This window comes from Physeter macrocephalus, chromosome 9 (assembly GCF_002837175.3).
Source record: "Physeter macrocephalus isolate SW-GA chromosome 9, ASM283717v5, whole genome shotgun sequence".
NCBI lineage: Eukaryota > Metazoa > Chordata > Mammalia > Artiodactyla > Physeteridae > Physeter > Physeter macrocephalus.
In genome coordinates this window covers 74,673,919-74,726,956 of record NC_041222.1, presented here as the reverse complement: position 1 = coordinate 74,726,956, position 53,038 = coordinate 74,673,919, and the positions used below count along the sequence as shown (strand labels likewise).

Below are 53,038 nucleotides of genomic sequence, written 5' to 3'. Positions count from 1 at the left end.
TGGCCTCTCCCGTTGCGGAGCACAGGCTCCGGACGTGCAGGCTCAGAGGCCATGGCTCACGGGCCCAGCCGCTCCGCGGCATGTGGGATCTTCCCGGACAGGGGCACGAACCCATGTCCCCTGCATCGGCAGGCGGACTCTCAACCACTGCGCCACCAGGGAAGCCCTGCGTCGGGTCTTTGTTGCTGCCCGTGGGCTTTTCTCTAGTTGCGGCGAGCGGGGGCTACTCTTCATCGCAGTGCACGGGCTTCTCATTGCGGTGGCTTCTCTTGTTGCAGAGCACAGCCTCTAGGTGCGCGGGCTTCAGTAGTTGTGGCACGCAGGTGCAGTAGTTGTGGCTCGCGGGCTATAGAGTGCAGGCTCAGTAGTTGTGGCGCGCTGGCTTTGTTGCTCTGCGGCATGTGGGATCTTCCCGGACCAGGGCTCGAATCTGTGTCTCCTGCGTTCACAGGTGGATTCTTAACCACTGCGCCACCAGGGAAGCCTATGTCTGGCATTTGTAGGTAGAGACAGAGGCTGTGTGAGTGTTTGTGATGTTGGGTAGCCAGGTATGTGCCTCACGGTGGACCTTTCTGATGGTATAGCAGGTTAGATATAAACACCATTTCCCGAAGGAGTACTGGAAAATGTAGGTGAAGTGGGGGCTCTCTTTCCTTGAGGACAGTAGGAATGGGGAAGGATCCTTGCTACCCAAAGGCTTGGGATGGCACAGTTATCTTCTGGGGAAGGGGGGTGAGAGGTGGTTCAAGTTAAGGTCACTTGCCAGGGTGGAGCCAAAAGTCTTTCATGGTGGCTATAAAATTCCAGGGAGTTTTACAAAGTCAAGGGGAACCTCCCCCCTCCCCAATTTCCCAAGGCCTTCCAGGATTAAAGATGGGGTAGGGCGGGGAGAGGGTGTCAGCGAAATGGGGTCTGGCTTAAGGATAGGGGTGCCATGAGACAGAGGGGGGCTGGTGCAGAGCTGGGGATACTGGGGATAGGGGCGCCTAATAAAGCTGGAGAGGAGACAGGGCCAGTTCTTGCAAGGCTTTGAAGAGCCGCCAACGAGGCTTGGCTTCGCCCCAGGGAAATGGGGTCCAGGAGGGTTCAACACGGAAGCTTAGAAAGCTCAGAAGCTCATGTGCAGATACAGCATTGGAGCCAGCAGGAGCAGAAACCCACGAGTAATCTGTTGCCCCAGCTGAGATGCAAGGAGAATCGCTTTTGGACCAGGAGGTAGCGGCGGGAGGGAGAGGGGGGCCGCACCCCGGTTGCTCAGTAGGTGGGCGCTGCCTCTCTGTTGGAGCCGCAGCTTGAGAGAGAACGCGCGTCTCGCACTGCCCGCCGGGTGTCGCTGCGGCCCTGGGGAAGCGGGCGCGGCCGCCGGGTACTGAGCCGGGAGAAGCTAGAGATCGACCGACGCCGGGATCCGGTCCGACGTGCGCCTCTGGTCCTAGCTAATCCTCTGACACACCGATTTATCCGGCTGCCGGACCCCGGTTGCCCTGCATGGACCCTGCCCCAGCACCCGCGGACTTGGGCACTGCCGTCGGCAGCCCAGGCGTCCCCAGGTGGAGAGGTGACGTTGGTCCGGGGCGGAACTCCCCACTGCTCTCAACCTGGCAGAAAGAGGCTGAATCCAGGACACGGGGGGATCCGGAGGTCAAGTCAGCCCACCCGCAGATCTCGACGCCCGTCGGCGCCTCGAAGGGAGGGGCCCCCCGCCCCAGAACACAACCTCTCCCAGGCCTAGTTTCGGCGCCAGGGGAGGGGTAATTCCGCCCCCCCCCCAACACAGATTCTGTCGTACCGTCTCTATTCCTTCCCGGTGCCCCCACCACCTCGTCCCCGCCCGCGGCCTGGGTACTTGGAAGCTCCGGGCCCGGAGAGACCGGATAAAGGCCACCTACTGTGGGTGGGGGTGAGTTGGATCTCAGCTGGGCGCCACTATTTCTCTGTGTGTCCCTAAAGCCCCAGCCGGCTCTCTCTGAGCCACAGCCCCGACTGACCCCTGCCGGTTGCACTGAGGGGATTCTGCGGCCACGGAAGTGAAAGTGAAAAGCCCGGGCAGTGGCGGGAAGAAGGTTTTTCCTCTGCAATGGGAGTCCCTGAGGCATTTGTTGGGAAAGGGCCCGGGCGCTCTGGGCAGCCTACTAGGGAAGGGTGTGAGGAAGCAGCGAGATATTTCCTTCCCCGCTCCCCGCCCCCAGGCCTTGCGCAGCTCCCGGGAGGGGCTAGGAGCAGGGATTATGGGTCAAAGGTCAGGTGAAAAATCCGTGGGGTGGGAATGGGGGCGGGCCACTCGTTCTCCGCCGCTGGCATTCACCCTTTCTGTTGCGCTCTCCTGTGGCCTCAGAAGGAGTCAGGTTGTCTAACCTTAATCCCCCATGTAATAGCCAGACCGGAGGCGCGGAGGCCAGTGAAGTGAGCACACCCGCCCCTCAGAGGCCCAGGCTGCGAAGGGAAACTCGAGGGGTGAACCTCCAGCGCCAAACTCTGGCACTCGCGCTCCGGCACTGCAGGTCCAGGCATAAAGGGCGCACCCTCCCTACGCCCCGCATCCCATTGGCGGTCACTCCTCAGGCCGTGTGTCCAGGGGTGGGGGGTGGGGTGAAGAAGGAGAGGGTAGTTGTGGCGTGTCACCGGAGACTTGGTGGGAGGCGAGGGCCTAAGTTCCCATCCTGGTCCATGCTGGGTCATGCGAGCAAATAGCCTCCTTCCTTCAGCGCGAGGGATGTAAGTGTCTGTGCCTGGGCGGGGTGTGGGGTGGGGTCGTTGTTGGGGGGCGATAGGAGGAGGGGAGGCGCGGAGACCTATGGCCTACCCTGCCCAAAGTGGGGCCTGGGGGCTCTGGCTCGTGCTCTTCTCACGGAGATGCCGGCGGGAGGACCCCGAGAGTTGGCCCGGGGTGTGCCAGGGTGTCGGTGCGAGGCATTCAGGGCCTGAACGTGCGGGAGTGTGCGCAGCGGAGACCTGGCCAAGGCTGAGTGAGCGAGTGAGTGTGAATGAGCGACCCGGGGGGACTGGGTGCGCGCCCAGCGGCCCTGGGGGATCCAGCGGAGTGGGTGTGGGTGTGTGTGCGTGCGCGTTTTTGAGACCCGCGGTCGGGGCTGCACATGAAGCGCGGGGACTACAGCAGTCTGGAAGGCGTTCCCGAGAGAGGGCGAATGCGAGGGGGCCAAGCGTGCCAGTGCGGGCGAGTGTGCCCGCGGGGGGAAGGGTGCGTGCCAGCACAAGGCTATTGGGAGCGGGGACTCACAGGCCTACGCAGGATGAGTGTGCCCGCGCGAGCGGGCCGCGCGTGCCAGGCGCGGGAGCGTGCCAAGGCGGGGGCACGCGGGGGCCGTGGCCGGGAGGGGGTCGTGGCGCGCGGCCGCGGAGGCGCGGGGAGACCAGGCGGGAGGGGGAGGGGAGCGAGGACGCGCGCGGCCGAGCGGGCGCCCGCGGTCACATGGGCGAGGGAAGGAGGGAGGGAGCGCGCGAGGGAGGGAGGAGGATGGGGGGGTTAAAGCCGCCGAGCGCCGGGGAGCCGGTGCAGAGCGGGCGGCGGCGGCGGCAGCGGACGCGGCGGCTCCAGCCGGCGCGGCGCGGGGCTCGGCGGCGGGATCTGGCAGCGGTGCTAGCTCCGCGCTCCCTACCTCGCTCCCTGCCGGGAGCGGGGGGGGGGGGGGGAGCGAGGACGCGCGCGGCGGAGCGGGCGCCCGCGGTCACATGGGCGAGGGAAGGAGGGAGGGAGCGCGCGAGGGAGGGAGGAGGATGGGGGGGTTAAAGCCGCCGAGCGCCGGGGAGCCGGTGCAGAGCGGGCGGCGGCGGCGGCAGCGGACGCGGCGGCTCCAGCCGGCGCGGCGCGGGGCTCGGCGGCGGGATCTGGCAGCGGTGCTAGCTCCGCGCTCCCTACCTCGCTCCCTGCCGGGAGCGGTCGAAGGTCGAGGCGCGGAGCCCCGGCGGCCCGAGGGCGCGGTGAGTACCCAGCGCGGACCGCGCGCGGCCGGACCCTCAAACCCTCCGGCTGACCTACAGACCCGCGGCCCTCGTGCGCGCGGGAAGAGGGAGGGGACGTGCATGGGCCCGAGACCGGGGGGGAGGGGGACAGGAAAGTTCACGGGAAACTTTGCCCGTAAACTCGGGGGCGGGGGCGCAGGAGAAGCTGCCCCCCACGTCCGGGCGCGCCGGGGGTTGGGCGTGGTGGTAGGGGGAGCGGACAATCGGCTGGCGGGAGGTGGCAGGGGCCAACTGCCCTAGCCTCCCTGTTCTCCCTCATCGCTCAGCAGCGCGCGCAGGTTCTGGGAAAATTCCGGAGCTGGGGGGTCGCAGTGACCCCCGCGCGCCAAGAGGCGGCTTCTTTCTCCAGCAGAAATCTGGACTTCAAAGCGCCCAGGGGTGTGAATGGACGGTTGCGCGTCTGCCAGTGTATGTGTGTCTGTGTGAATCCGCTTGTGTGTGTGTGTGTGTGTGTGTGTGTGTGTGAGCGTGAGCCCGCCTGTGGTTTTCTCGTGAGTCTGCCTGGATGTATCTCCATTTAGTGGGTCTCCTCCAGTATCTCTTTGTAAGTGTTTCTGTGTTGTGTGTCCGTGTGGGTCCGCCTGTGGTGTATCCCCGTCTCTTTGTGAGTCTGCCGGTGTGTGTCTCCCACAGTGCGGCTCTACATGAGCCGGCCTGGGTATCCCTGTGTTGCTCGGAGGAGTGTATCTCCCCGTGCGTGGGGGCTGGGCCGCGGGGAGGTCACCAGACGGACAGCTCTCCTCCTCGCCTCCTCTCCTCTCCCGAGCCTCTCCTCTTGCGCTCCCTAGACCCCCTCCCCCCTTCAGTAGCTTCAGGCGGGTAGGACTATTTCACGCCTTGTTGAAAATTCAGGATTTTCTTTCTCTTTCCGTCTAGTCTCTCTCTCTTTGAGAAGTCTCTGTGTGTGTCTGTGTGTCTGGCAGCTTGTCTGCAACACTGGGTGTGTGTCTGCATGCCGCTGTAGGAGTGTGCCTGCAACACTAGTTGTGTTGCCTGTAATACTTGGTATATTTGTGTCTGTGTCCCTAGGGTATTCGTGCGGCTGTAATCACTGAAGTGGTGGGAGTATGAAATGCTGGGTGTGTTTGTGCATCTGTAACTGCTGTTTGTCCAGGGGGTCTGAAACACTGAGTGCATTTTTGTGTGTCTAACTCTGGGTGTGATGGTGTACCAATGCATGTATGGCGTGGTGGGACTTGAACAATTGGATATTCCTACGGCTGTAGGGCTAACCGGGGCTTGGCGGGTGGAGGGGGCTGTGTCTCAATAAACTGCGCATCCCTACTCCACTGCCAAAACCCACACAAATCTTCTGGACTGGTTCTTGGGGCTCCTGGTCAGGATCGGTGACGTGCAGCCAAGGTTCACCCTCCATCACAGTTAATACTCCAACTGGGACCCTGAGTCTTATGTGAAAAGTAGGAATTTAAAGTTCACACTCAAGACTTCTAGGGGCTCTGGAATTCATCCTCAGCTTCACACTGGGACACTTAAACTCATATGGACTCACACCAAGAATTACACCAGGACAATGGACTTGCACTCAGATTCACACTTATGTTCTTGTCATATCCAGTGATACACTTCAGTCCTGTAGTTTACACTCAGACTCACATTGGGACTCTAGGCTCACACTTTAGATTCACATTTCTGTTCTGAGGCTCATAGGCTAACACTGAGACCTAGAGCCCATGCTCAGAACACACTGGAGTCCTAGGGCTCACACTGGGGCTCACACTAAGACCCTGGAACTTTCTCAGATTCACACATTCTGAGGCTCACACTCAGACTCACATGGAGAACCTGGGGCCCACATTTGAACTCAAGGACTCACGTAGGACACTGGGGTTGATACACTCATGCTCACATCAGTTCACCCTCAGATTCCCACTAGGACATGCAAGATTTTCCCTTCCATCTTGGGATCACTTAGGGACCCAGACTTACAAAGGGACCCCAGTGCTCACACTCAGACTCACATGGGGAAACGTAGCTCATGTTCAGAAAGCCGTGAAGACCAGGGGCTCACATTCAGACGAACACTAGGTCTCTGATGCCTATACTGACTTGTTTGGGAATCCTGGGGTTCACAGACTCATACTTCCGTCCTGGGGCTTACAGTCACATGCACACTGGGACCTACATTCGCAGTCAAACCTATGCTTGCATCTTGGAGTTCACACTCAGATTGACATCCCTGTCAATTACATTAAACTTGCTTCCATCCTGGGGCTTGTGCTCAGACCCACACTAGGGCCCTAGTGCTCACACTCAGACTCATGCTTGCACCTTGAGGCTTTCATATTCACATGGGAGCCCCGGGGTTCACACTTAGAATCACACACAGTTATGCTTCCATCTGGGGCTCACATTCACACCCACATTAGGATTGTGTTCACACTCCCAGTGGAACTTAGAACTCATAGTTAAATACACCCATGCTTATGGTGTATCTCAGGGCAGTTGGGGACAGGAACAAGATCTGTCCTCTCCAAAGGTGGGGAGGGGAGGAGATGCATGTTTGGTCACGTCTCTTACTTGGGTTGTGGGCTGATGGAGAGGGCGGTGGGAAACGCTGACCCAGTTAAATTTCTCTGCCTTTTCTTCCAGAGGAGACTAGGCTCTCACAGCAGGAAGGTTGAGTGACTTTTTTGGTACAGGGATGACATGTACCCTTAGAGTTCCCCATGTACATGCACATCCCCCTTAAATAGTTTTGGGTACCCTTCCTGTGATAGAGAGGGTCAGGTGTGGGGAAATGAGATTCATGTCCTCCCAAGACATCTCCCCCATCCCAATCATCCTTAGGTTGGGAGAGGTGTGACGACTGACTTGGTGAGGGGTAGACCTCTGGCTCCTTTGACCTTTCCAGGATGGTGAATCTCTGATTCTAAGGGAGATGGTAGCCCCAGATCTGTGGTGAGAAGGTGGCTGGAGGAGAAGACTGGACTGGAACCCACCCACTTCTCTCTCCTCTGCCCTGGCTGGAAAGGGGTTGGACCAAGTTATGTTATATCTCACAGCGTCTCCTGGAATGCCTGAGCCCTTATCCTGTCTCCAGGGTATGCCCAGCGTTCTCCACTCTGCTTCTTCCCAAAAGAGCAATAGCCCTGGGGAGAGGGGGCAATTAGGTCAGGTTGCAACCAACCTTAGGACTTCACCTGCCTTGGAGACACTGCCGGGGGCTTTATATACCTTCCCACTGTGGAGGCCAGTGGGCGGGGCTGCTGAGGTACCTGAGCACCCCTTGGGAGCCCACGAAGTAGGGACCTGACCCTCAGGCTCAGATGGCTAGGCTGTAACTGCTCCTTGTCCCAGAGGGGGACATGTGCTCTCCAGCCCCCCTATGGGGGTGGGGGGCTCGAAGGCGAAGCGCCCTGCTCTGCCCCCCCATGGCTAGCTGAAGTGTAAATGAATCGGAAACAGATGGAGCATATTTTCTTTGAAATGCAGATGGCTTGGGGGGGAACCCTGTGTGCCTGGTTGGGAGGGGGGGCATCCCAGAGAACAAGGAGGCTGAGAAGAGAGAGACCCGCTGTGGGGTTGGGGGGAGTGGTGGAGACCTCAGCTGTGTAAACTCCTGTGGCCCAGGGTGACCACACCCACCCTGGCTCCTGGCTTCCTGTGGGGAGGGGCTGGGAAGCCTAGTGGTCCCTGTGGGCTGAGAGCCCTGAGGTCGTCACCCCCCTTTACCTCTGCAAAGGGCAAAGAGAACCCCCAAAGCACAGAGCATGCTGGGTTGGGGGTCACCAGAGCCAAGGAGTGGGAGGTAGAGCTGGGGCAGATGTGGGGAAGAGTTAGACCCTGCTGCTGCGGGGAACCAGCTCCCAGAAGCTGGGGCTGGAGCTACAGTGGAAGGAACTGAAGTTAGACTATGGTGGTGACTTCTGGGCAGTCCAAGGGCCCGTCCTGGGGTTTAGGAATGGACTGAAGCATCCTCAGTCCTGAAAGAAGTCAGCATGCCCCACCATACGTTACCTGTACTTCCTCTTCACAGTACTCACCAAGGCTGCATAGTAATTGCCTGTGAACTCTGGGACCTAGGGACTGGGGTCTGCTTTGCTTACCACCCACCCACCCTGCCCCTGGCACAGACCAGGTACACAGTGGGAGGGCATTGCTGAGTAAATAATACATCTTTTTCTCTCCTGCCAGACTGAGTGCTGTCGGTGGGCAGGACCATGTCCCTAACTCCTGGCACAGTACCTGGCAGGGATTAGGTGCTCAAGAAATGGTGAGGGATGAACATTGAGTGGGACAGACCATGGGGAGAGGGCACTCTCGGGTTTGTGGCTTGAGACCCAACGGCCTCTGTTGTATAACCCTGTTTGGCTCAAAGGAGCCCTGAGTGATTTGCAGCTAGACTAAAGGAAGGACTTCCCTGCCTTCAGGGAAGGAGTGCAAAGGATAGGCAGCTTCTTCCTTGAAAAGGTCTGGACTGGGTGAGACTGGGGCAGAGCAATGACCCTGCTTCTGTGGCAGACGTCAGAGGTCACCTCTGTCCTCTCCCCAGCTTCAGGATTTTTCAGAAGATGGGAAGGTCCTTTTCTCCCCACGTGGTTGTGAGCATGTCACGTCCCTTGCTCTCTCCAGGTCTGGGTTTCTTGGACTATAGCTAAGGCAGTGGACCCCATGTCTGAGCCTTTGAGGCTGGGTTCCGAGTTTGTTTAGCTGCTGTGGGCACCACGGACTGTCTGTATTGGTTATTAATGTCTGTCTGAGAACACAGGGTTCGGATCCTAAAAATACCCTGTCCAGCCAGAGCCAAGGAGTTGCTGGTGTGGGTCAGTGTAGCAGTGGCTGCATCTTGATCGGATAGGCACAGAGGCAGAAGAGACTGGGAGAGTGTGGGGAAACTGCGGCAGCATGGGTGAGAGTTGCACAGGAGACAGAGACTTTGTTTTATATGGAACAAAGGTTTATAAAATAGTGGTGCCAGTCAGTCAAATTATGGCAACATTTAGGGTAAACCGTTACCCTGCACTGCAGAGAATTTCTTTCTCTGAGAGCCTGGAGACACATCTGATATCAAACATAAAAATCGAGTAGCCAATAGTACTCTAATAGTCATTTCAAGTCCAGCTTCAGGATGTTCCAAAATAGTGTGTGGCAAAGAATAAAATCTTCCCCAAGTAGCCTTTTCTGAGCCACTGCCTCCATCCCTACCTCCTAGAGCTCTTCCTTGCAGCCCAAGACCCAGTGAAGTTCTTCCACACCCTATTCTATAGGTCTCCACCTCACTTCTGACCCCCATGCCTCTGTGTAGCCCCTCTCCCCCAGGAGAAAGGAACTGCACAGTGGGCCCCAAAAGGTAAGAAGAGCCCCAGCCTCTGAGGGCAGATGTCACGTGACCCTGGCCCGTGAGCTGACCTTTCTGGGCCCCTCCGTGAAATCTCGAGATGAGGGGCTGGGCCCTGGCCCAGGCCCTGAGAGAAGGCGGTTTTGGCACCCATCCAGGTCCTTGACGTCAATGACTCTCCAAATAATGGAATCAATATTGGGGGGTGGGGGCCAGCGTGAACCAGGCCCCAGCGATTAGAAACAGATCAGCACAAACCCGCAGCTGATTCTGATAGAGCTGCCTTGGAGAGCTAGGGTGGGAGGCCTGGAAGGAGGTGGACCTGGGGGGGCTCAGGAATGGAGGCGGAGCCACGGCGTGTCCAAAGCTTGAGAGTACACAAGTGGGCAGAGACTCTGGGGCTGCCTGGGTTGGAATGATGGGGTGGGAAAAGGGGGGCTGTCCTGGTCCCTTCCTCCGTTGAGCCTGTGGGGTTCCAAGGCTGGGGAAGCTTTGTGAATGGAGACTTCTTTCAGCCAGTGAGTGATGAAGAGTAGGCAAGGGGAGTCCAGAGTTCATTTCTCTCTGTGTCCCCAGACCTGGGCCTCTAGGCCACATTAGGGGTCACAGGTTATACCCAGGGAAGGGGGAGAGTTCTGAGTGAGGCCTAAGGGAAATGACGCTTTGCTTGGGGGCATTGGGCATTCATCCAAGATAGAGAAATGGGTATTCCCCCTCAGGTTGGGAGTCTGGTCTCCTTCCCTAGCCCATGTTCTCTCAGCCCTGTAGAAGACAGCAGGTGAGGATGGAGGGGGCTGTGGGGTCCACAGGGGGCCGGCCTGGTGGCAGCTGACAAAAAACAGGAAGAAGGGCTGGGGGAGTGGCTGTAATTACGGGGCATTTATTATTAATCAGATGAAATTGCTGGAAGCAGCTGGTGTAATGTGTGTAGTGATACAGACTCTGCATGCCCCCAACACAGACACACTCAAATGCACACTTACACACGTACCCCACGCTGCCTGAGTCTTGTTTGTTTTCACAGTTTTCTTCTTGTGAAGGTGGGATGGTTCTATATGTGTCTGTATGTCTGTGTCTATCCTTCTGTGTTTTTTCACGTCGGCCTGTATCCTCCTCTCCCTCTATTGTCTCCTTTTCCCACTGTCTCTGTCATTCCTTGGTCCCGTGTGTCTGTCTTCCTCTCTTTGGGCCTACCTATCTCTTGGTGTGTCTGTATCTGTTACCACCAGCCAGCCTGTCTCTAACACCTTGTTTTAGTTTCTGGCCATCTCTCCCTCGTTGGTGGTACCTCTGCCTCTCTGGGCAGGGTTGGATGACATGGAGTCCCTTTCTCATGGGTATGTGTTTAGGCACTTGATCATGCCTTTGGCAGACACAATCGGGGACCTGTTTTGGTGGGGAGAGGAGCAGTTGAACCCTGAGAATCTTCTGGGGTCTTGTAGAAGTCGAGGGCTCTGTTAAGTAAGTGGAGTCCTAGAAGCAACAGTGACTTTCAGAATAGCCAGCTTTCTTAACAACTACCAGTCATGTGACTTTGGGCAAGGTGCTTTTGTTCTCTGAGCCTCAGTTTTGTCATCTGCAAAAACTGTATGTTAAGTCCTCAGCATATGTTATCTGGCTCATCAAGGACCCTGAGCAAGTGTTAGCTGTTCCTATTATTATTGGGAAAGGCACTGTGCTGGTGGGAGAGAGATCTGCAGAGGCAAACTGGTATAGCAGAAGGGCTTTGGAGCTAGATTTGCACTCATATCTATGCTCTGGAACGGATCAGCTGTGTGGTCTTGGGCAAGTTAACCTCCCCGAATCTCAGTTTTTTCAGCTGTCAAATGGGAATAATAATAGAACCTACCTCACGGAGAAGTCATGAAGATTAAATGAGATCATGCATATAAAGTGCCTAACAGTTCCTGACACATAACAGATGCTCAATAAATCATAGTGGTGATGAGGAGAAAACAGTATGATGGTGGGTGTTTATGCCCTGCTGGGGGCCATGGGTCTCTGTGTGAGTATGCATGGGAGAATGTGTGTGACATGGAGGTGCTTGTGTCTGTGAACTGGTTGTGTGGGGATTTTGGATTGTCTTTGGGTGTGTATCTATGTGTGGTGTCAGGCCACTGGCTTCTGGCTTCCTTTTGTCCCTGTGGTTCAGAACCTAAGGTCTGCAAAGGGTGCTTCAGGGAGTCTGGACCACACCCAACTTTTTCTCTTCTAGACACTTACCTGCTGCCTGCCTCAGTCTCTCCTTCTCACAGTGGGGTTGTGAGTGTGAAATGAGCTCTGAGTTGGACTAAGGGCTCCTCTGTGGCCTCTGATTTGTGCCCTTTGCCCTTCTAGAATCCAGCCTTGTCACATCATCCCGCCCCCTTGGTTTTGGAAGTCTCAGGAAGAGTTTGGTCTGGAGGAGGAGGAGGAGGACGTTGATGTGCTCGGTGTGTGGCCAGCGGTGAAGAGGTATGTGCTGGGGACCCAGGGGAGGCAGGTCAGTTTCAGGGCATCTGGCAGGTGCATTGGGGCTGTAGGTCTGGGAACGAGTGAAGGAGGGCCTGAGATCCCTTCCTGCTCTCCCCTCCTCCTTCCTCCTGAGGCTTTTCATGACAGGCCTATAAAGGGGAAGAGACTTACCCACAGTCACACAGGCAAGGGCAAAGCCAGGTCAGAAAATTGGGTTCTGCACTGAGGGAGCTGAATCTGGATGTGGGAGTATGTTTCGTCTCATTGTCAGGCTCCCTCTCTGCCCCCAAAGCATCTCTCTGGCCCCAAAGCATCTCTCTGGCTTGACAGCAGGGAGCAGCCGGGCTTGGAGGAGACGGGATAGAGGGTCAGAAAGTCCAAAATCTTCTGAGGCCAGCCTCAGGGGCTGGGCCTGACTCTCCCTGCCTTTCATTCCGGCCAGGCAAGGCCCCCAGATTGGCAGCCCCCAGGGTGGGGGTGTCCATGGGATCGAGGCGCGCTGGAGCGGAACGGAAGGGCCTATTGTCCGAAACCCGCCAGAGGCCCACAAAGGCCGGCCGGGCTTTTCATCTCAGCTCCCAAACAGACTGGCCATTTTCCCGGCCTGAGAGTTGGGGGGGCGGGGGTGCTGACCCTTCAGAACCAGGAATGGGGTGTTGTTGAGGGTGCGGGGGGGTATCCGGGCTGACAACATGGCCATAAAAGGGACAAAATGGAGCTGGGGTTCTGAAGAGGAGGAAGGGAGGGTCCAGAAGGCTGGAGAGAGTTAAGCTTCTGTCTCACTGTTCCCAGAGGACCTAGGGACTTGGAGTGGGGTATCTGACAGGAGTTCAGATTTACCCAACAATAGGGGGCACACCTGGAAGGAGTGTGATGGCCGGGTGGGAAAGTGAGCTGCTCAGCTGTGAGGGCCATAATCCTCCCTCCGATTGGGGACATCTTAGGGAGCTGGAACTGGGATCAGAGAAGAGAAGGCTAGTGGTCAGGCAAGAGAATGGGCTCCCTGCAGCAGGAGGGACTGAGGCCAGACAGCAGGAAGGACTTTCTGCCAATGAACAGTGGCTCAGATGCCCTGACCCTGTCCCTGGGGATCCCAGAGGATCACAGAGAGCAGGGGAGCTGGAGAATACCCCTGGGAGCTAGGGCTGAGGCACCTTCTGTGGGGGCAGACAAGGAGGCCGAGAGGGAGGACTTGGCAGTTCTGTCCACCGTCCCGCAGCAGCACCTCCAGCACCACTTTAAAGACAGCTTTTTAATTTAGCAAAGTGGATGAAAAACTGTTTTTGGAAATAAAAGATATCTGCTGTCTCCCGGGCTAGCCCTCAGCCCTTGCAGAGAACCTGTCTCTGGGTTTCTTCTCGCTGTCGGTGACTCCTTTCCTCTCTCTCTGTCTGTCTCTTTTGTTTGTTTGTTTATTTGTTTCTGCTCTTCGGCCCCCCAGCTTCCCCTCGGCCTCCCCATCACCCCCCACCCCCACCCCCGCCCCATTCAGCCTCCGTGGGAGTGTCATCCTCAGCCTCTTATTTCCGTGTCTCAGTATCTCCCTCTGTCTCTCCGCTCCCAGTCTCTCTCTTCCGGGGCTTGTCTCTCTCTCCTGATTCGTCTCTGTCTCCCAGCCTGTCTCAATCTCTGTCTCCCTTCCCCCCCTCCTTTCTCCCCCAACCCCTGCTCTAAATGGGTCTATTTAAAACACCCGATGCTGCCAAGTCAGAAAAGCGTCTCCTGATAAAGCGCATTAGGCGGAGGGAGGGAGGAGGAGGGAGGAGGAGGGAGCGCCGGGCAGATGGATTGATCCAAGCCGGTAACCCCATTAATCAGGCATTGTGGATCCCCCTCCCTCCCCCAGCTTCTGCCCCTTCAGAGCTAAAAGCCGCTTAAATATTTATCACCCCTCCCCCATGGGGGCGAGGGGAGGGGTGTGTGGCCCTCGGTGTGGTGTGAGTGTCCCCAGCCGCCTGGTCTCCCCCGCCATGCGCATGTACACATGCGTGCATGTGCTCGTGCGTGCACACCTGACAGGCCCAGGGCCCAACTGTCGTCTTGCCCTCCCACCCACGTGAGTGGCCTGCTCCCCTGAGCAGCCTCTGGGGACCTTGGGGTTCTGGCCTGGCTCCTGCCCCTCCTGAAGAGTTGGGCATGCAGAGTAGAGACCCTGGGCTCCGTTGGGGGTCCTCATGCCCCCCAAAGTGCAGGACTGGGAGGCATTGCACTGTCATTCTCAGGAGGCAGGAAGGGGAGCTTCGGTTCAATGTCCAGATTCCCCCAAATTCCCAGTGCAAGAAGTCACTTGGGGAGTAGAGCTGGGGACTCCACATTTCTAGAATGCACGAAGGTCCCTTGGAAGGCTGGTGGAGGTTCCCCCTTGCTCCTCACAGGGCAGAAATACGACCTGGGGGTGGGATGGGGGCTTCCCATTACCCTCAGACATGCGGGACGGCAACCTGGGCCGGGAGGGGGTCCCCATCACCCCCAGAGAATAGAAAGGTGGCCGCTCTCTGGGGGTGATGTGGGTTGGAGCCCGCATGGCAGCAGAGGTCAGCCCTGAGTGAGACCGGCAGGGGTTTGTCCCAGTTGGCCCGAGACAACTTGGCCCTGGGCGGGGGAAGGGAGGCCGCGGCCGGCCCTGGGTGTGAGGAGGGGCCCCGGCCCGGAGCCGGGAGGGTCCCTTCCCCCTCCCCTCCCCCTGCATCGAGTGCCACATCTCCTCCTGACTCAGACAATTAGATTCAAAGGATGACCTCACTGCCTGCCGTCCCTCACTCGCTCCCTCCGCTAGCTCGGCTCGCTCGCTCGCCGCGCGCTCCTTCCTCCCCTCCTCCCGGCCCGCTCGCCGCCTCGCCCGCCCGCCCGCCGCCCGCCGGGACTCTCGGGGGTGGGGGGTGGGCGGGGGGGGGAACAGGCCTGCTCCCCGGGCCGCCCGGGCCCCAGCCCCGAACCCCGGGGTCCCGATGCCCGCGAGCGGCCGGGCGCACCCACGGAGCGCCGGAGGCACCGACTGGGCGCCTGCACGGGGACCCAGGTCAGTGGCCGCGCAGCCGCAGGGCCGGAGAACTTGTCACCCCCGCTCCCGCGGCAGAGACGCCCCCGCCCGCGCCGCCCGCCAGCCCGCCTCGCCGCTTCCCGCTCCTTTCTCGGCCCCCGCCCCCCGCGGCTGCTCGGCCCTCCCTCTGCCAAGCTGTCTCTCTTCTCTTCTCTTTCTCCCCCCCCAGCCCCCCTCCTCTGCAGCCGGTGGGAGGGGCTGGGACTTCCTGAGGTCCCAGGGATGGGGCCGGGGCCCAGTGGCTGCAACTGGACTAGGCCTCTGAGCGAGGAGGGGGCTCTGGCTGTGTGCGTTGGCCTGGGGGAGGAGACCAGCACCTGGGTGGGAAGGGGGCTACTGAGAGAGAGGCCCAGGGTGTGGGGGACATCTAGACAGAGGGCATAAGCTCCTGATAGCTTTCTTTTCTCCCATCCTGTGGGCCTCTCGCCTGGCTTCATTTGTCCCCACCTCCTAGCTAACTTCAGTCCCCGCGGCCTGGCTTCATTTGGCCCCCACAGCCTATGTTCTTTTGGGCCCTGTCGCCTCGTTTCCACAAACCTTGCTGCCTGATTTCTTTTGTCCCCACGGCCTGCTTTTCCTAAGTCCCCATCACCTGGCTTTATGGGGTCGCCCTGCCTGGTTTCCTTAGGTTCTGCTGCCCGGTGTTTGCTCCCCTGCCTGGCTTCCATGGAGCCCTCTCAGGCTCACTTTAGGATGGGGCATCAGGGCTCAAGCTACACCTGGAGTGGCAAGTGGTGAGGATGTCAACAGCATTGCCAATTGTTCTCCAGTTGGGGCCCTGCCAGCACAGCCTGGATTCCTTTCTGCCTGGACAGCGACACAGCGTCCTCTCTTGTGATGGGAGGTGGGGCTACAGGGTCCAAGGACACTTTAGGATTCTTGTCCTCAGTGGTTTGTCAGAGGAGCACTGGCTTGGCCAGTGCTGTCCCCATCTCTCTTTGGGGTCTGACAGTGATGACAGGGCTTTGGCAGGGGCTGGGGGTTGAGGTCGAGGCCTCATCTCCTTCCCCTTGCCTCCCTTCCTGCAGCCAGGCCTGACATTCAGGTGCCCTATAGACGGTTGTAGGCACAGAGAGGTTTTGAAGAGGCCTGGGGTCACTCAGCAGGTAGCTAGGCTGAGAGCTGCTGCTGCTTCTCATCCTGGAGAAGAGGGGATGAGGAGGTGAGGCAGGAGGGCCCTGGGGAGCAGGCTGGTTTCTGTGGTTTGCTGGCTCCTGCTGCCACCAGTGCCACCATCTCTTCACCCCGGGGGCTCCCTCACCCCTCTGCTCTGGCCAGGATCTCCCCTCATTCCCAAATAGTGGCAAAAGCAGGGTTAGGAGAGGAAGGAGCCGAGTAGGGAATAATCTGTTTCCTCGATTTTCAGGAACTTTCCCTTCCTGCTTTAGGCCACCCTGAGCTTTATCCTGTCTTCCCCCAGGCACAGGCCAGGCAACCCGAGGTCCCAGCATGGAGTGTGTATCTATTTCCCACTGCCGAGTGTAGGGGTGTGAGGGCCGAGGGTGCCGGGGGGGTGGGGCTCTGCGTTTCTGGAGGTGCTCTGTTATCTGTGTGGAAGGGTGAGTGTTCCGAGTGTGTGCTGGTATCCATATGTGAGACCGGGACTGTTTTGATTGAATGCGTGTGAGGGAGTCTCTTGCGTGTGACTGTGACTGTGATTCGTGTGTGCGCGCATACCAGCGTGTGCGAGGCTGTGGCAGCGGGTGTCCACGTGGGAGGCCGTGATGAGTGGCTGTGATGGGAGACTCCAAGTGCCTGTGTCAGCGAGAGGCTGCCTGGGTGTGCCTGTGAAGCTCTGGCTGTGTGTGGTGGAGGTGGGGGACTTTGGGAAGCTCTGCCAGTGGTAGTGAGAGCCCGAGTGTGCGTCCCACCTTGGGGTGAAGTGAGCACTGGGTGTCATGTACCCCTGAATCGCTGGTGTGTGTGTGAGCATGTGTGCGCGCATACTCATGCCTGTGTTTACCCATCAGGAACAGATTGCTCTGGCTTCCCCACTGTGCGGAGGGGAGGAAGGGGGAGGAAGGATGGCTTGCTTTTGCCCAGCAGAACAGAAGCTTCCTCAGAAGTAGTGTGTGCAGTGTGCGTGCGTGTTGGGGGGGGCAGGGAGAACAGCACACGTGAAGACAGTTGACGTTTCTGTTCCCCTGCTCACCTCTGGCTCTGTCGGAAAGACTGTCTTCAGTTCTGTTCGTTACACATCCATGCTTCACATGCACTGCCCACCCCCACCACCCCTTTGTGTGTGTGTGTGTGTGTGTGTGTGTGTGTGTGCGCGTGTACACACAAGCTTGCAAACATCAACCTCTGTGTATATATTCGAGGGTGTGTCCACCATAGCAGTGATGGGGCCAGGGGTGGGGTGTAGTGGGAGATGCTGAGGCAAATAGGTCTTTGTCCCAGCCCCCAAGTCTGGAAAGCTATTCTGTCCATCCTTCTGTCTCCATGGAGGGCTCTGCAGCCTCCTTCCTGCCCCTGCTTCATCTGCTGTGAGCCTGCTCCCCTGTTGGCGGAGGGAGGTCTCAGTCAACCCTGTTGCTCTGCCCATCCCCCGCCTTTCATGGAGTTCTTCCAGCTGTCTAACCTCCTGCTGCAGCGTCTGTCCCTCCAAGAAGGCCAGCCCCCAAGCCCCCACTCCCCCTAGACTTAACCCAACTGGTGTGTGGACCTTTTCTGGATAGAGGGATCCTCCTGATTCTTCTAGAAGCCAGAAGGGACTCTGGACTGGGGTTAGGGGATGAGGGATCTGGCACTTGTACCTAAGGTGCTGTGAAGCTATCCAGAGCCCGTGTGCCCAAAGGGAGGATATGAACTTATGTGCCCCTTCCTGCTTCCCATTTGAGAGGCAGGGGGCTGGATCAGATGACTTTTGAGGGAGAAAGCCCAGACCTTTTGCACCGAGAGAGCTGCTTAAGTCCAGGCCTACGTATGTGAGCATATACAAGCCGGTGCCCAGGTCACCAGGCAGCACGCAGGGCCCCGAGTGGGGCTCCACACGTGCGCACGGCTGGTGGGATTCAGACTCCCATCTCCCCAGGACACCTCCCAGCTGCCCAGCCAGGCCCGTCATGGGAGGCCCGCAACACGCCCGCACACACGTGCAGCAGGGCACGCACATGCTGATCTCAGGGTCCCCACGGTGCAAGAGGCTGGGGGGTGGGGGGTTTGAGTGCTCAGAGTCCAGACTGCTGCCAAAATCCGTCGGAATCTTGTCCCCCCCCCACCAGGCCCCCATCTCCGGCTGTGGAGGTCACAACAGCAGGTGCGGATACCCCCCCCCAACTCACTCACATTGGGCCGCCTCCTTTTCCACAGCCTCAGCCAGAGGCTGGAGCTGGGGGACCGCTCCCCCTGCCTCCCTCCTGGCCCCCCTCCCACTGGTGCTCAGATTCTCCTGCCCGCTTCTGCGGGGGAGGAGGGGGCATATGTTTGGGTGGGGTCCTTTCCCCTGAGCAGGGGGGCTTGCTCCCGGAGCGGGTGGGCATGGGTAGCCCAGGAGGAGATATGGCTTGAGTCCTAAACCCAGGCATGGCTTCTGGGTCCTGTGCCACTTAGGGTGGGGGCACTGAGAGCTGAGAGGAGGGCCAGGTCTAGATTCAGAGAGAAAGGAGAAAGAGACGGGGAGACACCGTGGGGAGTAGGAGCCTGCCCCATGGCCAGCCGGCCCCAGCCCAGGAGCTGGCCCCTGACCCAGGCCCGCCCCCTCCCCCATGGGGGGCCTGCTGGGCCAGCTGCCAGGGGCCAGGCCTCCCTCCTTGGCCTCCACCCCACCCCCAGCCTCTGGACCGCTCAGGCCTCTGCCCCCCCCACCGCCCACGCTGTCCAGGCTGCCTAGGCCTGGTGGGATCTGGGGGCCTCCTGGCCTCAGCCCCTCCTCCCCATCCTGGAGCTTCCCGCCCGCTCAGACTGTCTCTCCCAGCCTCCCCCTCAGCCAGCACTGTTCCTCCCTGTCCACCATGTCCTTGTCCCTGTCTCTGCCCCTGCTCTGTCTCTCATTTTTCCTCTCTTGTCTCCAAGTGTAGGTGTCTCTCTTCCTCCACCCTAATTCCTCTGCAGGTCTGAGGCCCCTAGAGTTTCCTAGGCCTTTGAATCAGCGGGTCATCCTGCCCTGGGTTCTTGCCTCATTCCCAGGATGCATCTTCTAGGGCTGTGGTAGGGAGAGAAGAAGGGGATGAGGCCCCAACACAGAGTGCCTTTTCCCTTACCCTGGAGGATCCTGGAGTCTGGGGTTGCCAAGGGAGACTGGAAGCTATGGAGATGTCACCTTGGCCCCTGCTGTGGGCCACATGCCCTCCATCAGAGGGATGCTTCTGACCTCACCCCAGCCCCAGGCCGAGGGGGGTGGGGTCCAGGCCAGTGACCTTCACCGGATCTCAGTTTCTCGGGGGCCTCCCCGTTCATTCATTGTCCAGGCCAGATTGAACCTACCTGACCCTCAACGCACCCACACCAGCCAGCACCCTGAAGCTCGAAGCTCAGAACACGCTATTGCACGTCGCCACACACGCAGTCAGAGCTGGGCCCCAGGCAGTGGTGCCCAGAACCCCCAGTCCCATCCTGGATGTGGCAGGGGTTCCGCGGGGTTGGGTTGAATAACTTAAACTGCCTCGTTTCTGCAGGGGTGAATAGAGGCTTTCCCAGACTCACACTTCCCTTTCTTAGGTTTTGCCTTCAGATGGGCAGGGGCTGAGGGTTGAGGTGCAGGGCACCTGAGCTCCTGCTGGGGCTGGCAAGAGGGGTCTTGGGCCCTGGATCCTAAGCCAGAAACTGGGTAGTTGAGGTCCTTGATCTGGAACGTATCACTGTGTCAGTGTCCCTGCTGGTGACTGTCAGCCTCCATGGTGTCAGCATTACTGAGGGCTGGTGTTACTCTGCATGACTGTCCATCTTACTGAGTCTGCCAACATCCCTGTGTCACTGTGGATGTCACTGTCATTGTTAGCCTATGTGACTGTCAGTCTCATTGCATCTTTGATTCTGAGGTTACCGTCATTGTGACTGTGTCAGTGTCAACAGGTGTCATTGCCTTGTTTGTTGATGTCATTGTGTGTAACTGTCACTCACTGCATCATTGTCACTGTGGTGACTGTCAATATCCCTGTGTGTCATTGTCAGCTGTGCAACTGTGTCATTTTCACTGGGTGTTGTTATCAGTGTGTAATGTCTCTGTGTCATGGTGGAACAGTGACAGTAAGTTGGGGGCCCAGGTTTGCCTCTTGATGTGTCACCTGTGTGTGTGTGTATGTGTGTGGCAACACTGTGGGGTTCTGTGTCAGGAGAGGTGCTGGGCTTCTGCTTACAAGGGGTTTGGGCTGCTGGGCACTTGCTAGTGGGGTGCCCTCTGTTCCCTCCTTATTTCTGGATCTGGGGCTGGCGGCCAGGCTGGGCCTCTGGAAGGGTCTGCAGGGAGCCTGGGCCAGTTTGCATAGCCCGCATCTGGGGCTTGAGGGATTTATGCTCCAGATCTATCCCAGAGCCATGGGGTGTGAATGTGGAAAATTCCTGGGAAAGATGCTCTTTGCCCTGGGATCGGTGGCCTGAGGTGAGCTAGGGTAGGGCAGAGGTGTAGCTTGGATGCCTCTGGCCTCAGCTTCCCTACCTGGGAATGGGTCCAGTGGGGACTCGGAGGGAAGAGGGAAGTGAAATTGGCCTGGGGCCCCCTGGACCTGCAGGTGGGGTGGGATGGGGGTTTTGTCCACCCTTATGCTCTGGGGGCTGGGCTCCTGGATTCATAGGCAGAAGCCCTCCAGCCCCCAGGAAGCCCTGCTCTTGTCTCAGATCAGCCAGCACTGCTGCACTGACGGCATCCTCTCCTCACACTGCAGGAGGTGGGTGGGCTTGGAGAGATGCTCTTGGTGGGCACAGAGACCCTGTTGGGGTCTCTGTCACTCTCTCTGGGTCTGTCTCTCCCTCTGTCCTTGAACCTCTGCCCATCTCCTATGCTCCCTGTCTCTCTTCCTGTGCCTCTTCTTCCATTTCTCCCTGTCTTGTTCTTTTCTTGTCCCTCAGGGTCTCTGCTCACTGCTTTCCCTCTCTCCTTGCCTCTCTGTTCCCCCCTCCCTGGTTCTCTCCCTTTTCTGGGTGTCCCCAACCGTGCAGCATCTGTCGTGGTACCCCATCCCCCCTCTCTGCAGCGCTTGCTCTCAGCAGCGCCCGTCTCCCATGGCTGCAGCCCCGTTGGCCCAGGGCCCGGCCCTTACAGTAACTCATCGGGCTGATGGAGGCGACTTTGATGAAGAAGCCTCCCTTCCCCCTTTGGGGACCCGGGTGTATGTGTGTGTGTGTGTGTGTGTGTGTGTGTGTGTGTTTGCTTGTATGCCTTACACTCGTGCCAGGCCATCTCCTCACCCGCATGGCCCTCCCAACTGGGACCAGGAAGGAGCAGGGAACAGAGGACCACCCTGTCCCTCTGCTCCCATCTGTGATCTAACCTCTGTCTACTCTGCCAGCCCGCCTGCCTCCCGATGTCCCGGTTCCTCTCCCGTGTGGTGGGCAGTGGGCTGGCTCTGAGGAGACGCACGGGTGGGCGGCACAGAGGCTCGGGGAGGGTTGGAGGGCGCCCTGCAGGGCTGGAGCTGGGGAACCACGTAGGCCTCCAGCCTCCTATCTCCCTTTCTCCAGCCCCAGCTCTGAGTTTAGCACTGGTTCATCCTGGGTTCGGTTGCTCTGAGTTTAGCACTGGTTCATCCTGGGTTCGGTTGCTCTGAGTTTGGCACTGGTTCATCCTGGATTCCTTTGCTCTGAGTTTAGCACTGGTTCATCCTGGGTTCGTTTGCTCTGAGTTTGGCACTGGTTCATCCTGGGTTCGGTTGCTCTGAGTTTAGCACTGGTTCATCCTGGGTTCGGTTGCTCTGAGTTTAGCACTGGTTCATCCTGGGTTCGGTTGCTCTGAGTTTAGCACTGGTTCATCCTGGGTTCGGTTGCTCTGAGTTTAGCACTGGTTCATCCTGGGTTCGGTTGCTCTGAGTTTAGCCCTGGTTCATCCTGGGTTCGGTTGTTCTGACTTTAGCACTGGTTCATCCTGGGTTCCTTTCTTCACCCCACCACTTGCTGACCGTGACTTTGGTCATTGTCTTATCCTCCTAGGCCCGAGGAGTAGCTAAAGAAGGGAGAGTGGCAGAGGGTCAGGAGCCAGGCCAGGTGGTAGGAAAGGCCTCAGGGGTCACAGATGTGGGAGGGGTAGCCGAGGCCAGTTGGGGCCTAGAGAGATGAGCTATGCCAGGGAGGGGCAGCCGGAGCTCCTGCGGCTGTAGCTGGAGGAGCACCAGGTGCAGAGGAGAGGGCTCGCCTGGTGAGGGGCGAGTGTAGCAGTGGGTAGGCAGGAGCCCTTCCCATAAAGGAGGCCCCGGAAGTCAGATTCTCTCCGGCTCCCCCTCCCGCTGCTCCAGGCTGACAGCCACACTTGTCTCCCCTGCTGTAGCTCTGTCTGCAGTGTCTCTGGCTGTTTCTCTGGCAGTGTGTCCGACTGTGTGTCTGCATGTCCCTGGCAGTGTTTTGAGTGGTATGGATACCTGACTGAGCATCTGGCTGTGTCTCTGGCTCTCTCACTGGCAGTTTTCCTGGGTGTATGTCTGTTTGTGTCTATCAGTTCCTCTGGTATTTCTCTGCCTGTGTGTCAGGCAGTTTCTCGGGCATGATTTCTGACAGTGTCTCTGGCTCTCCGGCTATGTTGCTGATGGTTTCTCTGCCTGTGCTGCTTACTCTTTCTCTGATATGTCTGCCTGCATCTGGCCGTCTTTCACAGGGATTCTTGCGGGTCCTTTGGTTGTGTGTTGGCTGTTCTCTGGCCGTGTTTCTGGCTGGTTATCTGGTTTATCTACCTGGTTTCTCTGGCTTTGTCTGATCGTGCCCGGCACAGTCTCTCCGGTCTGTGTGTGGGCTCTTTCTCTGGGGCTCTGTCTCTTGTTTGGGGCAGTGTCTCTGGCTAGTGTCTTTGCTGTGTATCTGGCTGTACCTCTGGTAGTGGCCGTGGTTGAGTGTCTGGCAGTGTCCCTCTCTGGATCTCTGCTTCTGTCTTGTTGACAGTCCCCCTCTCTCCTCAGACTGGGGCAGGAGAGTCAGGTTTGGAACCTTTCCTGCAGGAAATAGTTATTTCCCTGCCCTCAGGTATGGGCGTGTGCTGGGGTGGAGTGGGGTGAGGGCAGCTGGACCCATCCCAGGAAGCAGGACAGCAGGTAGGGGGGCCACTGGATCCATTCTGGCTTCTGGGAACATGTCCTGAGTGTGCTTTGTGTACCCACACGGGAATGTGTAAACACTGATGCATATCTGCTGGGCTGGGGCTCCCAGGCTCCTGGGCTGAAGGACGGGCTGTGGTCCCTGAAGGGGAAAATCCCTCATCCTTCTCATGATCATTAGTGTCCACTAAAGCAAAAGCCACATCTGACCTGGTCACGATGTACCCCTGCCCTGGTACCCTGCTGCTCTGAACTTCCCAGAGCCCAGTGGGGCAAGGCTCACCCGGGGATGGGGGTGGGTAGGGAGAACATGGCAGGGGCAGATCCGAGGGGCTCTCTCCCCAGGAGCGTGGCAGGGGGCCTTTCATTCAAGGCAATTTGGAGAAGTATAGACCTCCAATTAAGTTAGAACATCACCCTTTCAGTTTGTGATGTTTATAGCTAATTAGCTAACCTTACCAGTGAAGTTATTTTTTTCCTAGAAAAATGGCCCTAGCATTACCAGTGATCTGTAACCCATCCTGCCCCCAGCGGCTGTACTGAACAACAAACTACTGTAGGTTGCCTTCTACCATCTTAGCAGACCTCTGCCTACAGATGCCAATAATGTTTTCTGTTGCTTGAAGAGGATCCTGAGCCCCATTAAGAAGGGCATTTGGGGTCAAGGTGCCCTGGCCCTAGGGCTGGGATTTCCCAGTCTTGCCTGAGAGGAGGGGGGGCTCCCCAGGAGGCTCCTGCCTGGGCTGATGCTGCCCCTTTCCCCGCCGCCCACTCTTTCCCAACAGATGGCTGCTCCTGTCCCATGGGCCTGCTGTGCCGTGCTTGCTGCTGCCGCTGCCGTGGTCTACGCCCAGAGACACAGTCCACAGGGTGAGTGCTGGGCGGGGGAGCTCCCTGCTGACCCCCTCTGGGAACTGAGCGTGAACCCTCCCCGGCATAGCTGTACGCACACACCCAAGAGCCACATACTGCCATAGGCTGGCATCGTTGCACATGAACATGAGTCATGTGACACTGATATACGGGGTGACCCACTGATGTCGTCCCATAAACACAGTCCCCCAGTCACTCCGGGGCGGTCTCGTGCTGATGGTATCTCTGGCTTGAGATGATCTGTCCCTCTCTGCCCACTAGCACTGATACAGGGTACAGGCAGGTGGGATAGGAGTTGGGGGCAGCTAGGGGCAGGGCCCTGTACAGTATCTGGTGAAATGGGGTCCCCTCGGATGTATGGGGGTGCAGCGGGAGGCACTGAGACAGTGGGTAAGAATATTTCCCCTTTTCCCACAAGGAATACAGGGACAGAGATGGTAGACTGAGAACAAGGTGTGGGGATGGGCAGGGTGACATGTGGGAGAGGGCTGGCACATCAAGGAAGGGGCCCGGTCAGTGAGCTGGGCTGGCTGGAGGGGGCAGGGATTGCCAGGCTGCGCCATTGGCAGCCTCCTGCGCCTCCCACACCACTTGTCCAGTGAGTGCCGAGTCCTCCTTACAATCCATGGGGCAAGGAGCTGCACCCCTGCTGGGAAACTTCACCACTAGCCCTTCTGCGTCTGAGGCAGCACCTCAGACAGCCACGTCAGTACGAGGTCTGACCTCGAAACTCCTTGAACGAGGGAGGCTCCAAGTGTAGGGAGCTCCCCCCCTTGGTTGTGTCCTGCCCCCCACCTCAGTCGGCTCAGGTAGAGGCAGAGAGGGTGGGGGCATCTCTGGGGCTCAGGTGCAGAGCAGACCCTAATGGCTGAGCTCCATGACCCTCAAGGCTGTGGGTTCAAGGAGGGCAGTAGGTCGAGGCTCCTGTGGCCTCTTCCTCGTGAGCCCAGCACTGAGGCCCAGAGAGAGCCTGGCCTGCCCCAGGGCTGCTCCACAGTGGGCAGGGACTGAAGGGACCACCAGGCCAGCCCATCGACCCCTACCCACAGTCGGCCTGCCTGGGGCTCCTGTGCTGACCGGACCAGCCTAGGCCCGCCAGTGGTCTTTCCCGTTGGCCTTGCCCCTGCCCTGTGTGTGGGCATAGGCTGAATCTCTGAGAGTGTGAGACTGTCCTTGTGCATTAGACTGTGTTCTTGTGTGAGTGAGACTGTGTCCCTGTTTGGGTGCGTTTCTCTGTGTAGTTATATCCTTGTGAGCTGTGCCCTGTGTGTGACATAGTTGATGTGTGACCATGGCCTTTGTGGGGTTGTGTCCTCGTGGTTTAGACTGTACCCCGTGTGTGATAGTTTGTTAGTTTCTCTTTGTTTCTGTCTCTTCGTGTGTTCGTGTCCCTGGTAAACTGTCTCTCTGTGTGTGAGACCATGTTCCCATGTGTACCTGTGCCTCTGGGTGACAGTGCCCTTCCTGTGCATGCATGTGACCTTTTGTCAGGTGTTACTGTCCCTGAAGTGGGACAGTGTCCCTGCATAGCTGTGACCTTGTGGATGGTTGTCCTGTGTGTGCTTTTTCTTCTTTGTGGTGACTGTCTTCATCCTATGTGTGTGTGGTGATGTGAAGTTGCTTAGGACGCCTGGGGGGACTGTTTCCAGCATGTGGTCCCCATGTGAGCCCATGTGCACAGGTGTGAGGGAGCCGTCAACTCTATCCCTGTGTGTTCTCCATGTCCATGACCTCATCCTGTCTCTGTCTCTTATCCTGGCTTCTAACAACCTTTTCACAGCTGATTCCTTTGGAGCATTTGTCACCGCGTCAGGGCCAAGAACCCCATCCTCCCCCTGCTGCTTGATTTAATTTCTGAAATGGACAGCACATCAGTAGGGGCACCCACGGGGTGGGAGGAAAGCTGTCCAGAGACAAAGGATTAAATCACTGCCATCTTTGGAGCTGTTGCATGGCTGTGTGTATTGCTATTGCTGTGTTAATTGTAGCACTTGTGACACTGTGTGATTGTCATGTCACATTACCCCCTCTGCCTCTGCGTTGTGGCCTGTAGTTGTCATCTGTCATTGTGTTGTCATTTTTTCATTCCTGCGCTGCCCTAACATGGTTGGTTTGTCACTGTTGTCAGGTTGTTTCCATTTCCTTTGTGAGGCAGACAGGGTTCCTCACGTGTTACCCCACTGCCATTACATTTGTTGTGCTGTTGGGTTGGTTTCCTCATCTTGCGGCTGTACCTGCCCCCCCAGTATTAAAGGGCCATACCGGAGCCATGTTAGTTCTGAGCTGCTGTTGGTCAGTGTCGATGTGTTGCTGCTGGGACTGTGATGGCCACGCCCCCTCCACGACAGTCAGTTTTCAGCCTCCTCCTCAGGCCGCTGGATGCAGACTCTCTGCTGGGGCGGGTGGGGGGGGGTGGGTGTGTGCAGAGAGAGGGGCTTGGCGTGTTTCCTGGAAGCTCCAGGTTTTTGGAAGGGAGGCTGGAGGGGGGCTCCGTGGCTAGGGCTGGTGGACTGGGGGGGCTCTATGGCTTGAGCTGTGGACACTGGGCCTCTGGTCAGAGGGAGGCCCCCAGTCAGTCTCTGGTCCAGCCTCACAGCTGTGGCCTCCAAGGCCCCCCACGACAGTCAGTTCTCACCCCCCCCCTCGGCCCGCGGGATGCAGACTCTCTGCGGGGGGGGGGGGGGGGGTGGGTGTGTGCAGAGAGAGGGGCTTGGCGTGTTTCCTGGAAGCTCCAGGTTTTTGGAAGGGAGGCTGGAGGGGGGCTCCGTGGCTAGGGCTGGTGGACTGGGGGGGCTCTATGGCTTGAGCTGTGGACACTGGGCCTCTGGTCAGAGGGAGGCCCCCAGTCAGTCTCTGGTCCAGCCTCACAGCTGTGGCCTCCAAGGCCCCCCAGCCACCACCCTTCCGCCTGTTCATCCTCTGTTCGGCTGGTCCCAGGCCCCACAGACCAGTGGTCAGGGCTGGCTGGGTTTCCTGCTTCCCTCTCCTTTGACAGGGACAGAGAGGCTCAGAGAGGGGCGAGACAGAGACTGACAGCAGGGGAGAGAGCTGGAGATACAGAGAGATCCCCGGCACAGGGAGGGTGACCGAGGCAGCAAACAGGGACAGATGTTTCAGCACAGAGAAAAGCAGAACTGGGGAGGGGTCTATAAAGGAGGGAAGGGGCGGCTGGCGGCATGGGGTGGGGATGGGGGATCCCTACCCCCTGCAGTCCTGGTGGTGTTAACAAGTCTAATGAAGAGGCCACTGGCCCAACTTAATTGACTCGTTAACAGGAATTGCCTCTGAAAATCCCCCTGCTAGGCGGCTACGAGAGGTGGCTCTCTGGAGGGGAGATGTGAGGGAGTGTTAACGAGGGATCCTGCGGCCACCCCACCCCCCCGCCCCCCTCCCCCTCGCTCTGCCCCTCCCCCTCGCTCTGCCCCTCCCACCCTCACTCCACAGATCTGGCTGGGACCAGGGAAGCATCTGTCCTTCCAGGCTTGGGGGGCAGGATGAGGAGGGTAGGTTCGCATCTCCCGGTGCCGCTTCTCGGGGCTGTCTGTAGAGTTGGTGCCTTGGACTTCCTCTGCCCCACTCACCTCCCCACCTGGCTCTGCCCCTCGACAGGTGCTGCCTCCCGCCCTTCCACTCCAGTCTCCTGGGCTCCGTCCATCATGCCTGGGTTGCCGAGGCCAGGGCTGGGGTTTGCTTTTGGCTCTGACAGGCCCCTCCTGGGGGCAAGAGAGGAATGGTCAGAGAGCTCCCCCAGTTCCAGCACTCCCCGACCCACACCCCAAGCAGTTCCTGCCTCATGATGATGTTGACAGCTGCCAGGAGTTCCCTAGGGCTCCTGTCCTGGACCCTGCCCATTCTCCCTTCTCCTGCTGCTGCCCCAGCCCTGTATGGTTGGGAGCGGGGGGCTTGTCAGGGGCTCAGAGTCAAGGGAGAGAGGCAGGACAGAAAGACAAGGATGGGGACGATGAAGAGATGGGAAGAGACAGAGGGAGGAGTTCAGGAGAGGGGCCCCTCAGCCCCAGCTTGCCTGGGTAGCAGATGTCAGCGACTGGCGCTGGGCCTGTTGGTGGCAAGAGGTTGGGGTCATGGGGGTCAGGAAAACTTTTAAAAGGACCTGGGGACTGGAGGTGAACTGGGTCTTCTCTCCCAGCACGCTACACAAACTCTCTACACACACACACACACACACACACACACAGAGTCCCCAGACGTGCACACACACGTACGAATTTGGAGGCACTCACGTACCTGTACCCTTGTACGGCCGCACAGGAATTTTGCATACCCCTCATCTCCCCGGGACACTCACACCGTGAGACTCAGAGCCTCTCGGCCTGGATTCCTTACTTGCGCACATTCACGGGCTCTCATCCGTGCACGTTTGCCTGGGGGGTGCTGGGCGGGGCTGTGACCTGTGACTTTTGCCTTGTGCCCTCCCCGGCCCCCACAGAGACACCCCACGTGCAGTACGAACGCCTGGGCTCAGACGTGACTCTGCCGTGTGGGACGGCGAACTGGGATGCAGCTGTGACGTGGCGGGTGAATGGGACAGACCTGGCCCCTGACCTGCTCAACGGCTCTCAGCTCGTGCTCCGTGGCCTGGAACTGGGCCACAGCGGCCTCTACGCCTGCTTCCACCGTGACTCCTGGCACCTGCGCCACCAAGTCCTCCTAAATGTGGGCTGTAAGTGTTACTCCCAGCACCCCTCATTTGACCTCCCACTTCACTCAAGGGCGTTGTCCATGAGGCCCAGACCCTTGGCCCGGTTCAAAGCCCCTTCCTGGTGGTAGTGGTGGAGACCCTGACCCTTGCCCTCTGATCCTATCTGAGCCTGCTCTTCTGACCTCTGAGCCCAGTCTCACCCCCTGAGTCCGGACCCCTGGCATTTTGCACTTGTATCCATCCCCACTGGAGATCTTTGAGATCCTGAAATCCTGTTCCCTATGACAAGATGGGCACAGGAGGGCTGGCAGGCATGGCCCACCTGGGGCCTGGTAGGGAAGAATCCTAAAGTCACAGCTCCGAGCTGGAGGGGCCTCACTCCACTGTGTCCTCTCACAGGGTCTGGCCCTGAGGGCCTTAGGGAAGAAAATGAGGTATACGGTTACGCAGGTAGAGGTGTGGCACTCTGGGAAGCTCCAGGGAAGAAGGAAGGCTTCCTGGAGTGTGAAGCACATGGAGACTTGGAGGATTTGGAAGATACACTGAAAAAGTTCTTTCTGGCAGAGAGCTGAGTGTGACCATAGGCTTCAGAGGCTGGGAGGGCATGAAAAGGCCACTTGGGTTGGTATAAATGGCAGAAGGGAGCTGAAAGAGGCGACGGGGCAAATCATGATCCTAGAAGCTGGGGAGTGACATGATCAGAGTCATGTTGTTAAAAGGTCCCTCTCTCTGTGCTGAGGGGAGGCAGGTGGATGGGCAAAGGCAGGGGCAGGAAGGAGGCTGTTGCTGCGATGCAGGAGAGATGAGGGGGACCTAGGACCGGGGCATAGAGTTGGGGAAGTTGAGAGGGGGTGATTGGACCTCCAGGAGTTGGTGATGGATTGGAGGTAGGGAGGACAGGAGAATAGAGAGTGGGAAGAGTCAAGACGGCTGGTGGTACCAATCGCTGCAACAGAGACAAGGTGGAAGGGTCAGCTGGAGGAGAAGGTAGCGTGTTCTTTTTACACGGTGTCTCAGTTTGGGTTTCCCTAGCATCAGGTGAGAATTTGCATACAGGTAGTCTATTTGGCAGGAGACAGAAACATTATAGGGAATGGGAAAGTGATAGAAAAGGAAGTTAAGCTAGCCAGTAAATGGGGAGTTATCTAGCCACTGCTTCTGGGCAACTGGCGCTTAACCCGCTGGGGGAGCCCTGGGAGCCGAGGCAGAATGTGTGCCTCAGAGTTCTCCTGCCTAAGGAGTGCGGGGGCTCAGATGCTTATACACTAAGGGGTCGGGGTGGGGCTGCTTTAATTCCTCAGCACTTTTGGCCTGATGCCCTGACAGGCAACGCAGGTTTTGGCGGCCAAAGAAAGCTCTGAGGCAAATAACTGCAGAAGCGGTCAGCGGGTATGGGTGAGGGATCTGCGGCACCACCATCTGCTATAGACATGTTGGGTTGTGGTCCCCGGGGGACAACCGGGAGTTGATGGCTGGTAGCCAGTGAATCTGAGGGTCTGGGACTCGGGGAAAGGCCTGTGCTGGAGATGGGAATTTGGGGGGTTGTCAGTATTAACTCCTTGGGAGGGGGTGAGATGGCCAAGGGTGAGATTGTGGGATGAGGAGAGAAGAGGACCCAGAACCCAGCCCTGAAGACCATCACTGTAAAAGCGGTTGATGGAAGAAACGAGCCACAAAAAGAGATGAAAGATCAGAAGGAGCCGGCAGGAAGGTAGAAGGAAGAGCAGGTGAGTGTGATTCAGAAGAGGCATTTGGAGAATCGGGATGGTGAGGTTATCAGTGTTGCTGATGGTCATCTGGGCAGGCCTCTGGAGCTCAGCCAGAGGCACCAACTGACAGAGTAAATACTCGGAAAATAGTTTCTTTTCTTCTTGAGCCAAGGATTCAAGCTTCTCCGGCCTCATCCCACTTGGGTGATGCACCCCACTGTCTGAAGATGGTTTCTTTACTCCTGGGAGCTACGGAGGGGAGGAGATGCTTGAGGGACCTGGGAGCAGGCCCTTTGCCCACTATCAGGAGACTGGTATGGACAACCGTGGGAAATGTTAGGCTGAAGTGTTGCTCAGGGTCTGCCACAACACTGACCCGTCAGCGGGGCTAGAGGAGAGGTACAGGTAGGTTTTGGTAGGGGTGTTCCTTTCCCCACAGAAAAGCTTTTTTATGTGTTTAAACTGGAGAGTTGGCAGTCATCACAAAACGCCTTAGTTGCAAACCGAGGGTGGAGTGACCCCTGTCGGCCAGCTTGAGATATGCAGGATCAGCCCACCAGAGTCCTCCCTGGCCCACCACAGGGTGCGTTAGAAGTGGACCACGCAGCCTAGCCCTGGGCCCTTACGTGGGGAAAAAGGCCATATATTGAGTGGCATGCAAGGAGTATGAGGCCAACTTGGTACCAGTCACCCATACCCTTATCTTCTCAGTTTGAGTCCCAGAAGTCCTCAGGATGGACAAGGCTTGCTGTGATGGCTGGGCCTTGGTGGCTCTGGGCCCCCATTCCTGGTGACTCAATTTTCTTTGAGAGGTCATTGGAAGGGGATTGGGTCTAGATGTAATGCCTGCAGCCATACCCACAGCTGCCCTTTGTGACCAGAGCCCAGACCTTTTTTTTTATAAGTTTTTTTGTTTGTTTTTAAATTTATTTATTTATTTATTTATTTATTTATTGCTGTGTTGGGTCTTTGTTTCCGTGCGAGGGCTTTCTCTAGTTGCAGCAAGCAGGGGCCACTCTTCATCGCAGTACACGGGCCTCTCACTATCGCGGCCTGTCTTAGTTGTGGAGCACAGGCTCCAGACGCACAGGCTCAGGAGTTGTGGCTTACGGGCCTAACTGCTCCGCGGCATGTGGGATCTTCCCAGACCAGGGCTCGAACCCGTGTCCTCTGCATCGGCAGGCAGATTCTCAACCACTGCGCCACCAGGGAAGCCCCAGACCTTTTATATATAGTGCTGACCACTCCCCAGGCCCTGCCTGTCAGAGGAGAGCTGGCCATGAGTTGGCTGTAGCATTAGTTACAGATACTTATCTCTCATTGCCTTGTTTCCTTCTAAAGAGTTGGTCAGAGGAACAGGGGACATTAATCATGATTGTTTCAGTCACTTTATATTAGTAACAAGAGACTGGCTTTGGCAACACTCAATATCAAATTATCCTTCTCGCCAGTGCTCAGAGAACAGGACAGAGCTACCCCTGATTTGTGGGCCATTCAAACTAAAAATTATTCAATATTTATCCTAAACATATAAGATTTTCATGTCTCTATTTCCAAGGGAACCTGATCATAAAAATATTCCGTTGAAAGTCCCCTTAACCAAGCTGATCCCTGAACTGCTTCCTCCTGACCCACCTTCCTGCCCTCAGGAAGATGGTCACAACCAGCAAGGAGGCCCCTACCCGGGGTGATGAAAGGACCCCCCGCATTAGGAAACAGGATCACAAGGTTCCTTTCAGTAGCATCCTTTTGTTTCCTTAGACACTGCTAATTCCATGTCATTCTGGTTTTAAGCTGAAATAAATCAGAGATTAAGTGACTAATTTTAAATAGACAGTTCTTTGTCCAGTTTTAAAATATTTGTATTTGACTGGTCAGGACAGGAACTCCCGAACCCCTGGTTCAGCATCGCTTCCTCCTCTGCTCTGTTTGGTGGGGAAGGAGAGAGCAGTCTGTGGTTGAAGAAGAAACTGGGGAGAAAAGATGGGTAGAAGGCGGGCATGTAGGAGTCTAGAAGTTGGGGTGCCTCGAGGGATGTCACGAGATAAGGTTAGGACAGGCCATGGGCCTTGAATGCCAGGCAGGAGGAGGAGGAGTGTGGGTGCGGCCCTGGCAGGGCTGGAGCTGGAAGGGTCACCCCGCCCCGCCTGGCCTGATCTGGCCTGGCCAGGGGTGTGGGCAGCCTGCCCCTCCTCCTCTCTGAGCCGGCGGGCAGGCCTCGTGCATGCCGGGGGCTCCAGCCCGGGCGGGCTGGCGAGATGAGAGGAAAAACATGCGGTTTGGTGGGCTGGACATGGAAAAACAAGCCAGTTAGGAAAACAAACAAATCCTGGGCCAGCGGGGGTACACGCACGCATGCACACGCACACACAGCCCCGCGTGGGACTCAGGGACGCCCTGCCACAGGCTGATGCTGTCACTTGGGCATCTCAGGAGCCCCCATGGGGGCAACTCAGGAAGTCTGGGCATCCAGGAGCATGCCTGTATGTGATATCATGACACGTATGCATATGGGCTTTTGCTCACACACAGCCTCTAACATGCTCTCACACGGTGTTCAGCTCATACGTGTGAACACACTTGGAATTCTGGGCACTTTCCCACACCCACAATTCGAAAAATGCATTCAGACTTAAGTTCCGTCTCATACGCAGTGTCTCAGGTTTGTAGTCCCGCTGTCACTGTTTCACACACAACAGCGCATTTACACGCATTTGCACAGAGGACCTCAGCCTCACACGTGTAGACAGTCCCCAAGTCACACAGCCTCGCCCCGAGCCCCACACAAATGCAGTCACCCGGCCACGCACAGCCAGTCTCAGTGACACTGCTGCCCAGAGTCCCAGTCACACACAGGAAGCCCCTCGGAGTTACGCACACAGCCTCACAATGGCAACCTCTTACAAACAGCTTCTCCCCTGACTTGCAGCGCGCTCCCAGCAGGCCTCCTCATTGCATACTGTCCCACAGCCTCACACTTGGTCTCTCTCAGCACCCCCACCTCCGCCCACCCGGCCCCTCAGCTGGGCTCCAGCTGCAGCAAGTCACTCCTTTTCTTCCTTTTCTTTGTTTTTCTTTCCTCCTTTTCCCTCTGAGAACCCTGGTCCCTGTCAGGAAACCCAAGCCCTTCCCTACTCAGGGCCCAGGGCCAGGCAGGAGTAGCCAGATGACAGACAAAGCCCTGCCTGCCCTCCCCCCGCCGCCCCCCATGACCTGCCCAGTCAGAGAGGGGAACTGGTTTGCGGGGGGGATGTCTGAGGGGAGACTGGTCCAAGAGGGGAGGACGGTCAGAGGGAAATGGAGGAAACCGGCCAATGGAGAGGCTGGGCGGGGGCGGGGGCCTGCGAGTCCAGAGCCATGGCCCTCTCTGCCCTCTGAAGAGTCCCAGGTGGCAGGGAGCTGACTCTGCAGGCTTCAGTCCCCCCCCCACCCCCCGCCCAGTGCCCTTCTCCTTTGAAGCTGGGGGTAAGGGAGGGTGGTGGTAGGAGGGGGCAGTGGAGGCTTCTCAGCCAACCTTGGAATGTCCTTTCCTCCTGGGGTGGCTGCCAGCTCCGGCCTGGCCCACAGGCCCCCACGAGGCGCTTCCTGTGTCCTTGGCTACCACCCCCCGCAACGCCTCTGTGCCCCTGGGCAGATAGGCACGGCGTACATGAGGCGCGCAGGATGAACACGGAAGAGACACAAGATGGACATGGGGCCAGGAAGGCTTGCCGGGGGAGGCAGGCAGCAGAGGGCAGAAAGCAGGCTGCCCCTCGTGCAGGCTCAGCTGGCCTCCAGCTCTCCCCTGCAGGCCATGGGCTGGAGCCACCTCTACCCACAGTGTAGCCCATGCCACCTGCCACATACAAGCTCCCCTCATGCCTCTCTGACCCCTTCATCTCTCCTGCTGCAAAGCCAGATCGGGCCCTGGGGGTTCGGCCCCAATACATACATACTTCACATATACTGGACATGTACATGCAGTCACACACAGTCATTCACAATCCTGTGCACAGTGTGGATGGAAGCCCACGGCTCCCCAAGTATCACCACGGCCACTCAGCAAGTGTGGACATGCACTCCCCCTCACCGTCCCTGGCTTATTGAGCTGCCCCCCTCCCATTTCCTGTCCACCTGTCAGGCAGGGGGCGGGGTGGGGGGGCACAGGAGGGAGGTGTCAGTGTCCCCGGAGCCGTGGACGGACATGCCTTGCCTGGGTCAGATCACAGAAGCTGCCTCCTTCCAGGAACCTGAGCCGGCTGTCCTCATGCCTTACCGAATACCCGAGGGTGGGACAGCTGGGCTAAGTGCTCACGGCAGCAAAAAGAGTGGTTAGACAGCAGAGAGGACTTCCCAAGTATGTGTGTGTGGTCGTGTTGGTGGGTATCCCTGTCCTGGTGTTTAGTACCAGCCCTGGCTTGCTGTGTGACCACAGGTAGGTCCCCATCCCTCTCTGGCCCTCCGCGTTCCCCAGAGTAAAGGCAGCTGCTGACCATATAAAGGGCTTCTTTTTTCTTTTTTTAAATAAATTTATTTATTTATTTATATTTGGCTGCGTTGGGTCTTCGTTGCTGCGCTCGGGCTTTCTCTAGTTGCGGTGATGTCCACCTGTCAGGCAGGGGGCGGGGTGGGGGGGCACAGGAGGGAGGTGTCAGTGTCCCCGGAGCCGTGGACGGACATGCCTTGCCTGGGTCAGATCACAGAAGCTGCCTCCTTCCAGGAACCTGAGCCGGCTGTCCTCATGCCTTACCGAATACCCGAGGGTGGGACAGCTGGGCTAAGTGCTCACGGCAGCAAAAAGAGTGGTTAGACAGCAGAGAGGACTTCCCAAGTATGTGTGTGTGGTCGTGTTGGTGGGTATCCCTGTCCTGGTGTTTAGTACCAGCCCTGGCTTGCTGTGTGACCACAGGTAGGTCCCCATCCCTCTCTGGCCCTCCGCGTTCCCCAGAGTAAAGGCAGCTGCTGACCATATAAAGGGCTTCTTTTTTCTTTTTTTAAATAAATTTATTTATTTATTTATATTTGGCTGCGTTGGGTCTTCGTTGCTGCGCTCGGGCTTTCTCTAGTTGCGGCGAGTGGGGGCTACTCTTCGTTGCGGTGCGCGGGCTTCTCGCTGCAGTGGCTTCTCTTGTTGCGGAGCACCGGCTCTAGGGGCATGGGCTTCAGTATTTGTGGCACACGGGCTCAGTAGTTGTGGCTCGCAGGCTCTAGAGCGCAAGCTCAGTAGTTGTGGCGCGCGGGCTTAGTTGCTCCGCAGCATGTGCGATCTTCCCGGACCAGGACTCAAACCCGTGTCCCCTGCATTGGCAGGTGGTTTCTTAACCACTGCACCACCAAGGAAGTTTCCTAAAGGGCTTCCTTAGGGGTCTGTGATGGAGAAGCTGGGGGCTGGGGCTGGGGTGAGGTACACACCAAGGAAACAGCAGCTTCCTCTCTGCACACACACGCAGTCACACATAGACATGTGCTCTGAGAGCCATACACAGAGACATTCCTACATACGTACCCACATTCCATCACACGTCACTCATGTCACACACAGACACATATGGGACATGTATGCATATGAACAGCGGCCCAGTGCTGTCGTTCATGTGGAGCCACCAGGCCTGTCCTCGTGTTTCTCATTCTCTCCCGAGGGGAAGCCTGGGATGTCTCTTCTCCAGGGAGTGCACCCTGATCACCCCACCAGCCAGAGGACCCGGTCAAGACCCCCCCTTGGCCTCTGTTGCACAATCTTCCTCTGGAAATGGACGCAGTGTGGCAGGAGAGTTGGGGCTGGGGCCGATTCCCCCAGACATCACCTCCATCCTGTGATCGATGAGCTGAGGCCTGCAGCCCCCTGCTCCCCACAGTTCCCGCCTCCATTGAGCAGGTGGGGGGGCTCTCTCTCCATACAGCCCTTGTTTTCCTTTAATTAAACATCTGGCTCTCTGTGGCCTGGGAAGCCTCAGACCCTCGCTGACAGCACCCTCCCCCCACCACCTCTGGCATTGCTGATGGGTTGAAGGGGGAGAGCTGGGGTTCTGGGGCCCACCTGTCCCCACACTAACGCAGGGGACTGGGGGCTCCAAGAATGTCCTGACCGTGCTGTCCTCACCCCCAGTGCCGCCGCGGGAGCCCGTACTCAGCTGCCGCTCCAACACTTATCCCAAGGGCTTCTACTGCAGCTGGCATCTGCCCACTCCCACCTACATCCCCAACACCTTCAATGTGACTGTGCTGTGAGTAGATGCACCTGTGACCTGGTTCCAACCCTGACCTCTGACCTCTCCCCCGGCCCCCCACCATGCCCTCAGTCCAGACCCTGGCCCAGCCTTGGGCTTGACCTTCCCCCAGCCTCTGCCCTACCCGACCTTGATGTTGGTAACGGTGCCTGGGCTTCATCCCTCCCCAGGCATGGCTCCAAGATTATGGTCTGTGAGAAGGACCCGGCCCTCAAGAACCGCTGCCACATCCGCTACATGCACCTGTTCTCCACCGTCAAGTACAAGGTCTCGATAAGTGTCAGCAACGCTCTGGGCCACAACGCCACAGCTATCACCTTCGATGAATTCACCATTGGTGCGTGGGGAGGGGGCGGGTCCCTGCTGCGTACTCCAGTGGGAGTAAGTGGATGTTTGCCAACGTGTATATGAGCATTGGTGGGGGTGTCCATATTGTGTGCCCAGGTATATGTGGAACGTATGATGTGTACACGTATGCGTGGCATGCATATACTGTGAACATCTGAGTGGATGTCCTTCACCTGCCGGGGCCGAGAGACCTCTCCAGCGGCTCTTCCCATCGTCTCTCTGGCTCCCAGAGCATGGAGGAGGGGGAGGGGGGCAGGCTGGGCCAGACCCTTGTGCAGCTGCAGCCTCCACCCCCACCCCCCCGCCCCACGCTAATGGCTTCCTTACGGCCTGTGATGAATGAGGTGTCAGAACAGGAGACAGGACTGGGACAGATACCGCCCTCCCCCCACCCCCATCCTGGCCAGACCCTCTGCCTGCCCCTGCCCCATCCCGGCCAGACCCTGTGCCTCCTCCTGCTCCCCACCCGGCCGAGCATGGCTGGGTCCCCAGCCAGTCTCTTGCTATGTGAGCTGGACCCTTAGATGCTCTCATCAGATCCTCAGCCCACTTCCAGCCCAGATCTGCAACACCTGTGGACTGTCTTTTAACTTTGACCCACAGAGCAGCTTCAAACCCAGACTCTCCCAAGGGAGGCTGTGTCTCAGTTTGGAACTGGAAACGTTGAGGTGAAAAGCCAGGCTTGGGGAAGTATATGATGCTGGTACAGGCTGGGGTGATCCAGGTGATGAGGAGGGTAGTGGAAGGGCGTGACATAGGCTTAGTAATTGGGATGCTGGTCATCATGAGGATGGGGTTGATGATGGGTTGAAATGTATGATGTTGATATCATGAGCTGGTGACAGTGGCTATAGTGACCGTCATTGGTGATGACAGGGATGTGAAAGGTGGAAGTAATGAGATGGTTGTTCATGGTGGTTGCCAAAATTGACAACAGAGGAGAGCGATGATTATCGATGTGCCTTGGTTGACATGGCGGCTGGGGTTGACGAAATGGGTTGTTCCAAAAGATCAGTGTGGTACTGAAGCTGTGTTTCCTCAACAGTGAAGCCTGACCCTCCAGAAAACGTGGTAGCCCGGCCAGTGCCCAGCAACCCTCGCCGGCTAGAGGTGACATGGCAGACGCCCTCGACCTGGCCTGACCCCGAGTCCTTTCCTCTCAAGTTCTTTCTGCGCTATCGACCCCTCATCCTGGACCAGTGGCAGCATGTGAGTGCCCTACCCTGCCCTGCCCAGATCCCGAAAGCCTGAATCAGAGCCACACGGCGTGGGAGGCCCCCGTATCCCTGCTGCTAGCTGTTCCAGTGTGAAGCCTGAGGGCAGTCAGAGAGGCTTTCTGGGGGGAAGAAGGGACCAGGTGGGCCTGGAAGGATGGATGGAGCTGAGGGAGATGTGCTGATGTCAGGTCCTTAGGGGTTTCTGGTGACCCCCGTTAGGGCAACAGGAACGCATCTGTCATTGTGGCTCCGCGTGGTAGTGGAGAGAAATGCTGGGAGGCAGATGGCAGATCAGATCAGACCCTGATCAGACATCTCCCTCTTACACTCTGGGCCAGGCTCTGAGCCTGTGCTGGACCCAAGGGGCAAGATAGTCCCTGTCCTCAAGGACTCACAGATGAGCTCAAGGGGTCAGAATCAGGCAATAGAGTCAAGCTCAATCCAGGTGTGAGCTCAGGCTGTGATTAGTGTCATGGCTCCAAAGTCAAGTCCACCTTAGAGGTCAGCTTAAAGTTATGGGTCAGAAGGTGGTCTGGACCGGGAATGAAGCAGTGGACGGGGGGCAGTATGGGGTCAGGCTGTGGCCTGGGATGTTGATCAAGCTAAGAGAGCGAGCTCTGGGGAGCAGCCAGGGGTTTGGGGAAGACTTGAGTTTCTCTTTCCTTGAGGGCCCTGGGCCCATAGGGCTGTGGGTGCTATGGAGCCCGTGAGGTCTGTGGGCTAGGTCTGGGGCTGGGAAGGTGTGCCCTGGGGCAACCCAGGCTGGCACCCAGGGTCAACCTGTGCCCCCACCACATCCACCTGGTTCCAACCTCATCTCCTCCTGCACCTCTCCCAGCTGGCCTTTAAAGCGCGTAATTCGATTCCAGGGCGCCTGTCCTGGTTGCAGGCCTGGCTCCCACAAAGGCTGCTTACATGCTCATATGTTCCCTGACAGAGTCCGGAGTCCCTCCCGCCTGGCCAGCTGCCCGCGACTAATGCATTGCTAATAACCAGGGTCTAGTTTCACAAGCCCTCCTCTCCTGCTAACTAGCTACAGGCAGCAGCCCTGCGCGTCGCAGTGCACACGCCTTGCAGTGGACCTGGCACACTGCCTACCACACACACACGGGAACATGCACGCACACACGTGGCCCCCCAGCAGGAACCATGCTCCCTAAGTGCGTGTGACTAACATGCCAAGGCCACCCACTGGCCTGCACCATGGGCAGAGCTGACCCCAGCGCTGACGCGGGCAGAGCAAAATATGTGGGCTCCGTGGCAAGAACATGAGTGGCCTGTGGCACATGTTATCCCTGCTCCATGTCACATTGGTATTGTGGTTGGCTAGATTTATGGCTCTTTTGAACTTGAGTTTAGCTCTGAACAGAATGGACTCTCCCCAATCCTTCAGCCTGGAGAGAGGCAGGTGTATGATTGGGAGGGGGAGTGGAGAGCAGAGAAAAACATCACTTGGATTTTCAGGAGGATGTGAGAGATACAGGTCAGGAATTACACAAGAATGGGCACCGTGAGGTCTGGCAGGGGCTGTCTCAGCATGGACAAGGGGGAGGCAAGTACTGGGACCCAGCATGGGTTCCCTGCATCTTCTGCTCTGGGCCCAACTCAGCAGGAAGGCTGGAAGGGCATGTTTGATGTCTGCTGCCACAGACTGGATGGAGGACTCCTAGGTAAGGCGGATGCCAGCGACTAGGGAATTCCTGACAGTGTGGAGCCATTCTCTTAAGGGGGTGGATTAAGGGATCAGTGACAACCTAACAAGAAGGGCCCAGGCCTAGGAGATGTGGCTTCCAGGAGGGCACTGCACTTCTAGGCCATATTCCTAGAGGTATGGTTGGTTGCCCACCATAAGCCCACCAGTGAAGTGGTAATTTGATCTGCTCCCCATGGCCCTCTCCCTTTGGGGAAAGACAGATGTGGAGATCGGGGGACAGAATCAAAGGAGGAGGCCCGAGGGTCAAATCCTGGGAAGAAGGAGAAGGAGCCGAATGAGCTAGGGCTACTTAGCCAGAGGGGATCTTTGCAGAGCAAAAGGGGACTGGGGGACCAGAGTTGGAACTGGGCCCCGGCTCCAGGAGAGGAGGGTCTCTGGGGCCCACCAATCTTCCAGGGCTGGGAGTAGGACTTACTGAGCCCAGATCTGGGCCCAGAATGGCTCTCATACCGACTCTGGCCTTTACCAGTACCTCCTATCTCAGGCTCACAAACCCTGGAGGAATTGGGAGGCTTTCCCGCCCCACTTGGACCCAGCTGCCCACACATGAATCCACATACACACACACACATGGACTCACAGACTGTCAGGTCAGGTGGCCCAGGCCCTGGTTTTCTCGGGGGAAGATTTTAACAGGGACCCAAAAAGCCCTGAAGCCAGACGTGGCCCAGAGCGGGCCCCCTCCTGCGCCCCTGCCAGCTGCCCCTGTTTACGAGGCGCCTTAATGAGGCGGCGGGTGCCGCTGAGATGAACCAGAGCCCAGCCTGGGCCTGGGAGGGGCGCCGGACAGGCAGGCCAGCCTGGAGTGTCGGGGGAGACCCTCAGGATGGGGCTGGCCAGGGCGGGGGTGGGGTGGCCATGCCTCCAGGAGGAAATGGAGCAGCTGTCCTGCTGTCCTGCTGCCCCAGGAGCCGCCCCCCCACCCCTTTTCCACCTCGGGCAGGGCGATGACCATAAGTGAGGCCACCCTGAGGGGGAGACCCAGCTGGGGCCAGGCTGGTGTGTGCGCTGGGCATCTGGGAACCCAGGCTCTGAGCTGGAAGCCGTGACAACGACAGAGCTGGCTGAAGTCTCTTTGGTGCTCACCATGTGCCTGAGTCCTCATTACAACCCTGTGAGAGAGATCATTACCGCCATTTTACAGATGACCGCAAGGCATGTGGAAGTTAGGTAACTGAGTCACCTAGTTAGTAGGGGATGGAGCTAAAATTTGGACTCGGGCAGCCTAGCTCCATGCCTGCGTTTGTAACCTTCCCTTTAAACAGCTCCTTGATGGAGTGGGAGAGGGCAGCACAACATTACGCCTCTCTCACCCCATTCCTCTTGTCGCCTCCCGCTGGAACTGAAGTCGGGACTGGGCCGGGGCTAGTGAGAGAGCTGGGGTGACAGCAGAGTGAAGACACTGAGCAACGTCCTCCTTACTCTCCCCTTGGGGCATTTCTCATCTCCTTAAAGATCTCCCTCAGGACTGTCTTTGCTCCCTGGGCGGGAGGGTCTCCTCCCAGAGAAGTCTTCACTCTCCCAGGGATATTCTCAGTGTCCTCCCCCCAGGGAAGTCCTCCTTCCCTCCAGGGGTGTTTTGATTCCTCTCTCCCCACAAGTGTTCTCACTTCTTCTGGGGGTGCCTCACTCTCGTGGCCCCCAGGGTCCGCCGTCCCTATACCCCCCGACCCTGTGGTTTGGCTGCAGGTGGAGCTGTCGGATGGCACAGCGCACACCATCACGGATGCCTACGCTGGAAAGGAGTACATCATCCAGGTGGCGGCCAAGGACAATGAGATTGGGACGTGGAGTGACTGGAGCGTGGCCGCCCACGCCACACCCTGGACTGAGGAGCCACGACACCTCACCACCGAGGCCCAGGCCCCCGGTGAGCCCGCCCCCTGGGCTCCCTCCTGCTCCTCCTGGGACATGGAGCCTCTGCTCCAGGGGTCTCCACAGTCTGTGTGGCCGCCACACTCCCGTGGGTCTGTCCAGCCCCTGCTGTTCCTTGTCCTTGCTGTCTGCACATTCTCGGTAGGGGCCTCTGGATGGAGGGGTCCTCTGTGTGCCTTGGGGAAGCAAAGACCTGCCTGATGGGTGAGGCAGGGGCTGTCTGACAGGAGAGGCAGCCCTGGTCTGACACAAGAAGCAGGAGCAGTGTGCCTGTGGACCCCAGATGGAGGTGGGACTCCAGCCCCGGCCCGGCCCGGCCCTGAGTTTCCCCCATGTTCCCCAGAGACCACGGCCAGCACCACCAGCTCCCTGGCACCCCCACCCACCACGAAGATCTGTGACCCCGGGGAGCTGGGCAGCGGCGGAGGACCCTCAGCGCCCTTCTTCATCAGTGTCCTTGTCACCCTGGCCCTGGCTGCCGCCGCCGGCAGTCTCCTGATCTGGTAAGTGGAGTGAGGCTGGCTGGTGGAGGGGAGCCCGAGGGGACCCCGACCCCACCCTCTTCCCTCACAGCCTCCTGCCCTGTCCCCCCAGAGCCCGGCATCCCGTGAGGACATGCCAGCGCACCTGCAGAGGAGCAGGAGGCCGGAGCTGAGCCCGAAGACCCCGGTTTCTATTTTGCACACGGGCAGGAGGACCTTCGGCATTCTCTTGAGACACAATTTGTAGAGACCCCGGCAGGCCCGGGCCTGCCGCCCCCAGCCCCGCCACACCACGCCGGCCCCCCTCCCCGCTCAGGGCAGGGGGCCATGCAGCTAACCCACCCACCAAAGAGCACCCACGCCTCTGTCCTAAGCCCTGGGGCTGGGCCCTCCAACGCCAGCGACTCCCAGGAGCCCTTGGGGGGCCTGAGGGGAGCCCCTCACAACCACAGTCTCGCCTCCTGTCCCAGCCTCCTGTCTGTTCCAGGGTCTCTGTTGCCACCATCAGATGATAAGCTCCTGACGCTGGGGGGGCCCGGCCATCCCCTTCCCTCAGCACCCACACTTTTCAGTGCCCCGCCTCCACCCCTGTTTTGTACGACCCTCCCCTTTTCCTGCTCCTGCCCCGCAGTATTTAATGCCCTGTCAGTCCCCTCTAGTCTGACTCAGTGGTAACTTGCTGTATTTGAATTTTTTACAGATGTATATACGGGGGTGGGGGGTTCTCATTAAACGTCACCATTTCATGAGTCCTTGGACCAGACCCACTTTGGGAGGGTAGCCCTTGTCCAAGGACCTCTCCCCTTCCAGGCCTGGAGGAGGGAAGCAGTTAGAGTTGGAGAGAGACAGCCCTCTCCAGACAGGTGGGGAGAGGCAGTTCAGCTCTCAGGCAGGCGTGTCCAGGGACGGGGCTTCCTGCCTCTTTGGAGGGTAGAGCTCCCTGGAGGCCATGGGCAGAGTTGTGGGGAATGAGGGGCCCCAGTGAGGCAGGTCCCACGCGGGGGGCATCCAGTCAGCCCCGGAGGCTACTGAATCCTGGCAGGGCCAAGGTCTGTCAGGGGTCATCTCCGGAGCTGCCTTCCACGGGTGCCCAGGCCTGGCTTTACCCACCGGGCAGAGGTGCAAGGAGGGGAGGAGGCCGGGCTTCATCCTTGGGGCGGAGGGCTTGTCATCCCTGCCATTCAGGAGACACAGGCCGGGGTTCTAGCAGGTCAGGCCTGGAGCTCAGCCAGGGCTGAGAGTGCAGAGTGCAGAGTGGCCTGGGCAGGCAGGGAGGTTGCCCGAAGGAGGCCACTTGGCACGTGACCAGGCACTGGACTCGTGCTTCAGGACGGGAAGCACGGAGTACGAGGTTTACCCCAGGGTTAGATGGCAGTGAGGACTCAGTGTGAGTGGGAGGGGAGCGGGCTTCGGCTTTACAGGGTACTCAGTCTCTGGGCCAGCGCCACACTCTCTGCCCACACCCTTCCGGTCCCCAAACCGGGACTCCAGGATCCCTTTGATTTCCCCTCAGAGGAGAGGCCCCTGGCTGCCTCAGGTCCAGCCCCCCTTGTCGGAGCCGCCTCCCTGCAGCTCCTTGGCTGAGAATGCCCGGGGCTGGGGCCAAGTTGGCAGGCACCTTTGGCCTGGGGGTGGGGGCAAAGGGTTAGGCCACAGCCCCAACCTGGGAGCCAGGCTTGGCCACGCTCCCGGCGGCTGGGGCAAGAAGAGAAGTGGAGTCGAAGCCAGAACACACTGGTCCACGCACAACCAAGCCCCTGCCACCCAAGCAGGCACCGAGCAGCGCCCCGCCCCGCCACTGAGCTGCTGCCCCCAAGTCACACATGCACCCCGGTTCAAACCCTCCTCCTCAGACCAGGGTCAGGAAATGGGCATTCCTTTGCTGGTCTCGCTGCCAGCCTGGGATGATGCCCTGGGAGGAGGGGTTCACAGTTCCAGGAGTACTGATGAGTCAGGCCTGGACAGGACTCCAGGCGGGTGAGGGGCTGAGACCTAAGGGGGCTGGCTCTCCTCCAGGCCGGGCACTAGAGGATGAGAGGGGTGTTCCAGGTGGGAGATGCCATGGGAGGCAAAGGCCGGTGTCAGGGTAGAGAGGCCTGTGGCGTTTCAAGCCGAATAGCCTAGCCCCAGCTGTGGGGGCAACACTGTTCCTCGTCCACAGGAAGAGGCTCCCAGGATGGACATCCTGAGAAGTGGCTGTGGACCTGTCTCTGTGTCCTGGACCCCCAGTTCTGTCTGTCTGGTCTCTGAGGTGTGCCTCGGGCCTGAAACTTGCACTCCAGGTCCAGCAGGGGTGGAGGGAGTAGTGGGTCCCCAACTCTCAACGAAGGACATTGTATTCCCGGGGTGGGTCTGAACCTCCCCCTTCCCCGTCCCTGCGGTAGGAGGGCTGAATTAGGGAGTCTCTGGCCTGTGCTGCCTTCCTGCCTTGAGAGCCCTGGTCAGCCCTGACCCATCCGCCACCCATCCAGGGCTTGGGCATCAGCAATCTGGCCTCCATTAGCAACATGGGAAAGCAATTACGTGGGGCCTGGGGAGGAGATGGAGGGGAGGGGGACTGCTGGAGCTTCAGAGGCCGATGGAGAGGAGGACTGGGCCATCTCCCTGCCCCCAACCCCAAGGGAGAGACCCAGCCCCATCCTAAGCCCTGAGGTGGCTGGAGGGGCAGTGTCATTGCCTCTGACCAGACTGGACCTGAGCCCGGAGGTGGTCATCCCTCCTTGGGGGTCCTGGCCCTCGAGCTCACAGAGGCTGCTTGCCTTGGAGGGTCTTGGCTGCTGTCTGCTGCTGCCTCCGCCTGCTGTCCCTTCCGCATCCGTTGTAGCTCATCGTGGTTCTGGGCAGCTGGGGACAACCATAGGCATCAGTTCTTGGAGCTAAATCGGTACCTGGAGAATTAAAGCACTGCTGTTGGGGGGTTGGGGGCACTGCAGGGGGAGACTTGGATCCCAGGCCCAAGGTGCACAGCAGCCCAGCCTTTCAGCTCACTACAGTTCAAGGGGCGCTGGGGATGGGAACCCTCCTCTGTGCCCCATTCCTATAACACTAATTTGTCTCTGCCCCATCCTCTTCTCTCTGAACCCATTCCTGTCTCTGTCTCCGTCCCGTGCCTGTCGCTGTCCTTGTGTTTCTCTCTGTATGTCCCTCTCCCATCTCTCTCTCTCTGTGTGTCTCCTGTCTCTGCTGCCCTCTTTGTCTCTCTAGCCGTACCTTTCTCTGTCGCCATCCCTGTCTTTGCCTCTGTGCCTCCTCCCTATCTCTCAGTCTTCCCTTTTTCTGCCTTCCTCCCTCGGTCTCTCTGGGTCTATCTCCATCTCAGAGTCTCTCTGTCTCTCTCTGTGTTTCTGTGTCTCTGTGTGTGTATCTCCATCGCCAGCTCTGTGTCTCTGTTCCTCTTCCCTGAGTCTGGCAGTCCTTCCCTGTCTTTGCTTCCCTCTGTGTGTTCCTGCCCTGGTCCAGACCCCAGCCTGTGACTGCTGTGCCTCTCTGGCCTGAGCCGGGGGCTGTCCTGGCTTCTGCTGCCCCCTCTCGGCCGCCTGCCCGCCCTTCAGTCTCCCGGGCAGGTGGCTGTCAGCCCATGCATCCCACGTCTGCCTCCCAGCAGCCAGCCAGGAGAGGGAAGGTGTTCGGGAGACAGCAGGCAGGAATACCTCCGTGCAGCCTCTGGCTTTGAGAACTCCCCAGAGCCGGTGAGCTCACTAACTCCCTAGGCTGGGACTCTGAGAAAGTTCATTGTCACATGGTGAGAACAGAATGCTCGGCTCCAAACCCAGCCCCGTGTCCTGCACCTGTGTGTCTCTATGTCTTGGGGCCCACGTGTTCACTGTGCCCACAGGCCAGAGCTACTGGATGTGGACAGGTAGAGAAAGGACCTTCAGGTGGTAGCACCTGCCTGCGGATGTAAGGCTAAAGACCTGGGGGCAAGAAGGACTGGAGTGTAGGCCTCACACCCCTCTCCTCTCCTCAGAGGAGGGTGGAGGCGAAGGAGGTCTGAGGAGAGGAGTCTGATGGAGCCAGTCTGAGGAGAGAGGCTGGAAGGGGCTTTATCTGGCAGAGCCACTCTCATGGGGAAGGCTAATCTGAAGGCGAGCGGGTCTGAGAGGGCCTGCGTGACAGGGTTAGTCAGAGGGGCGACTGGTGTGGGACACACTGCTGAAGAGATCGTGTTGGGAAGGGCCAGTCTGAGGGGATAGGCTGATCCAGAGAGCATGTGAAGGGTCCAGTCTCAGGAGAAGCTACTCTGGAGGCACACAGGTCCCAGAATAGGCTCACCAACTCGTCCTAGTTTGCCTGGGACTTGCCCAGTTTTAGCACCAAATACCCCTCAGCTCCAGGAAACTGAGATAGTTGGTCAGCCTATTTGAGAAGGTCTTGCCTAACAGCGCTGGCCTGATAGGAGAGGCCTACCTGGGAGCGAGTGGATCCGAGAGGGCTTGTCGGACGGCACCAGTCTGAGGGGGGAGGTGGTTAAGGCTAGAAGCTTCTTTGCACAGGAACCAGGCCCTGGAGGGGGTGGACCGTTTGGGTCCTTCCAGAAGGGCAGTGGCTTGGGGAGTGGCCACCAGGGGGCAGGGCAAGCTCTCAGGAGAATCAGAGCCAAAGGTCCCAGAGGGAGCCAGACAGTGTGGGGCTGTGTGCAAAGTGTGCTGGCAGTAGCGTGTGTCACTGCGCCATCACGGGCAAGTTTGTGTGATGGTGCACGGCCGTGCAGTTACGCTTTTGTGTGACTGGGTGAGCAGGGGCATGTCTGTGATGTGTCAGTGTGTGCCCAGTGTGGCTGGGCGGAGGCCTTGCCTGTGGCAGTGGTGGAGAGAGCAGGAGCCTCTTGGGACACCAGGACAGGGAGGCCATGGGAGTGACGCAGTCAGAGAAGTTTCCCTGGCAGGGGCTGAGATGGGGAGGAGAGGTAGGACCAGGCTTCCCTACCTGTGCCCGCCCCTGCCCAGCAGAGTATCCCTGAGAGTCCAGACACTAAGGGCTTTGGTCACACACAGGGGCAGCCCCCAGGCCAGTCTGCACGCCTAGGCCCTGCCTGCCCTCCTCTCCAGCTTCTCTCCTCCTGCCCCCTTCAGCTGGCACCCCTCCAGCTGGACACCTCACCCTCACCCCACCCTACCCCGATCCCCGATCATTGTTTCTAGCTCTCCTATCCCCATGCCTTGGTTCATGCTGTTCCCTGCGCGATGCGCCCCTGTGAAGCGCTTGAGGTCCCTCTGATGCTGCCCGCATGAGACACTCCCTGCTCATTCCCGCTTTACCGTGGGCTGGGCACCCACTGTGTGCTGAGGCCTAGTCCGGCGGGCCCCTGTCTCACCTCTGGGACCTGAAAGTGATGGGGGCGGTGCTGCTAGGATCTTGCCCAGAGGAGGGCTCTGAGGGGAGAGGTATGGACAGAGCAAGTCTGGGAATCTCTGAGACAGGACGGCAAAGTGACGCCACAGTCACACAATCACTCCACTCCATCCTACCCCCCCACTAACAAACTGAACAAAAGCCAAAACAAAAATGCTGTTACGAGCTCAAGTCCAACCAAACAAGGAAATTCTTTTTTTTCCTGATGTATTTATTTCATTTATTTATTTTTGACTGTGTTAGGTCTTCGTTGCTGCACGCAGGCCTTCTCTAGTTGCAGCAAGCGGGGGCCACTCTTCGCTGCGGCGCACGGGCCCCTCACTGCAGTGGCTTCTCCTGCCATGGAACACGGGCTCTAGGCACGCGGGCTCAGTAGTTGTGGCGCACGGGCTTGGTTTCTCCACGGCATTGTGGGATCTTCCCGGACCAGGATTCAAACCTGTGTCGCCTGCATTGGCAGCGGACTCCCAACCACTGCGCCACCAGGGAAGCCTGGAAATTCCTTTTATAAACCTTAAAATGTGATAGCCAAGGAAAATAACAGAAGATTCTGGTGCATGAGTGAGTGGTGTGTCTCCTAACCCCATGCCCAAAAGTAGCATTGAGAAAAGGCAGGTCAACAGAACACCAAGAATTCTCACTAATATACTGTAATCTGAGAGATGTGGACTGTTGAGTGAGTAGGTAGCCTTAGGAAAAATCTGGGGGAAAAAACCCTTTGTAAATAGAAGCCCCTATGTTCCTCCACGAGACCTCGGGAGAGGCAGGAAGAGCTGCCTTGGCTCGGCATCTTCCAGGGTGCTGGGCTGAGGTTAGGGCGGCAAGCCAAAGCCCACAGGATGGGATGTGCCCCACCCGCCAGCTGGAGCAGCCTGTCTAACAGGGCCTCAGAGGAGAGGCAGCGCTCAGGCCCCATCAAGGTCAGCAGGCAGCCTCAGCCAAGCCACCCTCAGGCTACAGAAATGGGGCAGGTGGGTGTGAAAACAAGTCAACTTTTAAACCGTAGCTCCCCCGGGGGAAGATAAACTGGTCCAGACAAGATGGGAAGGGGCTCAACTCCAGAGCAAGGAGAGGTCTGCTAAATGTGAGCCATGGCAGATGTAAGAGGAAAGGAAAGGGCATGGCCTCTAGGCACAGAGACCACAGCCACAATGTAGGTGGGAAGGAAGGAAAGAAGGAAGGGAGGGAGGGAGGGAAGGAAAGGAACAAGGAGGACAGAATGCAAAAATAGATAAAGAGCCCAATCTAGAAGAAAACACAACCAAAGGAATAAAAGCAGATTCCTGGCAAGTTCTTCCTGTTATAGAAGGCCTTAATAATAGCATGAAATCAATAGAACAAGAACTCAAAGACAAGATGATAAAACAACAGAATGAGATGAAAAGGGAGATCACGGAACTAAGGGAAAATAATAAAGGACCAAAACAATACCATTACAGATGTAATAAATAAACCAGGAACAGCAAAACACAGAATGGATACGACTGGACACCAAAGTAATGTGTAGGAAAGGCTTGAGATACCGAGTAAATGTGATGGGAAAAGGTAAAGATATTAAAACAATTAGAGTGAAGTTAATAGATAGGACAAAGACAAGCTACCATAAGCATAACTGTTAGCGGCCCTAAAGTTGAGGTTCCAAAAATGGAACAGAAAAAGGTATTAAGGTATGAAACACAGGAAAGCTTTCCCTGAAATGAAGGAAGAACTGAATATTCAGATTGGAAGTGCACACCATATGCTAGAAGAATTGATACGGAATAGCACTGACATTAAGACACACTGATTTAGTAACCAAACTTAGAGGATAAAATAAGAATACTTTAGGAATCTAGGCAGAAAAGGCAAGTCATCTCAGGGGGAAAATTCAGTCTGATCTCAGATTTCTCCAAGATAACATTCATCAAACGAAGATAATGAATCAAAATCTACGAAGTTCTGAGGGTAAAAAAGTATCACCCCAAAACATAACCAACCAAGGGGTTGATCTCAGTCATGAATTTGGGGATACAGAACTCATGAGCCCTTCTGGAAAAACTACTCAACGACAAAATCCAATCAGCCAAGAGATGAATCAAAATAAGGGGCTGAGAAAGGGAAATTCATGGTAAAAGGACTTAATTCCATTTAGGTTAAGATTCAACTGTGGGAATTTTAGTTGCAGAACAGAATGTAAATATTATAAATCCTGATAAAGTAAAAACAACACTGGCAATATAATCTGGAGTGGAGAAAAGGAGTGCGAAGGAGGACAGAAGTACTAATCACATTTTCTTTCACAGTTCAGAGCAACGAATATGCATATAAAACTGAAACATAATTGTAAAAATCCTACTCCAATCTCTTAACTGAAATCGTTTTTCTTGAGAGGGGTCTTTTAAGAATGAATATTTTTTTGAGGTGAAGGAATATTTAGCTGAAGTTCAGCTATTCCTTCATTTTCTCTTCAGTTTCTTTCCCTTCTATTAAATTCAAGTAACAGTACACTTTGTACTTTGGTTAAGAAAATAGCTTCTGTAGTATGTCTCATTCATTTTTCTGTCTGGCTCTATTTCTACCTCTCTCTCTCAATCTCTCAATGCTTTATGCACACAAATGTTAATACTGACCATTTCTGGGTGGTGAGATTTTTGAGTGACTTTTTGCATTTTTCTCTGTATTCTTTTATATGGCTTATAAATCATTTAAAAATAATAAGCATGTAATTTGTTGCAGTTTTAAGACTATCATCTATCTATCTATCAATCTATCTATCTCTTTTGGTTTAAGGTAAATCACCTAATCTCGAGCCCCAGATTCCTCTTCAATCTGCGGATAACAAGATTTACATTAGAGGATGTTTTGAAAATTGTGAGATAATATACCCCACCCCACCCACCCCGTGGTAGGCTGAATAATGGCCCCCAAATAAAGCCACATCCTAATTCCCCAAAGCTGGGAATGTTAATTTACATGGTAAAAGGATTTTACAACTGTGATTAAGTTAAGGCTCTTAAAATGGGAAGGTTATCCTGGATTATCAGGTGTTGTGGATGTAATCACAACCATCCTAATAGAAACGGAGGCAGGAGGAGTCAGAGTCAGAGGGGAAGGTGATGGGATGATGGAAGCAGAGGCTGGAAGATGTAGGAAGGGTCTGCAAGCCAAAGAACACATGCAGCCACTAGAAGCTGAAAGGGCAAGGAAATTGATTCTCCTCTCAGAGCCTCCAAAAGGAACCAAGTCTGCCCACACCTGACGTTAGCCCAGTGAAACTGATTTCAGACCTCTGATCTTCAGACCGTAAGAGAGTAATCTGTGTTGTTTGAAGCCACTAAATGTACGATAATTTATTAAAACAGCAACAGAAAACTAATATTAGACATTCCTATATGCTGTTCCTTTAGCCCAAGTTGACCTCCCCACCCATCTCTTTCATCCCCCCAACTCCTACTTGTTCAATATTCAGTTCAAGTTTCCCTGACATTGCCTACCTTCCACTGCTGCCCAGAGTGTGTATCCCCCATTACAGCACTTGCCACTCTCTGTTACAGCTGCTCACGGATAAGCCTCTCTCCCTCACAGCTCATGCCTGCAAGGACAAGGCTGGGGACCAGGCTCTCTGCCTACCAAGCCCAGCAGAGAACCCAGCTCAGTAACTATTAAATGAACAGATGGGTGAATGAGGGCTAGGTGAGTAGTTGGTACCATATAAATAATCATTACACTCGTTCCTTGGTGTCAGGATCTCTTCCTTCCCTATTTCTACCTGGCTCTCTCCCACCAGCCTCTCCTCCACATAACACACACTCTTCCAATCTCTAGAAAACTGATCTGGGTCTTTATCTCTGACTTCTTTCCTCGGTCATTCGTCCAAAACACATTTGCTGACAACTGTTGAGTCTGTTGGTAGGTTTACCTTTGGGCGGGCATGTCTCTGTGTGTGTGTGTGTGTGTGTGTGTGTGTGTGTGTGTGTGTGTGTGTGTATTATGGAGACCTGTGAACCTCTTTAAGTGTGTTTTCCTGGATATGTAATATGTGTGTAGTGAGTGTTAGACACATGTGTCCCATATGTGTGTAATATGGAGACCTGTGAACCTCTTTAAGTGTGTTTTCCTGGATATGTAATATGTGTGTAGTGAGTGTTAGACACATGTGTCCCATATGGATGTGTGTTTTCATGTACATGCCCGTGTCTGTGGGTAAGCTTGTTGTTTCTGCATACATGTCTCTGCTTGTATGCTGTGTGTCTCTGATTATGGGTTATGTGTCTGTGTGTTAGTGTGTGTCTGTACAAGCAGGAAAAGATACCTTTTGATTGCTGCCCCCTAGAGATCTGACCGCCTGAGGCAGGTGTTGCTGTGCCGGCTTAGCTCGCTGAGTTGCTGCCTGTCTTCTCTTTCCTGTCTCAGGCAGAAGGCTGGGCCTTTTTTTCTCCCTGTCTCCTGGGGTGAGGATCTCAGGCCCAAGGCTGAGCCAACCACAGACATCTTCCTGACTCTGCCTTCTGAAGGCCTAAGCTTCTTGAGGGGATTTTGCTAAGGAGAGGGGAGAGGGGGCAAAGCCATCCAGAGAGTCCCTCCAAATGAAGATGGGGTCTGCGTTTCCATGGGCAGATGGGACCCATAAACAGTCCCTAAAGATGCCCTAGGAGAGGGGTCAGGGTGGGCTTGGGAAAGGAGGCTCCTGGACATTGAGCTCCAGCCTGGGAATCTCAGCAGAGACCATGTGAATCACAGCATCAAATACCCAGGACCTCTGCACAGTTAGAGAGGATGGGGTGACGAGGGGCCCCCAAAATGACCTTCCTACTGCTCCAGGGGCTGGGACCTTGGAGAGGAGTTACATTTAGTTTGGTTTGGTTTGGTTTGACCACTTTAACCATTTTAGTGTATAGTTCTGTGCTATTAAGTACATTCGCATTGTTGTGCAACCATATATTTAGTTTATAAAATATAGTTATAAATTTGGCTTATATATTTATGTAAATGTATATAATTTATATATAAATATATATTTCATGTATATAATTATTTAGTTTCTAAAATAGAGAAACATCACCCGTTTTGCACACCTGAGCACACCCACCTCTGGGCTCAGTGTCACCAGAAGGAACACATACCAGTTGTGGGGAGGACTTTGAGAGGGGACACGGCCCCGGGGGGAAGGGCAGGAATGTGAGGCCCCTCCTGCAGGAGCTGGGGTAGCGGAGGAAGTGGGGCTGGGCAGGCTGGGCTTTGAAAGCCAGGCTGAGAGGGGCTTCTTCTCAGGGGCTTCTGCTGAGAGTTAGGGGGCCCTGGGAGCTGGGGAGACCTGGCCAGGTTTGTGTTTGGGAAAGATTGCTCTGGGGGCCGTGCAGAGGAGGGGAAGGAGGAAGAGAATGTGGAACCCATGGTGATGAGAGCAGCAGGCCTGAGTGAGGCAATAATGTGTGAGGCCTGAGAGCAGGTTGAAGGACTAGGGCTGGGGCAATGACTACTGAGCTTTTTCTGGCCTTTTTTTTTTTTTTTTTTTTTGCGGTACACGGGCCTCTCCCTGTTGTGGCCCCTCCCGTTGCGGAGCACAGGCTCCGGACGCGCAGGCTCAGGGGCCATGGCTCACGGGCCCAGCCTCTCCGCGGCATGTGGGATCTTCCCGGACTGGGGCACGAACCCGCGTCCCCTGCATTGGCAGG

The 53,038-nt window shown here is 57.1% G+C and overlaps 1 protein-coding gene across 3 annotated transcripts; it reads left to right on the top strand.

Annotated features, from left to right (window-relative positions):
- Nucleotides 1–2,410: 2,410 nt before the first annotated feature.
- Nucleotides 2,411–42,796, top strand: CNTFR (ciliary neurotrophic factor receptor). Of its 3 annotated transcripts, none has more exons than XM_028494073.2 (10): nt 2,411–2,501; nt 11,618–11,734; nt 23,734–23,818; nt 28,269–28,502; nt 36,276–36,393; nt 36,567–36,733; nt 37,790–37,953; nt 41,365–41,545; nt 41,894–42,053; nt 42,145–42,796. In XM_028494073.2, coding segments are annotated over exons 3-10 (1,110 nt in total). In that variant the 5' UTR covers nt 2,411–2,501; nt 11,618–11,734; the 3' UTR covers nt 42,146–42,796. The 3 variants fall into 3 exon arrangements, with proteins under 3 accessions (XP_028349874.1, XP_028349875.1, XP_023988675.1); XM_028494074.2 differs by lacking the exon at nt 2,411–2,501 and adding an exon at nt 2,648–2,715; XM_024132907.3 differs by lacking the exon at nt 2,411–2,501 and adding an exon at nt 3,769–3,939.
- Nucleotides 42,797–53,038: the final 10,242 nt, after the last annotated feature.

Excerpts from the sequence above, each read along its gene's own strand:
- CNTFR (XM_028494073.2), top strand. The coding sequence starts at position 23,734 with ATGGCTGCTCCTGTCCCATGGGCCTGCTGTGCCGTGCTTGCTGCTGCC. Across the intron at positions 23,819-28,268 it reads CCAGAGACACAGTCCACAGG|AGACACCCCACGTGCAGTAC; the intron begins GTGAGTGCTGGG and ends CGGCCCCCACAG. Across the intron at positions 36,734-37,789 it reads CTTCGATGAATTCACCATTG|TGAAGCCTGACCCTCCAGAA; the intron begins GTGCGTGGGGAG and ends TTTCCTCAACAG.